Source organism: Nuphar pumila, chromosome 4 (assembly GCF_984573655.1).
Source record: "Nuphar pumila chromosome 4, dmNupPumi1.hap1.1, whole genome shotgun sequence".
Lineage (NCBI taxonomy): Eukaryota > Viridiplantae > Streptophyta > Magnoliopsida > Nymphaeales > Nymphaeaceae > Nuphar > Nuphar pumila.
This window is the reverse complement of record NC_143252.1, coordinates 138,056,229-138,128,317: the sequence shown is the minus strand read 5'-3', so window position 1 is coordinate 138,128,317 and position 72,089 is coordinate 138,056,229. Positions and strand designations below refer to the sequence as shown.

General features: G+C 41.1%; 4 protein-coding genes and 1 long non-coding RNA gene across 5 annotated transcripts; 1 reads left to right on the top strand and 4 right to left on the bottom strand.

Annotated features, from left to right (window-relative positions):
* Nucleotides 1-4,311: 4,311 nt before the first annotated feature.
* LOC149841248 (homeobox-leucine zipper protein ATHB-16-like) lies at nucleotides 4,312-6,385 on the bottom strand. Its single transcript, XM_090004725.1, has 3 exons — nucleotides 6,167-6,385; nucleotides 5,638-6,008; nucleotides 4,312-4,977 (listed from the first exon to the last, which is right to left on the bottom strand). Exons 1-3 carry the CDS (start codon nucleotides 6,252-6,254, stop codon nucleotides 4,453-4,455), a joined length of 984 nt encoding a protein of 327 aa, XP_089860851.1. The 5' UTR covers nucleotides 6,255-6,385; the 3' UTR covers nucleotides 4,312-4,452.
* Nucleotides 6,386-14,807: 8,422 nt separating this feature from the next.
* LOC149841247 (uncharacterized) lies at nucleotides 14,808-24,163 on the bottom strand. The gene is made up of 2 exons (XR_016431648.1): nucleotides 23,795-24,163; nucleotides 14,808-15,488 (listed from the first exon to the last, which is right to left on the bottom strand). It is a non-coding gene; the product is annotated as an uncharacterized LOC149841247 (long non-coding RNA).
* A 13,000-nt stretch (nucleotides 24,164-37,163) lies between these two features.
* LOC149841246 (uncharacterized) lies at nucleotides 37,164-37,568 on the bottom strand. Its single transcript, XM_090005220.1, has one exon. The coding sequence runs from the start codon at nucleotides 37,566-37,568 to the stop codon at nucleotides 37,164-37,166; it is 405 nt and encodes a 134-aa protein (XP_089861346.1).
* A 387-nt stretch (nucleotides 37,569-37,955) lies between these two features.
* Nucleotides 37,956-38,522, bottom strand: LOC149841245 (uncharacterized). The gene has a single exon (XM_090005219.1). It carries the CDS (start codon nucleotides 38,520-38,522, stop codon nucleotides 37,956-37,958), a length of 567 nt encoding a protein of 188 aa, XP_089861345.1.
* Nucleotides 38,523-58,540: 20,018 nt separating this feature from the next.
* Nucleotides 58,541-64,624, top strand: LOC149841244 (bifunctional riboflavin biosynthesis protein RIBA 1, chloroplastic-like). Its single transcript, XM_090003712.1, has 8 exons — nucleotides 58,541-58,812; nucleotides 58,899-59,020; nucleotides 59,978-60,344; nucleotides 60,449-60,670; nucleotides 61,138-61,460; nucleotides 62,689-62,818; nucleotides 63,112-63,408; nucleotides 63,978-64,624. The coding sequence occupies exons 2-8, from the start codon at nucleotides 58,953-58,955 to the stop codon at nucleotides 64,224-64,226; spliced, it is 1,656 nt and encodes a 551-aa protein (XP_089859838.1). The 5' UTR covers nucleotides 58,541-58,812; nucleotides 58,899-58,952; the 3' UTR covers nucleotides 64,227-64,624.
* The last annotated feature ends 7,465 nt before the right edge of the window (nucleotides 64,625-72,089 follow it).

The following is a 72,089-nucleotide window of genomic DNA, read 5'->3' as shown; positions in this document are numbered from 1 at the left end:
GGTCTCCAACGAGCCTCACAACGATTTATAGTGTTGTTCGGTCTTTTAACTACAATTTATAGTGCTTTCGGGTCTCCAATGAGCCCCATAGCGATTTGTAGTATTTTTCGGTCTTTTAACTATGATTTATAGTTTTTTGGGTCTCTAACGAGACCCACAACGATTTATAGTGTTGCTGGACCTTGCTATAGCGATTTGTAGTGTTTCTCACTAAACACTATAGCGATTTGTGATACAAATCGCTATTCGAATAACGACCAACTTGTCAGGGCCATATCTCCCTAACCAGATATTGGATTTCAAATCCGTAAAAAGTGGTGTCTTTGTTATGGAGTCTAGTTTATTTTTGTAAGCTTTTAGCGATTTATATAGTCATTTGATACCCCATTTGGATCTAAAACCAAACCCCTATCAGTCTGCCTTATTTGAGTGACATAGGTTTTTAGTTCATTTTTTAAGAGTAATATCTCCCCAGCGGAAGATCATTTTTCAAATCTGTAAAAAGGGTTTTCTTCCTCTATGTGTCTAGTTTATATTTGAAAAGTTTTATAACTTTCTATACTCATTTGATATTTCAAACCTGTTAAAAACTGAGACATGTCATTATTCTCTTTTAACTGAGTGGATGAAAGTTAATTATAACTTGTTGGAGATATGTCTCGGTTTTTAACAGATTTGAAATATCAAATGAGCATAGAAAGTTATAAAACCTTCCATATATAAACTAGACACATAGAGGAAGAAAACCCTTTTTACGGATATGGAAAATGATCTTCTGTTGGGGAGATATTACTCTTAAAAAATGAACTAAAAACCTATGTCACTCAAATAAGGCAGACTGATAGGGGTTTGGTTTTAGATCCAAATGGGGTATCAAATGACTATATAAATCGCTAAAAGCTTACAAAAATAAACTAGACTCCATAACGAAGACACCACTTTTTACGGATTTGAAATCCAATATCTGGTTAGGGAGATATGGCCCTGACAAGTTGGTCGTTATTCGAATAGCGATTTGTATCACAAATCGCTATAGTGTTTAGTGAGAAACACTACAAATCGCTATAGCAAGGTCCAGCAACACTATAAATCGCTGTGGGTCTCGTTAGAGACCCAAAAAACTATAAATCATAGTTAAAAGACCGAAAAATACTACAAATCACTGTGGGGCTCATTGGAGACCCGAAAGCACTATAAATCGTAGTTAAAAGACCGAACAACACTATAAATCGTTGTGAGGCTCGTTGGAGACCCAAAAATACTACAAATCATAGTAGGGACTCATTAGAGACCCAAAAAAATCATAACAACGATTTGCTGAAGAATATTTCCAATCAAATAGCGATTTGTTGAAGAAGTGCTACAACAGTCATGATATGGGGGCTAAAATCAGAACATTTATAAAATCTGGATACAAGGTTCTGGTATTTAATCAAAATAAAAGAGTAATTGACCATGAAAAATTCTGAAATTTTACAGAGATGAACTAGACACATAAACAAAGAGAATCCATTTTACAGAGTTGAAAAATGATCTCCCATTAGGGAAATAAAATTCAAACAAAATGGATCAAAATCTGAGCCGTTAAAATGACACAGGGTGACAGGGTTATGATTTTTGACCCAAAACTGGTATAAAACACCATAGAAATCGCTGAAATTTGGTATGAACAAACTAGATTCAATTTAGAAAATAACCTATTTTACGGATTGAAAAGATCATCTTTGGTTAGGGAGAAATCACTCATGCAAGTTGGTCCTGATTCTGCTAAAATCCTGACAGTGCAAAATAACAGGTTCTGAATCTCGATTTTTAAAGTGGGTCAAACAAACTCAGAATGATCTGATTTTTGGTGGAGAGCATGAAGACATATGCATGAAGTTGCAGTAAAAAAATTCAAATTAAAATGAGCTCCGGTTACATACAAATTGATAGATCTAAAATGCACCAGAATTCAAAGTATAATCTAGAAAACAACTGAACATGATGAAAGCAAACTGCACATGCGTGGATGTTCAAACATGAGATCTAATGCCTTAAAACATGAATGGGTAAAAACTTTGAATCAAACTCCACAACTCTTCAAGTTGAATTATGCTTCTCACGCTGGGAGGAGCCCCCAAACCCCCTCCTATAAGGGCAAAAATTCTAAATCAGGCTCCACAACTCATCAAGTTGAACGATGTTACAGTCAGTGTGCATGTCAGTCGGTGTTTGATGGAGAAATGTTGGATCGTTTGGTGGATGTGCACAGAAGTAGAGAGAGAAGGGAGAGAGAGTGAGATGAGGTTTTACTCCTCTCCTGTAAGGGTAAAAACTCTGAATCATGATCTACAACTCATTTAGTTGAATGATGCTACCCATGCTTGGAGGAGCTCCAAAACCCTCCTTCTGTAAGGGTAAAAACTCTGAATCAGGCTCCACAACAGTCGATGTGCAGGTCAATTGGTGCTTGATAGAGCAATGTAGGATCTTCTGCTGGATGTGTATAAAAGCAGAAAGAGAAGGGAGAGAGAGTGTGAGAGGATTGATGTTCATGACCTCCTCCAGTAGAGATTTCTTTCTTGGATAATCCTGCAGTGCAAAGACTGGGTCTTAAATAATCATCTATGGGGCACTTAAGTCTTTACAACCACTTCTTTTCAAGAATCGTAATTTTTTTTGCACCAATGGAGGAAAGGGTACTTAAGTCTTTGCAATCGCATCAAACTTCAACGCTAATTAATGCTGACAAACATGGGGATAGGAGACGCACATGGTTACATACTTGGTGCTCTTTGGAACCCCCGAACATGAGATGTAGCTAACTCCCCTGTTCGGGGGGGGGGGAGACATATAACCTGCTTGTCAGCCAAACCCCATGTTCTCCAAATGCACCTCTCTCTCTCTCTAGCTGATAACGTTCCCAACTTCTTGTTTATGTCAAGAGACAAAATAACGATTACATCCAACTTCTTGATGGGGAACTTAAGATGTTCGGTTTTCCCATATTGGGAAGACATCTAATGCTGGTAGGTATCCCTAAACAGTGTCATGCTTAACATCTAACGGCAATCTAGTGCAAGAATACAAGGGCTTCACTCATCTGGTAAGGGCTACTTGTGATTGTTACCAAGTTGACGGGACGTCACAAGTTCAAAAACCCATGGGTGGCCTCCCTTGCCGCAAGGTAGAAGCTGAGTGTATTCCCCGATAAGGGTTTTAACAACCAAAGGCCAGCCAAGGTGCCGACGGTGACGGGGTTTTCTCTTGGATCATCCAAAAAAAAAAAATACACAACTCTTACGCTACGGCCAAGGGCGTGTACTCGAGAGAGCATCTCAGAAAAGCTTTTCTGTTTTCATCCTGCGCACGGCAGGGGATTACTCTTTGTCACGGCCTCTTTCACCACCCTATTTACCGGAGTAACCAGACTACTGGAGGCAGTACTCGCAGCTCAAAAACAAAAGAGAATCTCAGTAACTTTTTGAAATTTTCTCCCTCCTCCCTACGCATTCCACAGTTTCTATCATCACCACCTTCCATCACCCAACAAATACTACATTATTTTATACGTTTTTTAACATCCTAAAGTTGACATGTGATATCATCCTCAGCTTAAACAAACACGATAAGGAGAAAGTTTTAGAGATCCTATGCAATAGAGTTCTGAGTATCAGGTCAGAGCACCGTCAGTGCTTGCTCTGATCCCTTTCATCCATGGCGATGAACGGCATCCCAAATACCTTGGAGGAATTATTTTTTTTCAGTCGTTTATTTTAAAAACCTTAGATGCCGTTCATCCAGGGCATCAACGGCTCTGAAAATAAAATGTATGACCCAGCTAGAAGGAGTAGAATCCATCCATGGGAACGGCATCAGATGCTTGCTCTGACCTGATACACACACTCTATGCAATACCTTGTTCCAACACTCTCGTCGCAACTCCCAATATACGTTCAATTATAATATCATTACAGTGAATGTGGAATTGATAATGAGGTAATCATGCAACCACCGGCGATATGGCCATCACCGTACCCGACAGTAAAACCGTGTATCCACGGGAGCAACCCTATAAAGGAAAGATAAACCCCGCCATGATAAAAAAAAGAAAAAACAAACAAAAATGGTGAAAAGCGTCAACTCACATCACTCGCCGGAAACCACATGGGAAAAAAAAGAAAGAACAAACCAAACAAGGGAGTTGGTTTTCCGAGGATCCACATTCTTAATCTTATTTCCGGGCACTGATCCACCTGTTTTTTCTTTATTCACATCCCTTCTCCCTTTTTCCCTTCGGAAAATTTTGTACACCAGCACATAAAAGAGACATAAATACATTAAAAAAAACCCAAATTTACAAAACCGCTCCATGTTCGTTTTCCTTTTCTTCACTTTTCTTCTGCGCCCCCCCCGATTTCCCAGGAATTCCTTTTCCTGTGTTTGTTTCTTCTCTTTCCTTTCCAACTTTCACGTCCATTGGTCGGAATAGTACCATGGTAGAGTAGGGGGCTGCTCGTCGTTGAAGAAGTTGCATGACTCCTCAGAGTTGAGGAAGTTGTGCTCTTCCATCCTCATGAATTGATGGAAGGTTTTGTGGGAGGAAAGAGAGGTTGATGATGGTGATGGTGATTGTGAAGATGGGGAGACGGAGAAGTTGAATTTCATCGGTGGGTTGATGAATTGCTGGGGAAAGATCCCTGCTGTGATGGGCCTGCTGTGGGGGCTGTTGTCATCGTTCAAGATCGCACTGGAGTCGCTGTCATCGGATCCATTATCCTTGACATCACGGAAGATTGCACCACCATGAAGGCTGGGCTTCTCATCGATGGAGTTCATCTCTGCCGATTCATTCACTACCATCATGTTGTTGTTGCTCTGCTCCGTCGCCCTGATCTCGTCCTCTCCTATCATCTCGATCTCTTCTTGTTGGCTGATCTCAGAGTCCCTCGTGACGATGCCGGACTCCTCTAGCTTCTCTTTTAGGTCTCTCACCTGAATTTTTAAGTATGGTTATAAAGACATAAATAGTCTTAGTATTTGTAGTGTTGATCCCAAGAAAAGGAGAAATATATGGTTTTTCTTGTTTTGTAGTTTGTTTTGGTAATTTATAAAGTTGGGGGTTGAGACTTGAGAGTTTGGTTGTGAGAATCAGAGTTGATTAGTGATCCCTACAAAAAGGAAATGGGTTATGTTGTTTCTTTGGGTTATCTATGAAGTTGGGGTTGAGAGTTTGTTTGGGAGAATCAGAGTTGATTAGTGATCCCAACAAAAATGAAATGGGTTTTGTTGTTTCTTCTGTCCTTTTTGGTGTTTCTTAGGAGTTGGGGTTGAAAACCTGCCTGCAAAATCAGAATTTCTTAATGATCCCAAGGAAACAAGAAATGGGTTTTTCTTATTTTGTTGGTCTTTGGAACTTGGGTTGACAGTTTCTCTTACAAAAGATTAGAATTTGTAGATGATCCCAACGTAAAGGAGAAGTTGGTCCAACATCTTAAAATCAAATCTTTCTTATTGATTCAAGCACAAGGAGAGAAACTGACAAATTTGTTTTTGAGTGTTAGGCGTAGGTAGGTCCACGGCGTTCAACAAAAAGCTAAAATTTCATGATGATTTGGTGCTGGAGGATTGGTTATGTTTTCTCTTTTTAATTACCTCTTGCACAAGAGACTCCTTTTCCTTCTGAAGGGACTCGTAGTTGGCCTTGAGAGTCTCGTAGTTTGCCTTCAGTGTGCTGTAGTCTCTCTCTAGCTGTTTCGTTTTCCAACGGGCTCTCCTGTTCTGGAACCACACCGCAACCTGCCTAGGCTGCAGGCCTAACTCATGAGCAAGCTTCACTTTCCTCTCGGGTTCGAGCTTGTTCTCCAGCTCGAAATTCTTCTCCAAGGCCTTCACCTGATCCACTGTCAGGCGCCTCTTCTTCTCTGCAATCCGACCCACTTCCTCACTGCAATCATCCTCATCAAAACCATCTAGAATTCTCTGGAAGCTCCTGCTGTAGTTGCCACCTCCTCCATTCTTCTCTTCTACACAACAATTCATACAGACCCCACAAAAACAAACAACCCATATGAATAATCATGCAAAGCACTAACTGGGTATCTTCCATGACACCATAAATATATTGTTTAGAAAAATAGAAAGTGAGGAGACGAGTACTAAAACAAGGAAAAAGGATACCAACCTGAAGTTGGACAGATAGGAAGCAAGCCTCCCAAAGAGTCTGAGCTTTCCATTCTCTTCATGGCTGTTGAAAAGTGTGTTGTGTGCATATATGAAGAAACAAAAGAGCTAGAGAGAAAGGGGAAGTGGGGGAAGAGTGCAACTAATAATGCTTTCTGCTTTTAGTTTTTGGGGTTGGGGGATGGGGATGTGCTTCTTCTACTTGTGGGAAGCAGTTGTTGAAGGGGAACCCATGTGGAAGCCCTCTGAAGGTGCAAGGCTTTCTTGACGGCCTCTCCATCTTGCTTGTTTTCCCCTGCCTCTTCTCCTTCAATGCCCATCATGGGAAAGGAGAGAGAGGAGAGGTTAGTTGTGTGGCTTAGATCTACCCACCATTAACCTTCATGGATCTTTGAGAAGATGATATCAGACTCAGGTTTGCCGTCTCATGGAAGAAGATGGGGAGAGGAAAACTTGTTGAAAGAGAAAGAAACAGAAGAAAAACTAGTCTTCACACTCAACTGGCTATCTCTCTCTATATTACTATTATATCTCCCGTTCATGGCTCTCTTTAAATAAACCTTACGTGGGTTGAGCCAGGGGTTACAAATTTGACTTGAGTGGTTAAGCCAGTGAATTGTTCTAGATGGACTGCCAAATGAAATTCATCTCAAATTCATCTCAAATGAAATCTCTCTCTCTCTCTCTCTCTCTCTCGCTTTTATAAAAGATCCCCTCACCTACGTTATGTTACATGACACTCACTGTGGGCCATTCAAGATTTTTACTAAACAACCCCTTGAAACGGCACACAAACATTTATAACCCATCTGTCTCTAGATCAAGGTTAACATTGGCCTGGAATACGTTAGAGACCCTACAAGAATAATTCTCAGTTCTGGCCTCCATCTTTATGCCCCTTAATCTAGTAACCGTTAGAGTTCATCAATGGCATTTTGAAATAAAAAATAGATTAAATCATTGCAGTGCATTCGAAAAACTTGGTAGCTTTTTATGCATTTTGTTTAATATTGTGTTGTGATTACTTGAAATTATTGGCTAATTTGGTCCAAAAAGGTGGAGTCTATGTTTCTCCCCTTTTCCCCCCCCCATTTTTACAATGTTTTCGAACGTTGGTGCAACATTTTACTTGGCCTACTGGGTCCCACCACATGGGGATGCCCTCAAAGTGTTTGTTTGGAGAGTTTTCTTAATTTTCTCTTGTTTTACTTCGATGGAAAGAAAAATCATATAGAATGAACATGGCTTTGGGGTGAAGAACGGATCAAGTTTGAGCAGAGAGGAGGAGATTCAGTTGATGTCAGCGGATCGTTGGGTGCAATCGGCGTGGTTTAGGAGGTTGGCTCCTTTGCAGTGAGCAAATTCTATTCTTCCTGACTTTGCCAACGAAGGTTGGCTTATCAGAATCGGTTCTAATCAGCCTGAATAACCACCTCACTGATTCAATTGAAGATGGGCCTAAATCCTTTTTTCTTTTAATTTTTATGATAATTATGATATTTTTAAGGATGTCGATATCTGATTCGATGCCAAATCCAATTAGTCAGATTCGGGTAAGAAAACTGAAACCAATTAGTGATGAAATTCGGATTCAGTTTAGGCTCTGTTTGGGAGCCAGTGTTTGGAGATGAGATGAGAGGGGTGATCATCCTTGTGAGAATGTAGTTAAAAATGACCCATCTACACTCTCAACACTATTCCCATCTCCCAAAACAATGTTCAAGGTTTGGTATTAATTACACCCTCATTAAATACCATCTCTACTTTAATCTCCTCCCATCTTGGGCTCCCAAACAGCGCCTTAAGAATTTCATAACCAAACGGAATATCTGAATTCAATTACATGCATTTGTTTGGATTCCATGTTACCTTTTTCTCATCTGATTAGGAGTCCAATTAGTTGGGCGGCCTGGATTTGGTATGGGCTCCATCCAACTCTAATCCAAACTGTATATATAAGAAAATGTTTAAGGTCTCATTTTGGTTAGGTCAGTCAAAAAACATGGTTGTAGGTGTTTTTTGTTGAAACTGAACCTGTAGATGGGCTCACAATTGTTTATTTACAGAGGAACATGTTTTGAATCAAATCAAATTGACAAAACAACTAGAATCTTCTCAAATTTTAGCACAATATGAGTAGTTGATTTTCACCCTTCTAAAACACACATATTAGATCAAACAAAAATAACCTGCAACTACGTTTTTTGCTGGGGCCTAAAGAAAATGGGACCTGACTAAAACATTTTCATATATATATATATATATATATATATATATATAATGCTTCTGTGGTGGTACCATACCTCCATAGCTTACGATGATATATGATTGATTGACATAGATCTAAGCTCAAAAGGGAAAATCTAACCATAGGATCATGCATAGCATATTTTAATTATTATATTCTTATGTCAAAATTGACTCAAATATGATGTTTATACTATTTTTAATCACCCTTATTTTCATGAATTGTGAGCCATTAATTTTCACCATCTTAGAAATAGAATCTTATCGTGCAATATAAAACCTAATAAATCATGCAAAACACATATGTATGGTTAGATTTACCATTTAGTGGCTAGATCTATTCCAACAAGTATGTACCACCTTAAAGTGTCATGATACAAAACCACTTATATATATAAAGGTTAATCTACCATTGACCCAGTTAGGTTTAACATACATACACACATTTGTTCCCACCCTAAATTGTCAGCCTCTGCAACGGATTACACCTTGTTCGTCCTTGGGCAAGAGACACCCTATGCGTGTTTCGAACTCAATACCAGATGAGCAGAACTCTTGTGAACTTGTTTGCTATTATATTGTTTAAGAATATGATGCTTATTTTATAAGTTGATACCACCAGTTATCATTCACATTCACTTCATTTCTTTATTTTTTTAAATAAAATTTTCTCGTGTTTTATTTTCTTATTTTTATATGAATTTTGTATTTTTTAAATCAATTTTTTTGGACCGATTCAAAATTCAATTCAATCTTGTTCAGGACGATTCTCTCTCGGTTCAGAAACTGATTTTGACAACATTGTTAAAAAACTGGGCATTTAATCGGATGCATGTAACAAAAAAACTACATTTAAATGTGTGGCAGAGAGCCAAACAGTGAGATGCCTATATTATCCAATTTTAGGTGCCGTTTACATGTCAAATATCTCTCTCTCTCTCTCTCCAACCTGACTACCCATCTTAAAGTGGAAATAATTAATTATTCATACCCAAATAGCTTGATTGTTAGGTACTTATTTATTGCTCCACCTTTCTCAGAAGATTGAGATATTTGTATAATCCACATCACTGTTCATGCTGGTCTTGCTTATGTGTCCCAATATTCAAATAATGTACAATGAGTGCTGAAAGGCGAGGAAACCCCCAACCTGTACTACAATTAAGGACTAGGGTGTCTATGAGTGAAGTTCTAAACTAAACATGATGTGGATCCCAGAAGAAATCTTACACAGTGACAAATTCCTACCACCAAGATGACAGAATGATGGCAAAAAATGGAAAATCAAATGGGTACAAATCTTGGATGTGCATGCATTCTTTATATATAATATAGGGAAATGATAACCTACCCAATAAGAAACATTTATAAGATTTTCAGTATTTGTTTTTAAAACTCAGAGTGATATGACATATGTGATTGTTTTTATAGGAATCTGTTTGGAGCATATTTGATTCAGATGCATGGATATGTTTTTATAAGGTTTAAAAAATCAACGGCTTACAATTTTATAAAATTTTGAGGCTCTAAATACCATTTTTTTCATCCAAAATGCATGATCTCGATCTCTCGTAAATGAATCATGCTGAACACATCTGTAAGGTCAGAATTAAAAAAACACCAAAAATCTGATAAATGTTTTTTATTGGATTGGTTTGAGAGGTTTTCTATTGGGTAGGTTTTCATTTTCATATATATATATATATATATATATATATATATATATATATATATATATATATATATATATATATATATATATATATACTGAGGAGAAATCATTCTTATGATTGGTTGGGATGTCCCGTTACATGCATAGAGATGTCGCATTGATCGTTTCGTTGTCTTTGCAAGTACTCCCCAGGGATGCAAATGGGTTGGATCCCGGATGGAAGCTGTGCAATTTTTGGCTATTCTAGATTCTATTGTGATCCATATCTCCATGTATTTAGCTGTTTCCGGATCCAAACCGTTTGCAGCCCCACTCCCCTCTGCCTATCATGGATGGTTTCTCATTAATTTTGACCTTGCGACAAGGGACTCTTGAGTATCAAACCTTTTTGTTTTCATGTGTTTGGTAGTAACTAAGCCTAGACTTATTTTTTGTTCCTCATATTTCTTAGAAATGATCATCTGCAGCACATCCAGTTCCCCAGGCGATTATTCTTGTAGGAGTCACATTCATTGGAAACATGAAATGGAAAAGCTTCAAGAACACTCTTAGCAATGGATCAGGGAGAGGGACGGGACTTTTGCTCTTCAATTTGGTCCATGAGATATCAATGTGGAAAAGAAGATGGGCCCATAAACTAAGACCTTCCCCATTCATGTCCTTAGGGACAATGAGATGTCAATAGCAAAGGGGCATGGCATTGATGTTAGGTGTATGGACCTAAGTTTTGTCATCTTATTTATTTATTTAAAGTTTTCAAACTTCAATATCCAATCAATTACTTTGCTGGCCCCAAGGGGGGTTGGGCGTACTGAGGTGGGGCCTTGGCTGTTAGATGGGCAGTCAAGGTTTGATTCTCATGGGTGTCGCCCCTCTGCGATAGCCAATGCGTAGAATAGGCCCTGAGGGCAGGGGTCCTAGCCTCAGAGTTTTATGCTACCGGCACAATGACCTTAGGAATGGCGAGCTGAGCCAGTGTAACCAGGTCTTCGCGCCGAATGCAATTTCTTCGGGTTATAAATCCAAAAAAAAAAAAATCAATTACTCAGCTGTCGTGATGGAGGTCCAAAAGTGCACTGCAGAAAATGAAATGAGAAAGAGATTCTTCATATCACAGGCGTCCTATTGAGTTAAATAGCAATACTTTGATGGTGAACAAAGAGATGATCAAACATTTAAACCATGGTGATCCATCAAAGTAACTGAAACCCAACCAAGTTTTTTTTTATACATTTATCATGAGCCTACTGTGTCAATTTCATCATCAAGCAACCTCAACTGGATCATGATTTAATGGCAATGCAACCTAATTTTGAATGCTGATTCACCGTACCTCTTAATTTGGATACTGAAACATTCTAAATCTAATAACACCCAGGATGATGCTTTCAATTGCCATTGCCACCACCACCACCGCCATCATCATCAACAACATGCACGATGATGCTTTCAATTGTCATTGCTTCAAGTTCACCAACAGCACCACCACCACCATCATCACCAAGTACATTAGATAGAGTGCCAACAACCACCTATCACCCCTCCTTACTGCTAAGAGAGGGAGCCCAATGTTCAAATTATCCAGACACGTTTGGTGAATAAGCTTTCTTCCAAATTCTGGATTAGGTCACAAATTTTCTCTTATATGATAGGCTTATTGAATACTTCATAAAAATAGTTGTATCAAAGTGACTAAAAGTTTACAACTTTACATTTGAAATAAATCATTTTGAGTAGCTTGCATTTTTGCAAGGGTTCATATTTTCTTATTAGAAGGTTATTAACTTTCCATGTGCTGAGGGTGGTAAGGCCCCATATGGTGAGAGCACCATGATGTCGGGTGGTAGAACAACAGTGTCCTAAAATATGTGCAAAGCATGCGCTATAGGAAAAAACATGAATTGTAGTTACTCATAGCATGGGCAATAGTTGCAATCAAAAAGGTTTTTTTGCATGTGGGGAGATTTAGTTATAGATGTTTCCATCCTAGACAGAATAAAGTGGGTCTTGGTTAATTTCTTTTGACCAAAAATGCTAAAAGAAGCACAATAATTGGTCATTGGTGGTACTGAGCATTCAAAGAAAATTTGTGATAACTTATACATGGTACGCAATGTATGGCTGAGAAATCCGAAGTGAGGATTTGGATGCAAATCCGATTCAGAAACTCAGATTTGAACGCTGCTAGCGCAATGCTATCGTAATGCTCATATCTCTATCTTAGAAGCTAGAGCCCCTTTTTAAAAATTTGCCAAAATCCTCAACAATTACTTCTATCAAAACAGAAGATCACACACAAAATCATCTTTGAAATTACTGCCCACACATGCATGACCTGTTTTAGACGTTGAAAATACCAATTTAGATGGTGCTCAGAGATATAACAGCTCTTGACATCAAATGACTCAATCCAAAGCAGGTGTACTTAGATCTGTAGGCAAAATCAATAGCATATTTGCCAAAGCTCACCAAGTATTGGAGTCTCTGTTGAAAAACTAAGTTGTACCTTGGAATTTTTATATCCATGTTCCCTTAAAAAGTCAAAACCAGGTGATGAAGCTCCACATAGCTAAGGCATCTCTCAATTGAAAGCATCTTTGGTACTAAGTGGAAGACGACCATCACATCCTATCACTCTAATTCACCTTTTATGGGACACAATTGATGACATTTACTGTAGTCTACAACATAAATTTTAAGAGTATAACTATCATATTTATTTTAAGCTGTTATGTAGCCATGTCCAAGCCTAAATAAGGCTACAAAGTTTAGCATGGCTGAAGTACATACTCCCAAGGAGAAGTTCCCCTTTCCTTAATGGTATAGGCAGTGAACATGATTGAGAATTCACCAAAAGTAATGCACCTGCACTTTTTCTATGCATATTTTCCTTTTTTGTTTCTCCTCACTTATTGCATGAAGAAACCCCACCCAGGATCGCAGACCTGGATACACTGGTTATAGCCTTCTGTACTTACTGTCACCATCCCGAAGGCATAAAAAACCATAAGCTCCCTTCCACCACCACCACCACCACCACCCAACATCTTCAAGAATCCCAGCATAGAGCATTAGTCAAAAGAAACTTTCGGGTAGTACCACTATTGTTGAGCTTGTAAAAGAAAATGTGGGCCGTTGCTAATGAATTGGAAGCTAGATCCCAAGCACTGATTGTAAAACTTTATTCATTCTTTAATGAACAACAGGAGTGGGCAGTTGGGGACCTAGTTGGAAGCATTTGTTTTCTTCATTTTTTCACTTTCCTCCCGAATGACCAAACAGAAGGCTTTGAAAGAGAGAAAAAATCAGGTATCCCACTGCAAAGGCACTCACTCAGAAACTACCTATTCTTTTTTTTTGTTTATAGTCAAGCTTACAACTATACCATTGGGTTTTGAACCTGCAACGTCCCAACACAAGGTGATGTGCACTAGCTGCTCCTACCAGACAAGCGGAGCCGCCCTCCCCCTTGGTGAAACGAACTATTCTTTGGTATATACAAACTTCCTAAAATGTTCATCACCCTCGGTTCAAAGAATTTTCTACAAAGGAAAGTTAAGTTTCCAAAATGCCAAGTAAAAGCTCAGAAAGGCACCAACCACAGGTCCATAATGGAGGTGGACCCAACACCAGAGGGATCGCAACTAGGGGTGTCAACGGGTCAGGTTTGGTTTGGACTCAAGTGGGACCAAACCCATATTTGATTTAAGATGCTGGAACCAAGTCCAGACTCAAGTCCAATCGGACCTACTATAAGAGAAACCATACTCGGAACTTATCAGGATTACATGAACTAGACCCAGACCATACCTGGTAAAATAATATTTTTTTTTATCTTTTTTATATTGAAAAGTTGTGGATCTTAATCGGAACTTGGGTTGGGCCAGGTCTGGTATGAAATTTCATAAACTATACCCAGCTCCATGTATTAATTGGATCCTTTGGATCTGACCCAATTATAATCGAACCTCCTTGTTTATCACCCGACCCTGACCCCATAGGGTTTGGTACGGGTCGGTTTGGGTCAAACCTGACCAATTGATACCCCTAGTCCCAACCAAGTCCAAGCATATCCATGCCGCATCTGTTCTTGTCTTCATTCGTAACCTGTGTTTTACTACTAGATCCACTGGTTGGATGGTACCTTTCTGATCAGTATTCGACAAACGAACCCTGGTGCAACCGTACTAGCTGCAGACCACTCCTGTCTTATAACAGCAGCTTGATGCAATAGAGTGAATTCACATGGGATGATATTTGGCAGATGATCAAGTTTGTCCTTTTTTTTAGTAACAGCACCAAATTTGTCAAATAGCTAAAAGTAACATTGGGGGCAATGTAAATGAGTGATCTTAACAAATTACCAGTATCCATGCACAAAAAAGGCAGAGAGAAATGTACTTTTGCTAAAAACAAGTTCTGAACACTAGCATGCATATAGGATGTGTGCATGTGGGTGGGTGCATGAACTCCGGCACATGTAATCGCCTTCAAAGTATGATAAAAAAAATACAGAATGGTTTTCGATGTCCATTACCATAATGGGGCATTTTATTTCGACCATGACAGTTATCACCAATGAATTCCAAGTGGGCAACTGAGTTGCCTTTTCATCTCTAGAAAAAAGACAAGTTGCCATACAAATATGGTATCTAGAAGTGGAAAAAGTACTCTTGCAAGAATATTTTAATTGAGGTTCATAAGACTTACTGTGGTTGAAAAGGATGCCAGAAGGGCAAAAGCCCATGCCATGTAATGGTTAGATAAACATGAACAAAAAGAAACATGGTATCGTGAAATTGACAAATCGATTGCCCAATTAATAATTTCAACTACATGGGCTAGAAAAAAGATAGACACCATCAGGTCAATCATCCAACTGCAGTTTCAAGAAAACATATTTTAACCCTAGAAAAGTTACTCTGTTTCCTCTGGTTTGGACAGTCAAAACGACAGCCCAGGTAAAATGGTATTCAGGCTCCTTTATTCTTCCAATCCAGAAGTGCTTTTGGATAACCATATCATCTTAGAATCCGAAACAATGAGATTGGCTCAATGCATAACTAGGCTAGCTGATGATTGAAGATAAACACTGATTATGGACCACGCTGTAAGTTGATGTTGCAGTCGAATGTATAGAATGTGCTTAGTCTTTGGAATTTTCACTATTTAGATGCTGAGAAATGAACTTCTGATTTATCTGGTGTCAAGCTGGATAGGTGCGTGAGAATGACACATTCAGTTTGATTGAGAAAGAATAATATGAATAAAAAAGATCAGGGAATTGACACTTATACGACTATGGGAACTCAATAGAAGACTTCCACCAGAAGGAACTTAGCACTCCTCAAATCACAACAATAAACCCTTAGCCTGAAATCCTCCAGAAGCTCCACATATCCCACTGGAAATAGGAAAAAATTACAGATTCAATTAGAAGCACAACTAAAGAAATGGCCACACAGGTTGCAGGGATAAGAAACAGTACATTTTCGCTATGAATTTTTTTCTAAGAAACATACTAGTTCATTTTAGAAAGCCAAACGAAAGGAGAGGTAGTACAAGATGCCGCCTGTGTAGCTAAGGCTGTTAATCATTGGATCTAGGTCAGAACCAGGTGGCCATAGCAATGGGTAAACAGGAGTTCGATCAGATCCAATAAGGTCTAATGTATCAATATTCAGGTCAGGAACAGATATACATCATCTTGTAGACCTCTCTCTCTCTCTCTCTCTCTCTCTCTCTCTCTCTCTCTCTCTCTCTATATATATATATATATATATATATATATATATATATATATATATGGTGGTTTTGTACCATGATGCCATACAGTGGTACACTCTTGTTTGTATGGATCTAGCCACCAAATGATGTGTTTAGCATGGTTTACTTAGTGTTAGAAGGTTTTATCATGTCTAATACACCATAAGATTCCATTTGAGATGGTGAGAAATCAATGGCTCACAATTCATGAAAATAAGGTCTGTCTAGAAAAGGTATAAAACATCATATTTAAATAAACTTTAAAACATGAAAATGGTAAATAGAACATGCTAAACATCACCTAAAGGTTAGATTTTGCATTTAGAGCTTAGATCTATGTAAATCAAATGTATACCACCATCAGTTATAGTGGTACAGTACCACCATAGAAGCAAGGAGTTGCTGCAGATGGCTTAGGTACAAACCAGGTACAGAGGCACTTTTGGAGGCTTTTTTTTTTAAAGCTGACCATATAGATGTGATTTACATGCTTGATTTTGTATGAATTGGCTCTTGAATTGTCCGATTATACAAGTGAGCAGGTTTTTTTAGGGCTTGGAAATCCATGGCCCATAATTTTCATAAATATTCAAGCCTCAAAAGATCATGTTTTTCAACAAAAAATACATGATCCAACAGTCTATCCGTAGCAAATGGACCAAGCCAACATCTACTGGTTGGATTCTATCAAGAGTTTCCTTACATCTATTTGAATTACAATCCCTATTTTGTGAGTTGCTCACTTTCTATGCCATTCAAATGTGAATTGTACCCTTTATCTAATAATCCATAGTGCACAATAGACTTGTCTATCCATTTGCCTGCAACACAAAGATTATCATAAGTGTACACATTATGCTTGTGCATGCATATCACGTTACAACATTCAATATACCTTAGTTGCCCTAGCTCACCTCCTTGATATTATTGGGCCTTAACCTCCTATACTGCACAAATAACTCAACCAAGTTTCTTGTTGTGACTTATATGAGCACCCGAGTATCACGCCAATATCCTCCTGCTTATGCTATAGAAAGAAAAATAAGACCTTAATAAATGAGTTGAGTTTGTTTAAGAAAAATCCCAATAGCAACTCCAAAACTTTTGGCCAAATGCCAAATATAACACCATTCCGTAAAACTATAGCACCATGATATTCTTGGTTAATCTTGCCAGTTTTCTTCTAGACTCATCATCAGATTTCAGCAATGACCTTATGATTTCATTTGTTTTAGAGTGGCTGATAAGTGGCTATCATTTTCTTTAGTGATTTATGGTGGTCTAAAATATGCTTAGAACTTAACTTGCTTCACATATTACCTATTTAAACATTAAGCAGCAATCATTTTCAATAATAGTGTAAAGGAAATAACAAAGATCTCCTTCAATATGTGTGTATGTGTGTTGGATGGAGTCCTTCACTACTACTCAACTGGTGACACTAGGGAAACTCAAGAATTTAATTCCCAACATTGATTACACATCTATCATTTTAGTTCACAATATTTTCTCTCTACCAAACTATCATATGAAAACTACCAACTATGGGAATCACAATTAAAGCATGTGCTCAAGACATATGACCTAATGGTCTCGTTGATGGATCAAAAATATGTCCAGCCAAGTTCAAGGCTAGTTCTAAAACTAAATCAACTCAAAATATGTACAACGGCATAGAAAATACCAACTTCTCCTGAGTTGGCTAATCTCTTCATTGACTGAGGTTGTTTGAAGCCAGGTTGTCGGTTTGGCCACATGATTTGAAGTGTGGAATGCATTAAAATAGCCGTATGCTGCTCAATGTGCTTATTCAAGATCTAAAAATATGCATTGAAATCAGAGCTTCAAGACCTAAAAGAGAGGACACCATTCAGTTGATATATATTTTGAGAGTGTAAAGATGATTGCCCATCAGCTTGTGGTTGCATGCAAACCAGTCCCAAAAGAGAACCCAGTTATGCAGTTACTCAAAGGATTGCCACCTGAGCACGCTGCATTCAAAATTTCCATCATAACATGCATGGATCCAATTTCTTTGTATGAACGACATAGATTACTATCTAATGCAAGAAACACAAGTTGTTGAACAAGAGGAAAGTTCAGATATTATAAAACCAACTACAAATCTATCTCAACAACAAGGCCAAAAGGTCAAACACTTTATCAGAACAGAAAATATAAGAATTTTTGAAGAGGATACCAATACAAAACTAGGGGAAGAAGCTAAGGTTAGTTCTAGGGCCAAACCACTACTCATACTCATGCTCAACCTAAGGCTAATCAGCCTTAGCGTGACACTTCACAAACATTAAAGCTCACATGTCATGCCTGCGACTCTCTTAGACAGACTACATGTTAGTGTCCACAATTTGGGTTCCTGTTTCAAGCTCAGAATCCTCAAGCTTATCATGCATTACCAATTGTGTTTTGTGACAAAAATTGGTACACATACTCAGGTGCCACCGTAGACACCCCAAATTTAACCTAGTTGTCTTGAGTCAAAAGGTCACATTTCAAAAATCTAGTTGCCCCGAGTCAATTCTGGCATACTCCCGACTTTCACTGTATTTTTGGCTTACAAAACGACACCCTCAAGATTTTTGTCTAAAATAGAATAGAACTAGAGAATATTGGCTTTCAAACGTGACAAAAATCAAGACACTTTGATATAGAAATACAAAGTTAAAAACAAAACAACTCGATTTGCCTACCTGAAAAACTTGTTTTGGGGTAAGGGTACATTTTGTGTTTGATTTTGACCCCAACGCACCAAACCACGCCTCAAAAGGATGCTAGGTTAGGTAGATAAGGCCAAAACAAGTTAACATGTCAGAGCCGTTCAACTTAAATCCTATCTATCTAACAATAAATCAATTGTCGTTAGACGCAGACCAATTGTTGTTACACCAATTGTCATCAGACCTCAATTGTCGTTAGAGGTCCCCCAATTGTTGTCAGACCTGAACCAAAATCACCACTTGTTGTCAGACACTCCCACTTGTTATTAGACTAATTGTCATCAAACAAAGTTTCCTAGTTTGAACCAAGGGCGTGCATGAATGGGGATAAGCCTTGCCAAAACCTTCCTAAACCCCTAGCTTTCATGATTAGACTTTCCATAAGCCAAAACCTATCCTCTTAACCTACCAAAAACCATGTTTCTTATCCTTTAAGAAATCCAACAACCAATCAAAGCTCGCCACCTCAAACCATTAGCCAATCAGAATGAGGCTATTGCACAACATGCAAATTTGGATACCTAGATTCAGAATCTACCAATCAGGGTCCAAGATCAAACAAAAAACCTATAACTAGGGGTCCTTTTCTACATCTACAACCTATTATATAGCATCTAGAGTCTAGAGCCTATCTGTTGAGTACTGTTGTGAGAGATCATCTAAGCCCTGGACCCTCACCCAGTTGAGCTCTCTACCCGTCCCCTAGGTCAACATCCACTATCCCACTGGGTCCACTCTGTCAGATCTGACTCATTTAGAGTCTTAATCCCGCAGAAGCTCTATCGGATTCGTTTCGCTCGTCAGAGTCATTAAGAGGGCTACCAAAGTTTGTGGTAAGCTTCCTTTTCCATTTATTTCTCTTATTTTATTTTATTTTATTTATTTTGGGCATATTTATCTCTAATTCTTGTATTTTTTCATTTTCATGTGTTTTTTAGCATTGGTGGAGCCTCGCACCATCAACCTCACCTTCCTTTTTAGGAAATTCAAGTCAAGGTCTGCCAAATCGCATGCCAAAAAACGTAAAACAAAAAGTTACACCCTTGAATCAGCTAATCCCTGCTCACTGGAGGAGGACATGCTCGTATTCATGAAGAACGAAATCCTTGTCTCTCAGAGACTATACCTGGATCAATTTTCGAAATATTCGATTTAAAATCTATTTCCAAATATAGGAATCCACAGATGATCTGAATAACATCTCACTTCAACTGGACAAACAAGGAAGGGATACTATGAAGGTTGATAATGATGCAAGTTTGGATATTCAGTGCTGCATTTCATTTGAAGGATAAGGCTACCTTTATTTGTTACCAATCACCAAACCCCACTAGAAAAGCTTTTTAAAGTCCAACACCATTATCACTCCCTTAGGACCTTTGGATATGCTTGCTTGATACCCTTATCATCCCCATATTGTGTCCACAAACTGGAGTACAAAATATGACGATTTTTGTTTCACATCATGTAGTCTTTGACAAGTCCAAATACCTATTCAAACATGAGAACAAATACCCATCATCCAATCCTAGTCAATCCCCTACCATACCAGTCCCAATATTTGTACTATCTATTCCCAAGTATCACAGTCAGTCCAACCTAGATCACATTTTCCCTTATATGCCTGGTAAGCCCTCCTTCAACCACCCCAGATCCACCCACTTCCAATCCTAGTCTCAATGTGCAAATCTCGTGAGATTTATGAAAATTCACGAGAAACTACCTGAATGTTTTAAGCGGTAATTTCTAGAGATATTTTCAAAACATCATCTTTATTTTGTAAGAACATAAATATTGCTTTTGAATGTGATAATTATGTTTGTAGCTATTTGTCATGAAAAAGCTGTTTTTATTTTTAAATATTTTTAAATATTTTTATTTGCATTTATTCATAAAATATAGTTTTAAGGTTTTTTAATTTGTTTATTATTGCTGATATTTTGCCGAAAATGTGAGTTTTTTCAAAATATTTCCATTTCTCGTGAACATTTGGCTGCCGATATTTTGCCCTTTTAAACATTTTTGTCACTATACCTAGTCTGTCCAAAATCCCTTGAGTTCGACATTAATCTCATAATGGATCTTGAACCAAATTCATGTTACTCTGAATCCAGCTATGACCACCCCGACCTTTCACTCACCCTACCCAATTTCAGGTTAGGACTCTCAAACCCAAGGCCTACTCTAGCACCAAAACCCCCTACCCCTAGCCTTTCTCACTAGTTAACTGGGTCCCTAGAACCAACCTCGTTCTCCATTGCTAACAGGAACCCTAAGTGGTGTGCTGTGATGGTAGATGAATTTAATGAACTTGAATTTTGGTGCCTCCTCACCCGTCTCAGCATGTCGTTGGATGTAAATGGATCTTTAAGTTAAAAAAAAGGAATACAGTAGTCTGATGAAATACAAAGCTCTTCTAATTATTAAAAAGTATAACCAACAAGAAGGAATGATTACTTTGTGACTTTTAGCCCCATTGAAGCCTACTAAAAAACAGTATTGTCTTTTCCATTGCAGTCAATAACAAATGTTTGATTTGATAAATGTGCACAGTGCCTTAAAGCATTCCTATACAGCCATCTATTTGAAAAAGTGCATATGTCTGAACTGCCGAGTTTTAGGATGTTAATTATCAGCATCATGTCCATCAGCTTCACAAGTTGCTCTACGGTGTTAAATAGGCTCCCCAAGCCTGGTTTCATTGCCTTAGATCCTTCCTCTTCTCCATGGACTCCTTTACCTCTAAAACTAATACTTTATTATTTATTTTCAGATCAGCTATGCTGGTTTTTTATGCTTTTATATACATTGATCATACTCTTATCATGGGCAATTCTCCACCACATCTTCAAGACTTTATTCACCACCTTAGATCTAAGCTTGTACTTAAGGATCCTGGACCATTACATTTTTTCGTTGGTATTGAAGTTGTTTCCACTTTCCATGATCTTCCTTATCTCAATGGAAATACATATCGGACCTCCATACTAAGAAATCCACGGGTAGCACCAAAGCCAGTCACCACTTAATACACAATTTACTACTCACTTTGGATTCATATTTAAAGATCTAACACCATGCAAGAGTGTTGTTGGCACCTTGCAATATATTACTTTGATGAGACCAAACCTTGCATATGATGTCAACAAGGTCTGTCAATCCATGTATAGGCCCACACAAGATCATTGCAGTGCGTTGAAGCAAATCCTTCAATATCATAAGCATTCTCTACACTTTGTACTCCTAATTACAGCTTCACACAACTCTCAACTTTCAGCATTAATTGATGTAGACTAGGCTGAGTGTCCTCATGACTAAAAATGGGACGACACAGTTTATCTTGGACCCAATTTCGTGTCTTGGAGTTCTTGTACATGGTAATTTGTGGACAGACCAGCACCAAATCTAAATATAGAACCCTTAACAACATTGCAAAAGAGCTTCTTGGGTTCAATTCCTATTGACTGAACTCAGAATCCGATCTCCTATACCACCATCTCTTTCATATGAAAACACTGGCACATTATACTTCGCAGCCAATCCCCTGTTTCACACCTGTAACAAACATTTTGAAATCGATATCCATTTTATTCAGGACAAGATCACCAAATGCTAATTGTTGGTTCAGTATTACTCTACTGAAAACCAGTTAGCTCACGTCTTCACCAAACCAATCACTTTGGCTCAGTTCTCTCTTTAACGCACCAAATTCAACATGCATCCTACAGCATTGAACTTGCGATCATCTGTTAGAGAATCAGATCCAAATCCAAGCTAAGATGAGGATCAAATTGGCACCACAAGGGATGAAATTCCGGATTGTTTTACTCAAATCCTAATGGTTGCTGTATTTCCATAAACTGTTGGAACCTACCCTTGATTCTAGGAACTAGTTGCAGAAAGAAAATAAGAAAGATCTCCTTCAATATAGAATGTAACAGCTAATATATATAGATAACAAAACCTCCACTGCACAGAGAGATATTTTCCTTTTCATTGTTGAACCCTCTCTTAGTCAAGGTGGAGATGGAGGTGGGGCACAAAAAGTAACTTAGGAAGCTTTGTGGGGTGAGCCTCCCTCAGTAGCAGTGCTTTCTCCGTGAATGGAGGCCTTCCACACCCTCAGCCATAGTGTTGCTATCTAGAGGTAAGCCTCTCTCAGCCACAGACAGGTGGGACCATGAGGAAGGAAAAGGGGCAAGTGGGAAACATGGGGAAGAAGGAGAGATGGGGAAGGTAGGGAAGGAGGAGATGTTTAGTGAAGGTGATGGCAGGTTCTTATTTGACAATTTTCAGAGAAAGATAAGATCCCTATCAGGAATTTCAGAGAGGTCAGGACCCTTTTGGAATTATGGGCACAAGTAGGTCCCTGAATTTTCCTTAAAATTGTACATAGCTGGTCCTCCATAGAATAAGCTTAAAAATAGTAGGACTTCCTTCCTAGGATCACCCTAGAAACGGTATAACCTCACCAAGCACAACAAATAGATACTACACAAGATTCTCTATGAACAGACCCATGGCAGAATTATAGCATCACATTATACATTTATACTGCATAAACCTTAAAAGAGCCTCCCTACACGGTCTCACACAGTTTCATGTTTGGCAGCATCACTAAAATCTAAAATACGTATTAAAAGGTCCCCTTTTAAGCCAATACCATCTTGGCCTTCTTCTCCATGATTTAGATTTTCATTGAGTCCATGATTCAGATGAAGTTTGGAATCATCAAATTACACATCATAAACTCGCCTCTAGTTCAAGTTAATATTATCTTGGCATTCTTCTCAGTCAATCAATGATTCAGATGAAGATCTCACTCCACAGTCATATGTTCATTCACTCTCTCGAGAAAGAAACCTACGTTGCGGTTCTTTATTCATTAAGAAAAATCAGACTTATTGGATCCTTAGCTATTTGTGCAAGGGTTGGTGATTGGAGGTCACTACAAAAGTGGATTAAAGAGGCTTGCAGGACTTACTCCAGAACGGGGGGGAGGGAGGAAGCTAGAAACCATCTCATTTCATTCTGTCCAGATATAAATTCCAAGCAATTGGCGACACCAAACCAAAATTTCTAGCTCAAAAATCGGCAAAAAGAGACTCAAAGTTTTATCAAGGTAACCATACGAAACCCTACCCACAACCTTCGATTCCAGAGGAATGAATCAAGGAAACAGAAGGGGAAGAAGGAAAACCAGAACCTGAATCAAGATCGGAGAGGCAAATTCCGGCGAGGATGGATCCCCGGGCTCTCTCCCGGTGGCGACGGACAACGGCTTGATGATCCACCGGCCCTCACCTGCACGATCGTACATCCGGCGACGGCGAGCCCGTGCAATCATCCAGGCGATCGCCGAGAGGAAGTTGACGAGAAATTGCGGAACCGACCGGCGGCAAGATCTACCCCGCCTTCATCACGACGAACCGTACGGAGAGATCAATCGACATTTCTGGCGGAGACGGAGAATGGAGATCTGCCGGACGAGGGTTCCGGAGACGCTGGAAACCCTAATTTCCGGCGATGGCAAGCAGAGGAGGAGTGGGGTGCGGGCGTCACATACATTAGCGACGTGTGGTGGTGATGGCGCGAAAACAAACGTAGGCGAGACGCCGCGGACGGGATATAAAATCATAAAATTGTGAGTGTAGTCGGGTTGGACCCCGATCCGAACTACTGACACGTCTGAGCAAGAAGATGGGATGATGCATGGGGGGTGGAAGCCTGGAACCGGTTGCGATGTGCGGGATCCTTAATAGTTATTGGATCTGGTTATGTTCTTAAGGAGGGTTTGGGTTTTAGATACGGATCAATTGAGCAAAGCTCCACATTCATTCTTCTCATGCTATGCTACAGGGAAGATTGGGTCTCCGGTTTCTAAGAACCGGGACATCCAATACAAAAATCAAGACAATCTTAAGTTATATATATATATATATATATATATATATATATATATATATATATATATATATATATATATATATACACGTGTGTGTTAATCTAGTTGTTATTAACTAATTCAACCTTATAAAAATTACTAAAAACATTTTTTAAGCTACAAGCTTATTTTTTAGTTCAAAATAATGACATTTTAAAAAAAAAATGAAAGGTCATTTTTTGAGTTAAAAAAGGTAACTTTGATAGATGAGTAAAGTTACTTTTTTTTTAAAAGGGGTTTGACTTTTCAAAAGTCTAAAAATACTTGCAATGCCCAAAAAAGTAATCATCTATTTTTTAAATAATATTTTAATCATTTTTCATAAGTTTGAATCTATTAGATAATTAATTTAATAATATATATATATATATTGGTTAGAACCCATATGAATAATGTAACAACTGTATTATTTTTCATAACATTTTGATTTTAACATCAAAATCTTATGTCTCCGTATTAATTCTCTCACATTCAACGTCGTTTGTGCCACTATTCAGTGAGAAGAAACCAGAAGGAATGTAATTGTTCCCTTGCGACTTACAGAGTACAGTTGCGCTTAGAGTCTGTTTTGCTTTTGTTGAGTCTGATGTAAGCTGCCCGGTTCAGGTGAATCAATACCCGAAGGGGCAGCCCGTATACTTGAACTGTAATAGCCTGCGGGCAAAATTGTGAATGAATTAAATGCGTTGAGCTTTCTTTTGTTCACCCTCGTTGTGATTGCTTCTTGTGATTGCAATTTCTATCCCTCTATTCTCTCTTGCTCTCTTGCACTGTGATTACAAGCTTCCGCGACCGGCAAGCGAGCTGACGAGTAGGCTTGCGGCGGTAAGGAAGGACCGTCGCGCCGCGCTGGCCCATTGAAGGAAATAGGCTCGTGACAAGTGGCACCAGAGCCCGTTCTCGTGCTGGGGAAGGGACTACGGAGTCGGTGTCGACAGACATGCCGAAAGGCTGCGATTTGTGAGCAAGACATTGTGGCGCCTTATCAACACTTGCGCAACACCAAAGGTAAGGCAGTTGCCGAAACTGAGGAGATGGGTTCACCTCGGGGCCAAGAAGAGTTGGTTGCAACTGTTAACAAGCTGGTGGAAGATGTGACTTCGCATGATGAAGCGATTTCACGCGCATGTGAATCATTCAATGGATTGAATGATGTGGTGGCGAGCCTGCAAGAGCAGGTGAACTTACTAATGGGGCAGGTCACTTCATTGACGACTACAGTGACCGATCTTGAGTTGAGGAACCGTACATTGCAGCGGACGGTGACCCTAAATGGCGGAAATGGTGAGAGGCCATCAAGGATTGATGTGCCAAGACCCGCAAAATTCAATGGTTCTCGTGATAGCAAGGCCATTGAGAACTTCTTGTTCCAAGTAGAAGACTACTTGGATATCCAGAATGTGACCCTTGAAGATCTAAGGATTAAGGTTGCAGCGACCTTACTTGATGGTGATGCTATCGCTTGGTGGAGGCGGAAGCGCAATGACATGGAGAGGGATCAATGTGTGATAGACACCTTTGATGACTTCAAAGTAGAGTTGCGCAACTACTTCATGCCAAGAAATGCGCAGAGACAGGCTTACCGGATGGTTCATGAACTCAAACATACTGGTTCGTTGCAAGACTATGTCAGAACGTTCCAAAAGTTTATGTTGGAGATACCTAACATGCCAGAAGACGACATGCTCAACTGGTTCATTGTGGGACTTCAACCATGGGCACAGTCTGAAGTGGAAAGGAGCAACCCCCGTATTTTGAAAGATGCATATATGGCGGCTGAGCGCTTAGTAGACACTCAGCGCAAGCCTTTCACCCCATCAACCAAAGTTGGGAAGAAGCCTGACCACGGAGGCAAGAAAGATGAGCAGCGCAACGATAAAGGTGAGGCGTCGACACGCCATCAATCCGAAAAGAAACAGAACTACACAAAGCATAACAACAACAACAAGGGTGCGGTTGTGACATGTTGGTTCTATGGTGATAGACATATCGCCCGACAATGCCCAAAGTGCCTTGTAAAGAACGACGGGCAAGCCAATCCTGCACAGAAAGAATGCAGCGATACTGAATGCAGTGACACTGAGACCATGCAACCGAGGATGGGCGCCATGCGATCGATCAATGCAGCCAGAAGTTGTGCGACTAAAAACATGCAGGTCAGTAAGGAACTCATGTACACTGAAGTTATTATGAATGAAAAGTCTGCTTCAGCAATGATAGACTCCGGGGCCATACATAACTTTGTCTCGCGGGAAGAGGCAGAGCGGTTGGGCTTGAAGCATGGGCCAAAGCAGAGGACCATTAAAACGGTAAACTCTGAGGCCAAGCCCATCCTTGGTGAAGCAAGGGATGTGGCTATTCAAGTGGGAAGTTGGGTCGGTAAAGCCAACTTCTTTGTGGTGCCCCTGGACGATTTCAAGATGATTTTGGGTATGGAGTTTCTGTGAAGCCAGAATGTTATGATGTTGCCAAAATTCAACACACTGACGATCATGCTGTCAGACATGTCCCACACAGTGTAGTTCCTTTACGCAAAAAGGTAAGTCTTCAGTGTTGTCGGCAATGCAACTAAAGAAGGGTGTCAAGCATGGGGGGCAGACACTCTTAGTGGCAGTGCACACAGAGGAAAGGAAGGTGGAAGCAGCAGTGCCACCGACCCTAGCCCCACTATTAGAGGAGTTTCGGGGGGTGATGCCCCCGAAATTGCCAAAGCGTCTTCCGCCAAGACACGAGGTCGACCACAAGATTGAGTTGACCCCGGGAGCGAAGCCTCCTGCAATGGTTCCATACCATATGGGGCCAGCTGAGCTGAAGGAACTGCGCAGGCAGTTAGATGAGATGTTGGACGCAGGCATTGTTCGTCCATCAAAAGCCCCATTTTGTGCCCCGGTCCTTTTCCAGATGAAACATGATGGCTCTAAACGGTTATGTGTGGATTACCGTGCCTTGAACAAGGTCACGGTGAAGAACAAGTACCCATTGCCATTGATAGCAGACTTGTTCGATCAGCTAGGCAGTGCCCGTATCTTTTCCAAGCTAGATCTGCGATCGGGTTACTGGCAGGTGAGGATTGCTGAAGGTGATGAGCCGAAAATAACTTGCGTCACCCGCTATGGTGCTTACAAATTTCTAGTAATGCCATTCGGGTTGACAAATGCTCCAGCCACTTTCACGACTTTAATGAACCAGATCTTCTACCCTTACTTAGACAAGTTTGTGGTAGTCTACCTAGATGATATCATGATCTACAACAGCAACATGGAGGAACATGTCGGGCACTTGCGAACAGTGTTTCAGGTGCTGAAGGATAATGACCGCTGTGTCAAACGAGAGAAGTGTCTCTTCGGGCAGGAGGAGATCAGCTTCCTTGGCCACGTTGTGGGGCGTGGTGTGCTGCGTATGGATGGGCAGAAGATAAGGGCTACCCAGGAATGGGTTCCGCCAAGCAAAGTGCCAGAATTGCGGTCATTCCTTGGTTTGACAAACTATTATCGGCGTTTCATCGAAGGTTATTCGTCATTGCTGCGCCCCTCACAGATTTGTTAAAGAAGAATCGGGTATGGCTCTGGACAGGAGCGTGCCAAGATGCCTTCGATGGCTTGAAGGAAGCCTTAGTGAGGGAGCCAGTGCTGCGACTGCCTGATCATTCGAGACCCTTCGAAGTCCACACTGATGCCTCAGACTTTGCCATTGGCGGAGTTATTATGCAAGATGGTCATCCGATCGCATATGAGAGTCGTAAGCTGAAGGATGCAGAGAGGCGTTACACAGTGCACGAACGTGAGATGACCGCCATTGTGTATTGCCTCAGGACCTGGCGGCACTACCTTTTGGGTGCCGAGTTCGTCATCAAGACGGATAACGTGGCCACGAGCTATTTTCAGACACAAAAGAAGTTGACGCCTAAACAAGCTCGATGGCAGATGTTTTTGGCTGAGTTCGACTTTGCCTTGGAGTACAAGGTTGGAAAGGCCAATGTTGTGGCGGATGTCCTGAGCCGTAGGGCTGAACTGGCAGCTGCGCGTGCGGAGTCTTCTGAAGTGCATTTGGAGGGTGCATTGTTGAGTCGCATCTGCGAGGGTACGCAGCAGGATCCGACCGCACAACACCTTGTTTCTCTGGCGCAGGCAGGGAAGACTCGGCGATTTTGGCTACAGGATGGCCTCCTCGTAACAAAAGGGGACGCATCTTTGTACCACGGTGGGGAAGCCTTCGCCGAGAGCTACTCAAGGAGTGCCATGATACACTATGGGCCGGCCATCCTGGTCAGGAGCGGACCTTAGCACTCCTTGAGCGCGGCTACTATTGGCCGCAGATGAGAGACGACGTTGAGGGGTATGTGCGGACATGCCTTATCTGCCAGCAAGATAAAGGGACAAACCAGAAGGCTGCCGGTCTCCTTGAGCCTCTACCAATTCCAGAACGTCCTTGGGATAATATCTCCATGGACTTTATTGTCAGTCTGCCAAAGGTAGAGGGCCTCAGTTCTATTTTGGTTCTGGTGGATCGTTTCTCAAAGTATGCCACCTTCATCCCAGCTTCTAAGGAGTGCCCTGCAGAGAAGACTGCAGAGTTGTTCGTAAAGCATGTGGTGAAGCACTGGGGCATACCAAAGAGCATTGTGAGTGATCGCGATGCTCGCTTCACGGGCAAGTTCTGGCGTGAAGTATTTTGGCTACTTGGCTCTAAGTTGCTGTTTTCAACAAGCTTCCATCCGCAGACAGAGCGTATCAACGGGATACTGGAGCAGTACCTTAGGCACTTTGTTAGTGCCAATCAGAAAAATTGGGTGAAGCACCTTGATGTGGCACAATTTTGTTATAATCTGCAGAAGAGCGAGTCTTCAGGCTACAGTCCGTTCGAGATAGCCACGGGGCAGCAGCCACTGACCCCGCACACTCTTGCCACACAGGAAAAGGGAAGGCCATCATTCGCCTATCAGTTTGTTCGCGACTGGCACGAGCAAAATGAGTTAGCGAAGGCATTCTTACACAAAGCGGCAAAGAGAATGAAGAAGTGGGCAGACAAACACCGTCGGCCCGCAGGGTTCCAAGTTGGGGACCAAGTGTTGGTAAAGTTATATCTTGGTCGCACAGGCATCTTCCGTGTGCGGCACCGCGGACTACTCAGAAAGTATGAGGGACCCTTCACCATCACAAAGAAGATGGGCAAGCTGGCATACAAGCTGGAGTTGCCCCCAGACTTCAAGGTGCACCCGGTGTTCCACGTGTGCAACCTCAAGCAGTTCCATCCAGATGATGGAGACCCGGAACGCAGTGTGCCGCAACGCGCTCCCATCATGCAGAGGGCCCCGGCAGCACAATGGGCCGAGAAGCACCTCAGTTAGATCCTTCTCCATAAGGTCAACTACTTGGGACAAGCGAAGAAATACTTGGTGCAGTGGGAGGAAACAGCGGAACCAACGTGGGAGCCTGCATTTCGAATGAACAGCCGCTACCCGGCTGAAGTTAGGGCCTACCACGAAACAGATGGCGCTGAGGACGGCGCATGATTTGAAGGGGGGAGCATGTTCCCTTGTGACTTACAGTGTACAGTTGCGCTTAGAGTCTGTTTTGCTTTTGTTGAGTCTGATGTAAGCTGCCCGGTTCAGGTGAATCAATACCCCGAAGGGGCAGCCCGTATACTTGAACTGTAATAGCCTGCAGGCAAAATTGTGAATGAATTAAATGTGTTGAGCTTTCTTTTGTTCACCCTCGTTGTGATTGCTTCTTGTGATTGCAATTTCTCTCCCTCTATTCTCTCTTGCTCTCTTGCACTGTGATTACAAGCTTCCGCGACCGACAAGCGAGCTGACGAGTAGGCTTGCGGCGGTAAGGAAGGACCGTCGCGCCGCACTGGCCCATTGAAGGAAATAGGCCGGTGACAGTAATGAACCCCGAACCTAAGTTTAGTGACGAGAAGCACAACAAAGTTGCTTTTATCAGCAATGCCAAAAAAAAAATGATGCCACCTTCAAATACAAAGACAATGCCGATGGAGCTGCGCGAGGACAAAGGCGTGGTAGACCTCAATGTTCTCACTTCACAAAAAAAAAGTGTTTGGAACTTCATGAATAGGGATGGCAGTAGACCAGACCTGAGTGCCATCTCAAAATCCTGCCCTACATCCCAGCACGGATTTTGATTTTAACCTCCATCTCTGATTCTATCCTCGTTTCATGCCCTCCATCCTCGGTCCAAATGGGGCAAGGCAGGGCCCCATTTTCCCTCGATCCATTGCTATCCCTAACAAAGGATTGGGGACGGGATGGGGCGGGGAAGGGATCAAGATGGGGACGGGGTGGGGCGGAGAAAAGCATATGCCCATCCCCGCAAGGGTTTCGATTTTGACCCTTCATTCCTGTTTCATGTCCTCCATCTCCGGTCCAAATGGGGCGAGGCAGGGCGGGGCCTCATTTCCCCTCGATCCATTGCCATCCGTAAACATCCAAGCAAGGAGAAAAGTGCAACCTCAAATATTAACAGCAAGAAGAGCTTCACCTCCAGTCATGATCTCTCTCACCTTCTCCAGCAACTAAGCAAATCCAATCACTATCTCTAAAGAGCCTTCAAAGAATAAGGACTCAGGTAATCAACTTGCTTTAGCATCTTTTCTTTTTGATGAATGGATTTGTGTAACACCCCGATCTGGAACCTCAGGAGTTCGAGTTTGGTTGGTATTACTTCCCAGAGGAAAAGAGTACAAAGTTAACACAGAGAAAACGTGACTAAAAAAAACTTTTCATTTTATTCCCATAATCAAATTTTTTTTCTTACAATGTTCATCATTCATAACAAAATAAAAACAAATACATTTTATTCAATGACAAGGAAATAAAATATATCAAATGCTCTGCCAGAAAAGGATAAGTTGCACACATCCTGATTGTGCTAATGCCTGGAACCTACAGTTGTAATTAAACATGGGGGGTGAGTCTACAACCCAGTAAGAAATAATTATAAGCAAATAAACAATTGAACTTACAACTGTAGTGAGCTCTAAGCTCCTAGTCTTAATTTAGTTTTCAACACATCACACAAGTTGATATATTTAATTACCCCCTATTAACTTTCTCAAGCACTCTCTCACAACAACTATCACTAGGTCGGCTATACCGGTCATAGCCGTCTATGGGCGTAGCAACCTCGTAGAACATCCCAATTCTACATGTTAGCCAGACAATGAACCATATACTCCCAGTGGTCTCTGAACCACCAAGCACTGCAGTGAACCACCACGGGGACCCCACTGGTAGCTAGCTGGGAGGTCAAGCTCTCGATCTCGGTATGGTTCATGCTACATCCTAACCATGATGGTTATAAACCATCCTTGATCATCCAGAGTCCCAAACCTAGTGTGAGTGTAACCCTAAGTTGTAACTAAGTTTACACATTGAACCGCATTCTCAAATTCATAATGCACTCGTTCTCTCACGAGTGATGTTGTGACTGATCACAAAATCTCATTCTTAATCTCATGATGACCTTAGGACTCACACCTCTCTCACTTAGCATGCAATGATTTAGTGTCTCTATATCGTTAAATCACCAACGACCCACTCTCCATGGTAGCTGCACTCTGACCGCGAACCAGGTAGCCCTTGGCACAGGTCGTCACTTTTGTGATTTAAGGGGTCATGCATGCTAAACTCAAAATATTCATTCATACAACATGAATGAACTAAATGAGACTCTAAATTAAGCATGGTCTTATCACAATGCATGATATTTAACGATCATATAAACATGCAATCACAATTCAATTTCTTCCTATCATGCATAACATATCACAATAAACATGTATATAAATTAACTCATAATGTCAAAAATGGAATTTATGCATGTCATGGTCTCACTCAAAACTATCAAGCTAATCACATAACATTTGTAACACTACAATAACAAGCAACATAAAAAAGGTTTATTTACATCTAAAATTACTTATAACATCTCTTACCTTCACGGTGAATCATGTGCTCTCTCTGAAATCACACCTCATGAATTCTATCAGTGTGATCTGGTCATAATACAATATATTCACATTAATACGCAATACTTCTTACCAAAATACCCTTTTTTGAATTTACTCAAGAAACCTAATTTCTGTATCACTATTTTTACTAAAATAAATAAACTAGTAGATTCCTCTCTATAATACGAGTTTAACACATCAAACCTCACTCGATTATGAGTTCAGAGTGCAAAGTTATGTCCATTTTTCTGAAATGGATCTCAGTATCCAAATGGATATCTTGGTAAAATTTGGATTTCGGTACCATACGAGACTTTCGTTCGATTCGATTCATAACCATTTCTGATCTGGATACAACCTTGTCTATTTAGATTCAGATCTATAACTCATCTGGATCCAGAACAGTCAGATTGGATCTAAAATAGGTTGACTGGATCCAGACTATTCTGACTGAATCCAAAATAGTCTGACTGGATCCATACACTATGACTGGATCCAAAACTATATGATTGGATCTAGAACAGTTTGATCTATACTTAGTTCTGATATGGATCCAAGACTGATCTAAACCGATCTAGAATATTCAATCCGGATCCTGAATAGGTCCAGACCAAATTGGATCCAAACCGAGAACCTGGATCCAGTTAGATCGAACTGGTTCAACCTGACTTGGGTTTATCTAACCCGGTTTAGCTCAGACCTGAGTCTATCTGAACCAGTTCTACTTAAACCTGTTCCACTAAACCGATTTGGTCTGAATCGGTTCACCCAAACCACTCATTTTTTTTCAACCTGTCTCGGTTCGGTTTGAGTGGGACCCGGACCGACCCGATTCGGTCTGGGTTGCACCTAGGCCGAATCAGCCTATTTTTTTTATTATTATTATTATTTGGCTCGGTCTGGGCGCGACCCAGATCGTCGGTTTGGGTCGCGCCTAAACCGACCCGGTTCGGTCTGGGTTGCACTTGGACCGAGCCGACCCCCCATAAAACCCCAGCAGAGGGGCGAAAAGGGGCATCGCCCCCCGGCCGACCCGCTCTGCCCATCAGTCCAAGCCGGCTGCCGGTGTCAGCCGACTCACCCTGCTACAGGGGATCGGCACCGACGTTGGTCTGCCGGCCGACCCTCTTTCTCTCTTTTTTCTCTCTCTCTGAATCTTTTCTTTCCATTTTTTTTTCAGAAACCTGCCGACAGCCATGGCTGCCGGCCCTCTTTGCTAAGAATAGGAAAGAAGACGAAGAAAAAGATGAAGAGGGTGGAGGCTTACCTTGCCGTCGTCGTCGATAAGTGTCTCTCTCTCTATCTGCCCCCCTCTATCTCTCTCTTTTGATACAGGGTGCAGAAGGAGGGCCTGTGTGAGGGTTTTTATAACCCTCCCCCCCCCCCCCCTCTCGCAGATTTCGGAGGTGAGGTTTATCCTCACCCCTCTCAAATTTTTGAAACGGTTTTCTCAAATGGCAAACCATTTTTTTTAAGGCTTATCCCCTCCGACGTTTTCACTGGAGGGGTTTTTATAATTCTACCCCCCTTAAAAGAAAATGCGTCCTGAATCTTACCTGAAAACAATTGTGAAAATTATTGACGAATGTCAGATTCACGCTCCCAAGTAGCCTCCTTATTGCTGTGATGACTCCATCTAACCAATACCAAAGATAACTCTTTGTTTCTTAGCTTTTGTACTTTCGTATTCAGGATCTCTATGGGCCTTTCTCTTATACTTAGGTCATCTTGTATATCCAAAACAGTCTCGACTGCATCCAATATGTGGGAGGGATCTGGCACGTACTTTCATAATATAGAAACATGAAACACGTTGTGAATTCAAGATAAGAAATGTGGTAAGGTTAAACGGTATGTTGTCCGACTAACCCTCGCGAGTATCTCAAAGGGTCTAATATATCTAGGATTCAACTTTTCTCTTCGACCAAAATGCATCACTCCCTTAAACGGAGATATTTTCAAAAATACGTGGTCACCTTGCTCAAATTTCAACTCACGACGTCTTTGGTCTGCATAACTCTTTTGTCGACTTTGCGTTGTGAGAAGACGCTTTAGAATGAATCTCACCTGGTCTGCCATCCACTGAGTCATTTCGGGCCCTAACAATCTTCTTTCTTCAACCTCATCCCAACACAAGGGAGTTCGACACTGTCGACCATACAATGCCTTAAATGAAGTCATGCTTATACTTGTTTGAAAGCTATTATTGTAAGCAAACTCTATCAATGGTAGAATATCATTCCACAAGTCGCTATACTCCAAACTACATGCCTGGAACATGTCCTCTAGGGTCTGAATGGTTCGCTCTGACTGCCCATTTGACTGGAGGTGAAAAGCTATACTCATTTTTAATTGTATCCCCATTGCTTCTTGAAAACTTTGCCAAAATCTAGATGTGAACTTCGAATCTCTATCTGAAACAATTGAATCAGGTACTCCATGGAGTCTAACGATCTCTCTGATAAACAATTGAGCCAATTGGTCACAAGATTGAGTTATCTTAGAGGCCAAAAAATGAGTTGACTTAGTTAGCCTGTCGACAATCACCCACACTGAATCTATCCCATTTTTCATCTTTGGAAGACCTAACACGAAATCCATCGAGATATTCGTCAATTTCCACTAAGGTATGGAAAGTGATTGCAAAAGATCACCTGGTCGTTGGTGCTCAATTTTCACCTGCTGACATACTAAATACTTGTTAATAAACTTAATAATGTCTCTCTTCATTCCACTCCACCAAAATGTATCTTTCAGATCTCGATACATTTTAGTGCTACCACAATGGATGACAAATCTAGAATGGTGTGCATCTTCCAACAATTGATTTTTAAGTTGATCGTCCTTAGGAATGCACACTCTTTGACAAATCTAAGAAGTCCGTGATCATCAACTTTGAATTTTGACTCCTCAATTTCTGAAATCTTCTTTCTTATTTGGGATAATTCTAGGTCTAAGGGTTGTTTTTCCTTAATTTGATCCCATAATTCGGATCTCATGGTGGTTTGCACGAATAGCAACCGACCTGGTAAGCATTGAGCTTTTGCCTTTTGATGAGTCACCGAGGAAAATAACTCCAAATCTGCGAGTCTGGCCAGTGCTCCTATCTTTCGGTTAAGAGCATCAACGACTATATTTGCCTTTTCAGAATGACATTTTAGCTCGAAATCATAATCTATTAGAAATTTTGATTATCTCCATTACCTCAAGTTCAAATCTCTCTGCGAAAATAAATACTTAAGGCTTTGATGGTCGGTAAAGACCTCAAATTGCTCACCATAGAGGTAGTGCCTCCATATCTTAAGAATGAATACCATCGCTGCTAGTTTCAAATCATGTATCGGATAGTTGACTTCATGAGTTTTAAGTTGACGAGATGCATAAGCTATCACTTTTTCATATTGCATCAAAACACAACCCAATCCTTTGTAAGAGGCATTGCTATAAATAGTGAAACCTTCGAATCTAGAAGGTAAGACCAATACTGGGGCAGTGGTCAAACACTTCTTTATGTCCTGAAAACTCTGCTCACATTTATCGTTTCATTCAAACTTTATATCCTTCTTTGTGAGCTTTGTCATTGGAGCCGCCAATAAAAAAACCCTTCCACAAAACGTCGGTAGTACCCAGCTAATCCCAAGAAACTGCGAATCTCAATAGGATTCTTGGGTCTAGACCATTTGGTGATTGTTTCAATCTTCGCAGGGTCTACCATAATCCCGTCTTTAGAAACAATATGTCTAAGAAAGAACACTTGTTTCAACCAAAAAGCACACTTAGAGAATTTGACATAGAACTGATGTTCTCTGAGTGTCTGCAGAACTATCCTCAGATGCACTTCATATTGTTCCCTCGTGGTAGAGTATATGAGGATGTCATCGACAAATACCACCACAAACTGATCCAAATAGGGTCTAAAGATCCTATTCATCATATCCATGAAGACAACTGGTGCGTTAGTCAGACCAAAAGGTATGACCAAGAATTCATAATGACCATATCTTGATCTGAATGCTATTTTAGCCACATCTTCTTTCTCGATCCTCAACTAATGATAACTCGATCTCAAATTTAACTTTGAGAAGCATGCGACTCCTTGCAGTTGATCAAACAAATCATCAATTCTCGGCAATGGATATTTGATCTTGATGGTCACTGCGTTCAGTTGCCGATAGTCAATACACATACGCAGTGATCCGTCATTCTTCTTCACGAACAAAATTGGAGCACCTCAAGGAGATACTGAAGGTCGAATAAATTCTTTCTTCAATAATTCTTGCAGTTGCTCCTTGAGCTCCTTAAGTTCTGCAGGTCTCATCCGATAGGGAGCCTTTAAAATGGGCATTGTTTCCAGAACTAGATCGATTTGAAATTCAATCTCACGATCAGAAGGGAGGCCTGGTAGATCTTTCAGAAAAATATTATCATATTCACGAACTATGTCTACATCTGATATTGTGAGGTCTTCTCTCTCTTCAGTTTTTATGTAGGCCATAAATTCCATGTATCCCTTCTTAATATATTTATGAGCCTTTAGACAAGATATGATAGCCGACTTGGGTAACTTTCTAATACCCTGATATGTGAAAGTGGAGGTATGGGGTATTTGAAAGCTGACACAGTTTCTTCTACAATCGATAGTGGCATGATGGTCTGACAATCAATCCATGCTTAGAACAACGTCTATATCTTTAAAGTTGAGTTGCAACAAATTCACAAGCAACTTACAATTTTTGATTTTTACTACGCAGTTAGAATACACAGTATCCACAATGGTGGTTGCTCCTATAGCTGTCTCTATTAAGTAAGAAACACTCAATCGAGAAAGTGCCACTGACAACCGTTTTCCAAAAGTTAAAGAAGTGAAACTATGTGTGGCTCTTGAGTCAAATAATGCATGAGCAAGAACACCAAAAATAAGAAGTGTACCTTCAACCACTTCAGGGTTGGCAAGAGTTTCTTTAAGAGCAGTCGCATAAACGCGACTTGGTACTGCCGGCTTCAGCTTTGGTGGAGCGTTGTTTCTTCGATCAGGTTTTGGGCAATCATTGACATAATGACCCATCTGCTGGCAGTTGAAACATCTCACGTTCCTCAAGTCACATTTACCCTCGTGTCTCTGGAGACCACAAGTCCTACAAGCGTTGTTCGATTGGGTCGACTTCTGGATCTTCTGCCGCTTGGATTGTTGATTACCTACATTCTTGACTTGTTTACCCTAGTTCTGACCAGAGGTTTGTCTTCTGTACTGCCTCCTGTTGTCTTGCTGGAATCTTCCTTTAGGCTGAAACTTTCTTCGAGACGACTCTACCACATTGTCACCAATGTGTTGGGCTTTATTTTCAGTCTTAGGTTTTTCCTTTGCTTGGGGCTTCTCATTCATTCTCATCTCCCAAAACTCATACCTGGAGGCGTAGTCTACGATCCAACTGTATTTCTTTATTTGTTGTGGTCAGACCAACCTCAAAATTTTGGGCCTCAAACTCCTCTCGAACCTCCTACACTTTTCTTTCTCGTTTGCCACTAAGGACTTGGCAAAACAGAAGAGAGACTTGAAACATGCAGTATATTGGGCGACCGTCATGTCACCCTGCTTTAACTTCCTGAATTCTTCTTCCTTTTTTACCCTCTGACACTTTGGAAAGAATTGCCTGTAAAATCTCCTCACGAATGTGAACCAAGGCAAGTACGTAATCGACTCCAAGGTATCCCTGATGGACCTCAACCAGTGTTCCGCATCGCTGGTCAGATTGGATATAGCTATCCATACCCTCTGATTTTCTGGACATTGGATGTCATCCAATGATTTCTCTACTTGCATCAACCAATTCTCTGCCACGACACCGTCAGGAGTGCCATCGAAGAGCGGAGGCTGCATGTTCTTGAACCTTTCAGCCCATGAGGTGATGGTAGAAATCACTGTCTGAGGTTGACTTTGTTGGGCTCGGGTCATTTGCAGGAACTCATATAATATGCGGTTGGTAGTGTATTCTGGCAGTATCCTCATACTTTGACTCATCGGTGATCCAAGTGGAATCTTCATACTTTCTTCTCTATCCTCTTGTGGAGTATATCACTCCGGTGTGTGAGTTGCCGCGTGACTTCCCTGAACTTGTGCCCCTTTCGAAGTAGGAGATGATGTGGGTGCCCTTCGCGACGGTCCGCCAAGGAGCTCCCTTTTTCGCTTGGCCGCTACCGTGTCCTTTGATAGGTAAGATGTTCCTCTGCAAGTGACCATTGATACTGCAGAAAAATTTATTATCACGTGATTCGTTGGTACTTGCATGAAATTTCGTCACATATCACACAGTATATAAAAAAAATCATTCATTTTATTCCATTCATAAATCTCATAAATGTACGAGAACATCACTAGTAAGGAAAGAAAAAATAATGCAATTCAAACAATATGACTCAACTAAACAAACTAGTTAATCCTAATCATTCTTCGATCCATCCGAAGCATGGTCTGTTTCTTGCGTTCCTTTAAGCCTAGTGTTGGTGAGTCTCAGGAGGAGCGTTCAGGTGATACTGGGGCGAAGCAAGAGTATAAGTGGGTGATGAAGATGTGTGGGTAGGTGTGGCAGGAGTGTATGTAGGTGAGGCAGAATCTTCATCCTCGCCTTCCTCTTTCAAACTCCCTGATGTTGCTCATCCTTTCTCAAACCCTGGGTTGCTTCGGTTGGCTTCCGTTGCCTGTCGAGCTGTTTCGGCTGCCTAAAATGCAGCTCTCCGAGTTTTTTCAAACAGAAACTCTCAGACTGGAGGTGAAACTCTTTGGTTTCCCTCACTCATGGCAGTCATATAGCTCGCTCGGGATATATATCATCCCCGCGTGCTGGCCATACGAGGCCCTCCCCGAGGCGGTTTATGTTCGAGGATGCTCTTCTCTTGATTCCTCCTCGAGCCACCATCAAATTTTTCATCATCCATCCACGTGCAGACCTCGCCCTCTGACGGTTGAACTAACGAGTTCTGTTTTCGTAAGGTGGTGGCTGGCGCCCCTGAGAAGTGTAGGGGTAGTCTTGAAGGTAAGAGCCTCCATCCCCAATTATAATGTAGATTGGAGGAGGTTGTGGTGTCAGATCTCTAACCACTTGAACCATACTTGTGATGTCTCTAGTGGCCATCACCATTGCAGCGATGAACTTCTCTCTCCCTCCGACGGGAGGCTCAATAGGGTCTTGAGCCCTTGGGTCTTCATGGTTTCCTCGTTTGTTATCCATTACTAATCACACAATAATCTAATCAATAACGTGTCTTATTCGAGCAGAGACTTATATTCTGTTATTAATTTTTTTGCTATGAATGATGAATCTCTTTTTGTGTAAACCTGACTCTAATACCACTTTGTAACACCTCGATCTGGAACCTCAAAAGTCTGAGTTCGATTGGTATTACTTCTCAGAGGGAAAGAGTACAAAGTTTACATAGAGAAAACATTGCTAAAAAAAAAAATCAATTTATTTTCATAATCAATTTTTTTTCTTACAATGTTCATCATTTATAATAAAAGAAAAGCAAATACATTTCATTTCCTTGTCATTGAATAAAATGTATTTGCTTTTCTTTTGTTATGAACAATGAACATTGTAAGAAAAAAAAAGTTGATTATGAGAATAAAATAAAAAGTTTTTTTTTAGCTACATTTTCTTTGTGTAAACTTTGTACTCTTTCCTCTTTGAAAAGTAATACCAACCAAACTCGGACTCCTGAGGTTCCAGATCGGGGTGTTACAATTTAATATCAAGGCAACCTATCACATGACCAGTAGTATGAGACATATATTTAATTTGATATGTGCCAACAAAAGTCTCGTTAGCAATGTCAATGGCACTCTTGTCCCTGTGCAAGGAATGAGCATTGTTTTCCTTCTAAATAGTTTAAAAGCCTCTAAAGCCCTCTACGTTCCTTCCTTTCCCATCAACCTAATATCCTGTTAGTAACATTACCAAAACTCATAATAGATAGAACACATGTTTTGTCTAATATGTAACAACGGTATTACATCTCCATGTTTGTTTTGATTAGATAAGAAGATGTGTTCTTTGTGTATGGTGATTGATTTTTATGTCATGCAGACAACTTGGACACATGAATAATTGTTTGAATTTTTTTGTTTTGGATCGGACTACTCGATCCACCCTACAACATGAGTGTTCTAACATGTTTATTATGGATTTTAGCCTCATATATGGATCTTAGATTGGATCTAAATGTTTGGATAATTTGAATATAAAATAAAATTTTATATTTTTTATATATAAATAAAAAAATCATAAAACCTTAAAATAAAAATAAATAAATTATAAATTAACTAAAAAATAAACTATAAGAAAAATAAACCATAAAATTAAGTTTAAAAATACCTAATAAAAAATAGCTCTAATCAAATACAAGAAAAGCCTTAATCAAATCAACTATAAGAAGCCGTAATTACATTTTTTTAATTCAAAGCCCTAATAAAAAAAATTAAAGAAAAAACTTAACCAAATCAAAGAAAAGTCCTAATCAAATTAAATATCAAAATCCCTAATTAAAGATATTTGATTCAAATTCCTAATAAAAAATCAAATAAAAAAACCTTAATAAAATTAAATATCAAAAGCTGAGATTAAACAATTTGATGCCCGGGATAGCCCCCCTCCCTCCTCCCCTTAACGTGTCTTTTTTTTCTTCTAATGTGTCCCCCATCCCTGTTCCTACTATTGGGGGGGGGGGGGGGGGGTTTCAGCGTTTTACAAAATGGTTCACTATTTGATGGGCACAGCGTTCTGCACCATCAAACACGCCCTAGGTGTTTTCTTATAAAGATAATTTTTTATGCAGCAAAGCTGGCATGCTTAACAAATTTTTTTCCATATTTAACCCGGGGAAACCCCCATGATCGATGCAGAGACTTAGTCACCATCGGCAAGTTATCCAAAGGATAGTATCGCCAGAAGGAGTCGAACCCTAACTGCCCGTCTGACAGCCAAGACCTGCTCCAACTATGCTATCCCCTTTTGGGTATTGCATTCTTAACAGTTACCATGCAGCTCCGCTTTCAAAAAACAAAAAAACAGTTAACATGCAGCTTTACCATTGCATGACCATCCATCTCACCCTCTCTCTTGGGACGAACACACCCATCTCAATAAATGCCAAGATGGACGGTTGTCAACCAGGTATTTGCATATAATGTGAAGTCTTTCTTATATATTTTTATGTTGTACAAAACTATGTCCGGGTCGGGATGGATACACCCGAAACAGTCTGACCTATTGACAGCACTCACCCATCACCAAAACACCAAGCCCACCTTAGCTTGCCCTGCTGGAAAACTGCACCAACTTGCCTCTGCAACTCTCTCGTGCCTCACGTGGGAGGCAAAAGTAAAGGAAGGACAGTGACGACCATACTGACGGCACCATATCCCTGAATTACCAAACTACCCAGCATTCTATGAATAAAGTGCTGTCCATGAAATAAAAGTATGGAAGATGGTAGGGGTAGTTTTGTCCTTAAAAGGTCGAAAACCTACTTCAGTTATTATCTGTATTATGGTGCGCTATCATTGTTTGTTAATGGCAACTCGTTCTTCAACGGCTATAAAAAAGTAGAGAATGGGGAAAAGCCTTAGCAGAGCAGTTCACAAAAGAAAGATGCAGTAGGAAATAAGATGAGGTTGGGAAAATCTATAGCAGTTTCTACAATTTCTTTCATTTTTATAAATTTTATTTTACCATGCATTCAATTGTTTGCAGATATATATTGATTCGCAAAGAAAATCCAAGATCCAAATGCTAACAGGTGAGTGAAATTTTCTTTCTGCTGTCTCTTAAGTTCCATCTTGTAAATCGTGTCTCCACTTTCATGACACTTTCACAGATTTTCTCAAGTTCTTGTGATTATAAATCACAACCACACAACTTTCACAGAGCAGTACAATCATGTCTTTGAGTTCTTTCAAAAAATACAAACATGTCTGAGTAGCCTCAAGGGGGGTTGGCCTAGTGGGGTGGAGCTTTGGCCGCTATAAGGACGGTCAAAGTTCAATTCCCATGAGCGTCACCTCTCTGCGCAAGCCAACAACCAGCATAGGTCCCGAGGGTAGGGGTCCTAGCCTCCTCGGAGTTTTGTGCTGCCTACATGATGACCGTAGTATTATGGCAGGCTGAGTCATCTCGACTAGGTTTTCGTGTGGTTTTTTCCAGTTATAAATGAAAAAAAACTTCATTGTAAATGCAAACATTTTCAAGTTGAATCACAGGTAGAGGAATCACTATATATATATATATATATATATATATATATATATATATATATATATATATATATATATATATATATATATATATATATTCTAACCTGTATAAGCTGGTCATAAGCGTGAACTTATGTCAAAAAACACAGCAGAAAATCACAATCGTGACCAAAACAAATGTATGATGTGTGGTTATGATTTTCTGTTGTGGGATATATTAATTAAATGTATGATGCGTAAGAATCATCCACTTATCTATTTTTGATTTTTTTACAAAATAGCCCCTATCTTATTAGTGAATTGCAAAATAGTTCCTGCCTTATGAGGTTTTGCAAATTGGTCCCTGACATTTAGGGATGGCAGTGGAACCGGGGGGGGGGGGATGGTGGGAAAGCGGGGCCCCGCCCCACCTCGCCCCGTTTGGACCGGGGATGAAGGGTATGAAACGGGGATGGAGGCGGGGACGAAGGTTAAAATCCATCCCCGTTCAGGGATGGAGGCGGGGATGGATTTTTCCCGCACTGCCCCGTCCCCGCTTCATTCCCGCCCCGCCCCGCCTCATCCCCATTTGAACCGGTGATGGAGGACATGAAACAGGAATGAAGGCGGGGGTGGAAGTTAAAATCCATCCCTGCCGGGGATGGAGGTTCTAATCTTGAGGCGGGGCGGGGGTGATGACCTTGTCCCCCGACCCACCCTGTCCCACTGCCATCCCTACTGACATTTGCACCGTTAGTGCAAAATAGTCCTTCCATTACGTTGGCGTCAACCTGACCACACTTAGACATTGACCATGGTTATAGGTTAACAAAAATGACTATTATATCCTCTGAAATGTGTTCTCCTTTTTTTTGCAAACCAGTCCATGCTTTTTTTGTTTATTGCAAAATGATCCGTGATAAGGGTAGAACAGGAATTTTATTATCTTTTTACAAATTAGTCCCTGTCTTATTTATTTTTTTGCAAAATAGCCCTCCCATGAAGACAGAACCACCAGTCTTCCCTAAAACGGCCGTTAACCTCAAGAACTAGTTTGCATGTTGCCTATCCAATTTTGTTCTAAATGAACGTATGTGCACATAACTTAGGGAATATATTTGATATGATGAATAAATTATTTGGCAGACTCCACTAAAAAAAGTCACAGCTGTCAGCTTTTTTCTTCTTAATTTAAACTCATAGATGTGTTAATTTGTTTTAACAAAATAAAAAATATCTAATCTAATACATGTTTTACACTAAACATGCCATAAAAATAATATATATATGTAGGCATTTATTTTTGGCGACCTCGAGGGTACCATACCCTGTAACCGAAATTTCTGGTTGCAAGTTTGATTTGGTTAATTAGACCTGTAGATGTGTTTGCTGTGACTTGTTTCCTAAGAAACAGTTTTCTTAGAGAAACTTGTTTCCTAAGAAGCACGTTTGATCAAATAATTTAATGTAATATCCGAGTTTCATTTTTGTAATAATTTCGTAGATCATGGTCCTTTTTTTTTCATGTCCACACCTGAAAACATTATAATTTATTACATAATATCGATTAGAAAAAACCAAAGTACCCAATATTTTCCCCAGCAGTTAATGCAAGCGTTGAAAACTCAATGAGCTATTAGAGGGTACAGTACCCTTGAAGGTGCCAAAGTCAAGCTCCATATGTAGAAATGTCAATGAATTGAAATCTATCCCATATTTGACAGAATTCGAATCCACTTAGTCCCATTTGGTAAGCCAAAACCATATTCAATTATAACCGGATGTGGGTATGGTTGTGATTTTCTGCGATAAAATCCGTCAGATATCCAAATTTTGACGGAAGAAAAGCGGATCTGGCATGAGCTTTTTACCATCCAATTCAGAATTAGAATTTGAATTTGAATCCATTTAGCCAACTGATTAGCAGAATATGGTATTGGCTACATCCGATCCAAATTTGAACCGTTTACATCCCTACCCATATAGGTAAGGTGTGATTATTAGAAAGTAAATAAGTCAACTAGAGAGCATGGTGATATCGCTAGCACCAAATGCATTCCCTATATACGTTTCATAAAGCTTAAAACAGGACGCTTATAAATCAGTTTACATTATATTCATATTTGCACCCAAATGAATAAACTGACAGGCCCTATCCCTAAGATGGAGGGTGATCAGGTGCATAAGGCACAAATTTTTGTGCCATCATATGGCACCTGATCCAGACTTCCATTGATGCTGGGCTTAGCAATCCTTCACAAGTAGCTTGTTAGTTTTGATTGTCAAATCTTTTAGAAGCTTAGACAAGCTTTGGAAGGCCTGAGCCAAGGTGCGCCACGAGCTGCTCATCTGGTTTCCTCACCTTACCAAAAGGTGAGGCCAATATTTTATGAGTGTGGATAAGGTCAGGGGTACCCCCTTACCGTAACTGTTAGAAGTCACTTGGATGTTCTTCATCCATGACGAGTTGAATCACTGCAATTCAATTTCTTAATATCTTAATATCCAGATGGGCTCCACAAAATTTTTCACAACCATTGATGCCTTAATTAGGTGAATGACATCTCCAATTGATGGCTGAAAGCAAAAAAATGCATGGCAATTGCCTGCCGTTCATCTAATGGATGAGTTGCATCCAAGGGATTATTGTGAAGGGTACTCACTGATCTGATTCACACTCATCCTCCTATAACAAAAACATAAAATAAAGTCTTCAACTCGAGTGGCAGTCTATGGCTGGTAAATGAGCTGAAGGGACCGAACAAGGGTTGTTCGGGCTATGCTCGCATATGTAGGCTCGACGGAGAAGCGGTAGCGTTGTGTAGTCACATCTAATCACGCTTTGCTTTGCTCTTGTAGGTAGAGTCTACACTCTACGCTCACAGTCTACTCGCGAGCCAAAACTGGCCCAGAGAGATGCGGAACTCTTTGGAAGAGAAAGATGAATAGATAGGGCCGTGATACATTCAGGAATATTGTACAGGTAAATAGACTCTTTTCGTCCCCCATTTTGATGCCCGTCGGAGGTCAAAAGAACCGGCGGTTATATTCATTGGCTACGTTGAATAAGGTTAGGAAAATGAGCCAAACCTCGACCTATCGGATAGAGCGATAGGTCATTCTTCTAGGTTGATGTTTGGTTGAGGTGGTTCTCTAGTAGTTATAGGAGTCGAGAGAGGACATTTTCATCTTTTTAGAAAAAAGCCACAGCTTAGTTCAGCTCAGTTCCTATGGCTTGTGGGAGCCGAGCTGAGCTCGAGCTTGTATGATCCCTAAATAGATGAGCCTAGTCAAGAGTGAGGCAAGGGAGTTGAGATCAAAGGAGCGGCTAAGTGCCATGGCCAATCACATGACAGTATTGTATGGGGCTCACAACTATATAGTGCAGGCTCCACATGAAATGTTGTTATATGATTGGCTGTGTCAAATAGGCATGGCAGATATCCGCACCCTGCTCGAGGCAAGGTCCTGCATTCTGGCCAAACACTTATAAGAGTGTTCTGCCTTTTGAGGGAGGGACAATAGATTGGATCCCCCCTTCTTTAATAAGGGGCTTCCCCTTTTTTACTTTTCTGAGTTTCGTCTCTCTTATTCACCATTGGCAATGGTGAATAAGAGAGGAAACTCAGAAAAGTAAAAACACTGCGCACAGTATACGTGGTTCTGTGGGATTCACCTACATCCACGGTAAGGGCTTATCTCTATCTCACTCAATAATAATGAGATAGGGCCCATAAATATTTATATATAATCAGTTGAAACAGTAATAGGGGTTTGGAGCTTTTTACTTTTAACCGCTCCTACATTAGTGCAAGATATCTCCTCACATTTTTTTTCAACTCATCACATTAGGTGGTAGTTGATCCTCTTGATGATGAGTCTCTAGATAGAGCTTTAGCTAGACCACCTTCAAATTGGTCGATTCCTTTTGACGATAAGTCTTTAGCTGGATCATTATCTTCTGGGCTGGATCCATCTTCAAACTTGGACTCGGTTCCTTCATTGAATTGGATATGCTTTCTATCATTCCACCTCAAAATAGGCTTGGGTGAATTCCATAAGCCTAATTTGATTCTTAGCATGCCAAACTGTTAATTTCCTTGGTAAAGCTTTAGTAAGAATGTCTGTCATTTGATTTGCAGAGTTAACATATTTTGTAATAAGATCACCAACAACAACCTTTTCCCCGACAAAGTGGTATATGTTTCATCTTTGAGTGAAATACAGGTTTAATCATTGTATGAAGAGCAGACATATTATCACAAAATAATAATGATGGGCCTGTGTAAATACATTTTGATGTCACTGAGTATGAAGCTTATTGGCCATGGCTTGATATTCAGCCTCAGCACTTAATCGAGCAACCCTGGGTTGCTTTTTAGCACTCTAGGAAATGCAGTTCGTCCCAAGAAAAGTATAAAACCCGGTCATAGAGCAACGGATGAGTGGGCATCCAGCCTTGTCAACATAAAAAAAGGCATACAAATCAAGATTGGATTTAGCCGAAAATTGAGTCTTCAGGTCAATTGTTCCATGAATATATCTTAAAATCCTTTTCACCATTTGAAAATGAAAGTTGGTAGGATTTTGCATGAACTGGCTAACATAGTTAGCACTGTATGAGATGTCTAGACGAGTAATGGTGAGATACTGCAGGCCCCAACTAAACTTCTGTAAAATGTAGGATCTGAAAACAACTTATCCCCGTCTTATAAGATTGAGAGCCATTGGTGTATGAACTGGCCGTGAGAAACACATTTGAGCTCTTTTCAACAAATCATATGCATAACAACGTTCGTTGAGAAACAATCCTGCAAAGAATTTATGAACCTTGATTTCTAAAAAGTAATGCAAATATCCCAGATACTTTCATGACGAATTCTTTGCTAATTTGCTGGAAAAAAAATTCAAAATTTTTGGATTACTCTCTATAAGTATGATATCATCAATATAAAGTAAAAGTAAGATGGTGTCTTCTTGATGACAAACAAATAAAGATGAATATGCAATACTAGAGTACAACCCCATTCCAAGAAGAAAAGTTTCAAATCGATCATACCAATCCTTTTGGGTGCTTGCTTCAACTCTTAAAGTGTTCAATTAAGTTTACACATATAGGTGTTTTTCTATTTATCAACAAAACCAGGTGGTTGCTCAAGATAGACTGCTTCATTTAAAAGACCATGTAAAAAGGCATTTTTAACATCCAATTGCCTCATATCCTAGTTGTGAACAAGAGCAATACTTAAAACAATACAGATTGTCATTGGTTTAATGACAGGAGAAAATGTATTAAGGAAATCAATCCCTGGTGTTTGGTGAAAGCCTTTAACAACTAATCGTGCTTTTGTTCTATAGTACCATCACTCTTAAGTTTGGTCTTATAAATCCATTTGCTACTGACCATATTCAGTTGGCTTTGCTTGACAACCAATTCTCAAGTGCATTGTCATTGAGAGCTTTCATTTTATCCTCTATCGCCCTAAGCCACCTTGCATGTTTTAAGGCACCTTGAAGAGTTCTTGGTTCTCAAAAAATAGTTAAGGCCAGAAAATACTTAGGGTTTAGTTTAACAATATCATCTTCCATCCTTGTGATCATAGAATGACTGTTTTGAGAAGTAACACCTTCAATAGTCAAAGAACTGTTATCATGATGACTATGCCCTTCACTCTGTTCTAAGCTTGTAGGACTTAGATTTTTTATTGTAGGTGCTATAGAGGTTTCATTATGCATATCATAATGAACCTCCTCAGAGATCATTGGATCCTCACTAGTGGATCTCAACCAAACGTCTTCTATGGGTCCATTCTCACCTTTGTTTATACTTGTTTGACATTTGTCAAGCATTCTATCATCATTCCACTCATTGAAATCAATGATTTCTTCATTACTTTTAGTTGGCAAAAACAAATTCTCAAGTTTATCGAATTCGAAAGGAAAAGTATTTTCATCAAAAATAATATATCGGGATATAAATTAGTTGGGTTGGAGGGTACAAACATCTATACCCTTTATGTTCACTATATCCAACAAAAACATATGGTAAAGATTTTGGCTCAAATTTAGGAGAGTTATATTATCGAAGATAAGAAAAACATCGAGTACCAAAAATCCTTAAATACTTGATGTAGGTAGTCTATTTATGAGCCAAACGGCGACAGAAAAGGACTTTACCCATAACCAAGCTGAAACATGAGCATGAAACATCATTGTTAGTCCAAGCTCGGTTATGGTCCAATGTCTACGCTCAGCCAAACCATTTTGTTCAGGCGTTTTTTGGGTAAGACTTATTACGTAAAATGCTATTTTTCTTTAAATATGCATCAAGTTCTTTGCTATTATATTCACCACCCTCATTACTTTGTAAAAATTTTATTTTTTCATTAGAGTTTGAACCATTTTATGAAATTTTATAAATTTTGAACATAATTCAGACTTAAACTTTAAGAGGAAGAACCATGTGAACAATGTACACTCATCCACAAAAATCACATAAAACTTAAATTTCTGATATGATGCTGTGTGCTGGACCTCATAAATCGGCATGAACTTTTGCAAACATCTTATTGCAATGGTCATCAACAAGTAAGAATGGAAGTCTACTCATCTTACCAAGTTAGCAACTTGAACATGCTTAAAATTTTAAAGAGTTCTGCCTCACATCAATGTCATTATATTACCACTAAGAAAATCAACTACCTGCTTACGAATATGCCCTAATCTAGCATGCCATACTTTATTATCTGCCTATTTACATCTAGACAAGAATAATACTTCCTTTATTTGTGGCAGTAATCCGTACAGATCTCCCAACCTACTCCCGGCTGTCACCACCTTGTGGGTCTTCTTGTCCTTAATCACAAACCCGTTAGAAGAAAATTTAAAAACAAGAGGCATGTCAGTGGTAAGTTCTTGATTTCAAGAACAACCAGAACATTATCAAGAGTAAGACACTTATCCTCAATATCTAATTTGGTAGTCGTAATGTTTGATTTTTCTTCATTTTCTACCAAATTTTTAAATACCAGAATATTTAGATAGGTTTATGAGATTACTTGGATTTGCAGTAACATGAGATGATGCCCCAGTATCTAGGAACCAAGCCTGATCTTGATTGTCACAAATCTGCACTGTTGCCAGAGTTTGTGTAACATCATCATCTTGGTAGGATTGATTAAAAACGATGCCAGCAATTCAAAGCGTTATGATTCAGTTTGTGACATATCTGTCAGGTCACTCCTTTTATCTTTGTTGTCTGGTTGGGTTGTGATTTTGATTCAGGTTGCTCTGCTGATCATTCTTGTCTTCCAATTTCCCACCATTTGGATTTTGATTTTGATTGGGCCAGCTTGACTGGCCTACAAAAGTGAACCCTCCACCTTTTGAGGTGAATTGTTGTTGTGTTATTTCATTGTTTCTAAACCTTTAGTTGTGCACACGTTGACCCAAAAACACACTATTGCAACTGGGATTTTCTTCACCACTATGAAAACTTCTTATAGTTTCATGCCCTTGCAGTAGGGCCATGACATCACTGTATGGTGGAGTGGGCGATTTGATTATTATAGTCACAAATGACTCATAACCACTTCGTAACCCATTGAGTAATCAGAAGACTTTTTCAGAATCTTCAACAAGTCTGCTTATGATAGCAAGCTTATCACAAACGTTTTTAAACCCACTAATATACTCATTTAACGAGAGGTCTCTCCTTTGGTGCATTGAAGCTTCCCAATAAGAAAAAATGCCCTTTCTTGAGAAGTGTGGGCGAAGGATGTACAAAGAGCTCTCTAGACATCATCGGATGTCTCCAGTCCAACAACCACTCCAAGGACCTTTTTTGATAGTCTCAGTTATCCAACCCCTTAAGAGTCTTAGATTTCCGCAAGGCTAAAAATTCTAGGTTTGGAGAACTCTGTTCACTTATAGGGATTTGATTCAAAGGAGTTTGACATAGGATATTTCCCATTGATAAACTCAATCATATCTTGGCTTTCAATTAAGCCTATTAGCTGGGTTTTCCACAAAAGGATTTCTGTAAGGCTAAAAACAAAGTTTGCAATGTTCAATACAGATGGGTAAGGATATTTGGGAGCAGATTGATAAGCCATACCAAAGTGAACTCGAAAAGCACCTTCACACTGACAAGAACACAAAGATCAGAGTAGGAGCTAATGCTCGCTAATGCTCTGATACCATAAAAACACTTAGATCGCAGTGGCAATGGTGAATAAGAGAGACGAAACTCAAAAAGTAAAATTAATGCACATAGTATTGCTGAGTTTCTCTCCTTTGTGGGATCCATTGATTCGATGCACATTCAGTATCGCTACTGAATTCCAAGCACGATGCCTGATCTTCTTGAAGACAATTTTTGTATTCGCTGGATAGCGATTTGTAGAAGTCCTCTCAGCTGAATGACGATTCAACTGTTTAGAGTTTGAAGATCAATGATTTGTCGATAACGATTTGGCGAAGAGTGCTTTAACCTGAATAGTGATTTGCAGTACTCGCTGGATAGTGATTTGTGGTATCGCTGTATAGTGATTTATGGTATCGCTGCATAGCGATTTGTAGTAGTCGTTGGATAGCGATTTGTGGCTTCAGGTGGATAGCGATTTGTGCTAATGCGCTTTAAGCATATTGTAAGTTGTGCAAGATATTTAGTCTTTCACATTAAATGCGGGTCTCGTCCTCTATTTAAGGGATGGATGAGAGAGAAGCAGAAGAAACCGAAGAGAGCGAAAAGGTGTGGGAAACTCTTTTAGAGCACCGAAAGGGTGTGGAGTGAACAGAAGCAAAAAGTGCTGCTACACTTCTTTCAGGACAACTTCGACATCAAGCTGGTTCTTCAGATCATTCGTTCTTTGTTCCTCAGTGAGGTATATTCTCTTGTTCATTTTGTTACACCTTGTGTGTTTGTAAGGCTTATGCATTTTGGCCACTTTGTAATCTTTGTTTGAAGAAAGTGAAAGTTGTTGACCTATTGATCATCGTGGATGTACCTCAGTTGAGAGGGAACCGCGTAAATCGTTGTGTGCTGTTTTGTTTTCGCTATTGGTTTGTTTTGGTTTTTATTTCTTTCATTGTCATTGCTTTATTGTTTTCATTGATTCACACTTGTGGGGTGACTCGATACGTCCATTTTAACCTCAACATCTGGTATCAGAGCTTTGGTTTCTAGTCTCAGTTCGTCATATATTTGTGTGTGAGTCATGGAGAACATCGGTCGCATGATCAATTTGAATGACACAAACTGGATGACATGAAAAACAAAAAATGAAAGACCTTTTGGTTTGTAAAGATCTGGATGGACCTATAGAGGGTGATAACAGCAAGCCAAAAGAGATGAAAGATGACGAATGGAGAAAGCTAGACCAAAAGGCTGTCGGTTTCATTCGACAATGGATAGATAATAATGTCTTTCATCATGTATCCACAGAAACTTCGGCGCATGGTCTTTGGACCAAACTGGAAAGTCTTTATGATAGAAAGACGACAGTGAATAAAACCTTTCTATTTTGAAAGCTTGTGAACCTCAAATACAAAGAGGGCAACTCTATTACAGAGCATTTAAATGAGATCAAAAGCATTGTAAATCAGTTGGCTACAATGATAATCATTTTTTGTGATAAGTTGCAAGCCTTGTTGCTCTTTAGTTCCCTTCCTGAGAGTTGAGAAACCTTGGTGGTCACAGTCAGTAACTCCACACCTGATGGAACGGTAACAATGAGCCAAGTTACCAGTAGTCTCTTGAATGAAGAGACGAGAAGAAAGTCATCAGGTCCTTCTACTTCTGAGGCACTTGTGATTGAAAACCGAGGGAGAAGCAGGAGTAAGAGCAAGACTTCGCACTACCGTGGCAAATCCAGAGGGCACTCACACCTGAGCTCAAAGAAAGATGTTGAGTGTTATTATTGCCACAAGAAGGGGCATATGAAGCGGGAATGCAGAAAGCTCAAGTTCAAGGAGCAGAGCAAAGAGAAGAGCTCAGAAGAAAAGCAGTGCCACAACCACAGTCACAGATGGAGAGCTCATGGTTATCTGTGATGGCACTAGCATCAATCGGTTAAGAGACTGATTGGGTTATTGACTCTGGAGCTTCATTTCATGTTACCTCACGGGCTAATTTCTTCACTTCCTACTCGCAAGGTGATTTCGAAAATGTCCGAATGGGAAATGAAGATGTGTCGAAAATTATTGGCATTGGCGACATTTGCTTGAAAACAAACGTTGGCTGCAAATTGTTGTTGAAAGATGTGAGGCATGTACCAGACATCCGACTGAATCTGATCTCTACCGAAAAGTTGGATGATGAGGGCTACAACAACACCTTGAGTGATGAAAGGTGAAAGTTTACCAATGGTTCCATGGTGGTAGCAAGAGGAACTAAGACCTGCTCCCTCTACACTTTGTAAGCGAAGATCTGCAAGAGTGTTGTGAATGCTATGGAGACTAGCTCGCCCACAAAGTTATGGCATAAAAGGCTTGAGCATATAAGCGAGAAGGGGCTACAAGTCTTGGTCAAGAAAGAGATCCTAGCGGGGGCTGAAGGTACATCTTTAAAACCTTGTGTTCATTGCTTCCATGGTAAACAAAACAAAATTTCTTTCCATAGAAGCATTGCATCTAGAAAATCTCATGTTCTAGATCTTGTACATTCTGATGTCTATGGACTTTTGAAGGTCAAGACATTTGGTGGTGCATTGTACTTTATGACTTTCATTGATAATCACTCTAGGAAAGTCTGAGCTTATACACTGAGAACTAAAGACCAAGTTCTAGATGTATTTAAGCATTTTCAGGCCATGGTTGAAAGAGAAACTGGCAGGCAGTTAAAGTGTGTTTGCTCGGATAATGGTAGCAAATACATTAAGCCATTTGATGAGTATTGCACCAATCATCGCATCAAGCATGAAAGGATTGTGAGGATGACACCTCAACAGAATGGGGTTGCTGTGAGAATAAATCGCACCATCCTTGAGAGAGTCAGATGTCTGCTGTCACACTCTAAATTGCCAAGATCTTTCTGGGGTGAGGCAATGAGGACAACAGTTGATCTTATCAACTTGTCTCCTTCTATTCCCTTGAAGGGAGATGCTTCAAAGAATTCAGAGAAAGTTTGGACAGAGAAATAACCTTTCTATGGACACTTAAGAGTGTTCGACTACAACGCTTTTGTTTATGTTCTGAAGGAAGAGAGGTCCAAGCTTGATCCAAAAGCCAAGCAGTGCATATTCCTTGGCTATGGACATGAAGAATTTGGCTACAAACTCTATGACCCTGTTGATAAGAAGGTGGTCAGAAGTCGAGATGTTGTCTTCTTGGAAGATCAGACCATTGAAGATATTGGTAAGTCTGAGCCATCAGAGTCTAATAAAGGTGATCTTGTTGATTTAGATCCCCTTAATGCATCTGCTGTTCAAGATTTTGTGGAAGAGATGCCACCTCCTCACAATGATGCAAATGAAGGATATGATGCGTTAGAAATTGAGGAGAAGTCAACACCCCAAGAGCCACTTCCTCAGACTCCGATAAGGAGGTCTACTAGAGAGAAACAACCATCCAGAAAATACTCATCGAATGAGTATGTGATGATTACAGATCAAGGTGAGCCAAAAACTTTTGAAGAAGTTTTGGAGGACGAAAACCAAACTGAGTGGCTTAAGGCAATGAAAGAGAAAATGAATTCATTGCATTTGAATCACACCTTTGATCTCGTAAATACACCTAAAGGGAAGAAGGTGTTGAAGAACAAGTGGGTTTTCAGGCAAAAGACTGATGGGATCAACTCTCAACCTAGATATAAGGCACGACTTGTAGTGAAAGGTTTTGCTTAGAAGACGGGAGTTGATTTTGATGAAATCTTCTCACCAGTTGTAAAGATGTCCTCCATCCGAACTGTGCTCGGTATAGCTGCAAGCATGAATTTGAAAGTTGAGCAGCTTGATGTGAAGACTGCATTTCTGCATGGTGACTTGGAAGAAGAAATTTATATGAAGCAACCTGAGGGCTTCATTGACAAGGGTAAAGAGCACCTAGTCTGCAAGCTGAAGAAGAACTTGTATGAATTGAAGCAAGCACCAAGACAGTGGTATAAGAAGTTTGATTCTTTTATGACTGAGCATGGATATTCAAGAACCTCCACAGACCATTGTGTGTTTGTGAATTTTTTTTCAGATGGTAATTTTACCATTCTCTTGCTTTATGTGGATGATATGCTGATTATGGGCCAAGACATTAGCAGGATAAACAAGTTAAAGTTGGAGCTGAGTGAGACCTTTGCCATGAAGGATTTAGGTCCAGCAACGCAGATTCTTGGGATGAGAATCGTTTGTGACAGATCACTTAGGCTGATCTGGTTATCGCAAGAGAAGTATATCAGAAAGGTTCTTGAGAGGTTCAACATGGACAAAGCAAAGTCTGTTAATTATCCACTTGCAGGCTATTTCAAACTTAGCGTAAGTCAATGTCCTGCAAATGATGAAGAATGAATTAAGATACAGAAAATTCCTTATGCTTCGGCAGTAGGTTCATTGATGTATGCTATGGTCTGTACTCGACCAGACATAGCTCATGCTGTTGGAGTTGTTAGTTGATTTCTGTCAAACCCAAGGAAGGAACACGGGGCGGCAGTGAAATAGATTCTGACGTATCTTCAGAGCACTTCGAAGTTGAGTCTGTGTTTTGGAAAGGGTGAAGCTATTCTTGATGGGATCACAGATTCTGATATGGCTGGTGATGTAGACAGTAGAAAGTCTACTTCTGGGTATTTGATTACTTTTGCAGGGGGAGTAGTTGCATGGCAGTCGAAATTACAAAAATGTATAGCTCTCTCCACTACAGAAGTTGAGTTCATTGCCATTACAAAAGCCAGTAAGTAATTGCTGTAGGTGAAGAAATTTTTGCAAGAGTTGGGCTTGAAGCAAGAAGAGTATGTTCTTCACTGTGATAGCCAGAGTGCGATTCACTTGAGTAAGAATTCCTCATTTTATTCAAGATCAAAACATATCGATGTTCGATACCACTGGATTCGAGATGTCTTGAATGAAAAATTACTGCAACTGAAGAAAGTGCATACTGATGGCAATACATAAGATATGTTGACCAAGTCATTGCCTAAGGACAAGCATGAGAAGTGTCGGTTCCTAGCAGGAATGAAAGAAGTTTCCGCATAAGTCGGGAAGGGGGAGAATTGTTGGGTTTTCCTCCTTTGTGGGATCCATTGGTTCGATGCACATTCAATATCGTTGCGGAATTCCAAGCACGATGCCTGATCTTCTTGAGAACGATTTTCGTATTCGCTGGATAGTGATTTGTAGAAGTCCTCTCAACTGAATGTCGATTCAGCTGTTCAGAGTTTGAGGATCAGCGATTTGTCGATAACGATTTGGTGAAGAGTGCTTTAACCTGAATAGCGATTTGCAATATTTGTTGGATAACAATTTGTGGTATCGCTGCATAGCGATTTGTAGTAGTCGCTGAATAGTGATTTGTGGCTTCAAGTGGATAGCGATTTGTGCTAATGCCCTTCAGGCACATTGTAAGTTATGTAAGATGTTTAGTCTTCCACATTAAATGCGGGTCTCGTGCTCTATTTAAGGGATGAATGAGAGAGAAGCAGAAGAAGCTGAAGAGAGCAAAAATGTGTGGGAAACTCTTTTAGGGCACCAAAACGGTGTGGAGTGAGCAAAAACAAGAAGTGCTGCTACATTTCTTTCAGAACAACTTCGTCAAGCTGGTTCTTCAGATCATTCGTTCTTTGTTACTCAGTGAGGTATATCCGCTTGTTCATTTCGTTACACCTTGTGTGTTTGTAAAGCTTATGCCTTTTGGCCACTTTGTAATCTTTGTTTGAAGAAAGTGAAAGTTGCTGGCCTATTGGTCACCGTGGACGTACTTCAGTTGAGAAGGAACCACGTAAATCATTGTATGCTGTTTTGTTTTTGCTATTGGTTTGTTTTGGTTTTTATTTCTTCCACTGTCATTGCTTTACTGTTTTCATCGATTCACACTTGTGGGGAGACTCATACATCCGCAGTACATCCGTTTTAACCCCAACAAGTACACGTGGTTTGGTGGGATTCACCTACATCCACGATAAGGGCTTATCTCTATCTCATTCAATAATAATGAAATGGAGCCCAAAAAAATTTATTTATAATCAGTTGAAACAGTAAGAGGGGTTTGGATCTTTTTATTTTTAATCGCTCCAAAATTACTGCAAGATATCTCTTCACATTTTTTCCAACTCATCACATTAGGTGGTTGGTGATATCTATTTTCTTGAGGATAACCTTTCAGATATGGTAGTTGATCCTCTTGATGATAAGTCTCATAGATAGAGCTTTAGCTGGACCACCTTCAAATATGCTGGTCGATCCTTTTGACAATAAGTATTTAGCTGGATCATTATCTTCTGAGTTGGATCCATCTTTTGATCTTGGACTCGGTTCCTTCATTTAATTGGATCTGCTTTCTATCACTTCTGTCGACGGCAGGCTCATTAGATAAAAAAAACATTTTTTTTAGGTGCATAGTAAAAATGAAAACTCTAACCACTTGGTTGCCTACATACCCAACTAAACCGACTGAGCTTCCATATGTTTTTTTTTTAACGTGTCACACATAAATGACAGCAGATTAGGTGATCCATCAAATCATTTTAAGAAAGTGATTTGAGATCTTCACCCTCCATTACTTCATCCCATAGGACCCCACGGTCTTTATGCAACTTGTGGACGGTGAGATGCCAAATCACTTTCCTTAAAGTGATTTGACCACTCTCCTCTTATGAGTGTTGGCCAAGCCGACCTGGCCCACCATATTTTGGTTTGGGCCATGATTTTTAGGCTCGGGCCTGTTAAGTACCGGGCCAAGACCTTATATACATGGGCCAGAATCGAGGCAGCTAGATGTGTTTGAGTTATTTATTGATTTTTTTAATAATATAAAAATTAACTATTACATAGTAACTTAAATAACTATTATTATTTACCTAATTAGTTGCATGACAACTTGCTATTCTCTCATTAACTCATAATTTCAGTCAAGCATTTATGCATTTTATGATTGAGCCAGACTGGTCTGGGCCTGCTCCACATTAGCTTGGGCCAATGGGCCGGGCAGCTTCTCTTCAAACTCGGGCCCATTAAAAATCGAGCCAAAACCCGGTCTATTAATAAATGGATCGGGCAACTGATGGGTCAGCCCAGTTCATTAGTGGTTTGGGCCTGCCCAATGCCCACCCCCTAGCTCTTTTCATATGGGGGCATTACACTGGGGCCACCTTATTAATAAGTGGGATGCCCCCTTTTTTTTTTTTATTGAGGGCAGCTGCTAGGTAGCTTCTCATAGTTGTGGGCAGAAGACTCTTATCTGCTCCCGCCTAAACGAGTCCAGCCGAGACAAACACCCATTGTTCATGCTCAGCTCGGTTATGCTATACGAGCAGCTCATGGTTCGCCTTGCCAAGCCAACTTAACGATCATGAACGAGCTTTAGGCGAGCCGAACCGAGCCAAGCAATGAGCTGCTTGGTTCATTTACCAGCCCTAAGTGGTACAAGGACACGCAATGCAAATCGAACCATAGAAACTGTGCCTAAACTAACCAATAACAAAATCTAAATCATCACGGAATCGTGGAACCAACCTCACCGAACCTAACACAGACCTAACCGAGTCTCCTAAGCCCCACCCAACCTAAGGGCCCCATCTAAGAGTCAAACACGCTTTCCCCCAGGAAGAAAAAAAATGCAGCCACCGTGTTTGATTCCTCAACTAATAACCAATGAACGTACGAACTTCTGCCTGGCTTCTGTATTGTAGCCGTCTCTTGCAAGCACTGCGATCGTTATTGGTGGCGGGTACGAGCGAAGTGAGATAGGGACTCAAAGAGAGGGGCAGAGAAGGTGGCACGAAAACGCGGAGGTAAAGTCAGAGAAGCAAAGCGTCCTGGTGGTTATTTATAGCACACCTAACTTTTCTCTCTCTCTTTGAGCCCACGCCATTGGTTCAGAATCACCGCCATCGGATCCCCAATAAGCTAGATTTCAGCTCCTCTGTGAATTTGCAGAGAAGGTACGTCATCTAACCATCGAATTCTGATGTGAATCCGTGATGGGTAATCCGTTTCTCATTGTGGGTTGTCCCCCTCTGTTCTGCAGATTGATCGATTCCCGTTCTGAAGGAACCCCACGTCTCGATTCTGCTCGTTCAGAATGGCGGCAGCGAGGGGATTGGGTTGGTTGAGAGTATCTTGCCCCACGACGGAGCTCCCTCAATTGATGTAAGCTTCTCGGCCAGTTTTATGACTTTGGTTCCTCTTAGAAATGCCTTTGGAGTCGAGATTTCTTGATTGAGTGTTTCTTTTTTTTCTTGGTCGAAAATTCGTTCTGTTTCGCTTGACATTAACTTGAAATGATGTATCTGAAAAAATATGTATCCGTTTCCTTGGCAAAGTCAGAAGGATTTTCATTAAGGAGTTTCAATTTTCATTTCAACAAAGGCGTTTCTCTAAAGAAAACCAAGCATAATGAGTGTAATGTATAGCTTCAAGAAACATACTTGCAAGTGTTTTTTTGTTTAATCTAAACCCATAGATGTGGTTTCTATGCTTTATTTAGTAGAAAACATGCATTAGTTTAAGCCTTTTTCATGTTTAGATGTGCTTTTAGCTCAACAAAAAAATCAACATGTATTGCATAAAAAATTTGTTCAACTAAAAATCAAGAATTTTTGTTAAAATGATTCAATCCAAAGCTTGGTTTTTAGTAAATAAGCAATGATACCACATCTACAAGCTTGGATTAAGCAAAAAGCTCCTTCAAGTTTGTTTTTTTTAAAAAGGTCTGGGACTGTCACAGGCCGACCTCTTAGGCACTGTTGGGCACGCTGATTGAGGTCTGGGAGATAAATGGTCTGAAAGCTACACATTACTCCAAGCATAATGGAAGATGTGTCGCTTTTGTAAAGTTTCTTTGTAACAAAGAAAATGGCAATATGATAGTTACAAGATGAGGAGATAATCTTGCTTAGTTTATCTCCTGTGTTTTTGGATATATTGCAGCTAATAAGATTTATACTATCATTAGAATTATCTTTAGAAACTAAACAACTGTAGGTCTCTATATGAGATGCAAAGTTGTATGATAAATATGAGCTGATTATTCTTAGCATCATTATTATGGATTCTTGTACTTCATGTATTTTGATTGCATGCATCTGTTTTTCCCTTTTCTCTCAGGGGTCAGAAGTTAATACATGAGGCTAGAGGGCTGCGATTAGCAGGAAATTTAAGAACTTGGAACTCATTGTTGATGAGCTCCAGAAAGGAGAGTGCAATCTGCTTTAGCGGGAAAGGTGATGGTGGAATTGCTGTTGCACAGAGAACTGGAGGTGGCGAGCCTTCATTTCAAGGTGGTCTGCCTTCAGAAAATATTGATGAAGTTCGAATTAATGCTGTGGAAGTTAGGGCAGGTGAAGCCAGTGTTGTTCTAGATGGTGATGACTTTTTTGCACAGCAGAGCAACAGCCCTGATGGAGATCTGGATTGCCCTTCAGAAGGGTTCCATTCCATACCGGAAGCAATTGAGGATATTCGCCAAGGCAAGGTTAGCTTTGACAATGCTACATTTTCCCCCTTCCCCTCATAATTTCTGTTCTTACTGTGAGATTCTTACCATACTCCTTGGACATCTGCTATTTGAACTTGCAGTTTGTAATCGTTGTAGATGACGAAAGCCGAGAAAATGAAGGGGATCTCATAATGTCGGCCTCCATGGTAACACCAGAAGCCATGGCCTTCATTGTAAAGCATGGAACTGGAATTGTATGTGTGGCCATGAAGGGAGAACACTTGGAGAGATTAGATCTTCCTTTAATGGTTTCCCGCAAGGAAAATGAAGAGAAGCTTTGTACTGCATTCACGGTATCAGTGGTATGTATTGGTTGCATAATACAAGCATCAGCTTTTTATGATGCGCAGTCTGATTGTATGCATTATACCTTGTAAATTCCCAAGGGCATCTGGTTGAATGAATGTTTAGAATGGTAGTTACTAGTTAGTCAGTATAGGGATGGAAATAAATGGGAGTGACATTTATTGATCATAGGTTACAAGGTTGGCTTGAATTCAACTTAATCACTCATTTATGAATTAATTCAATCTCTTACGATGAACTACAAGTAGAATATTTTTTATCCTTTCTTGTATGCTTTAGGAACTGATCACATAACTTCCTAATTATTTACATGAAAAGGCTTGTTGAGTCTTGATTTCAAGTGACTTATTCTATTTAATCAGTTATACTTTCAGATGATGTATTGCAGATTTAGAAGTTATCTATTCTTATTCATGGCATGTTAGCTATTTCAGTCGTTATTTATCCATGTATTTATATGTAGGATGCAAAAGAAGGTACAACTACTGGAGTATCTGCTAAAGATAGAGCAAAAACCATCTTGGCTCTTGCAGCTCCTGATTCAAAGCCTGAGGATTTCAACCGTCCAGGTCATATCTTTCCTCTGAAGTACAGGGTGGGTGGTGTTCTTAAAAGAGCTGGGCATACAGAGGCATCAGTGGATCTTGCTATGCTGGCTGGTTTGGACCCTGTTGGGGTACTCTGTGAAATTGTGGATGATGATGGTTCCATGGCTCGATTGCCAAAGCTTCGCAAATTTGCAAAAAGGGAGAACTTGAAGATAATATCAATTGCAGACTTAATCAGGTACTAAAATATTTTACGTCATGAAAATTTGGCACTAAAAGACTGAAAATACCACAGCAGGAAATTTCTGTTTTATCTTTTCACTAGGTTTATGAAACTTTTCAGTGCTTATTTCTTGCGAGGCCTTTAATTTTATAAATATTTGGGTAGAAGTGATAGGGATACTGTGCTTTCGTAGGAAAAAAATGTTTGACATGACACAAGGATGTGTGAGAACCTATGTAACACAGACTCTTCTAACTGGGCACTACACCCGTGTCGCACCCGCACCCATGCGGGTGCGACACTTGGACACGGCTTCCTTTGTGTAAGGTGAAGTCAACCGCACTGAGGTTCATTTCTGTCCAAAAGTAGATTCAGTTAACCCTAACCAAGTCCAGTTTGATCTATATTATATATAGGTGCAGGTGCGACACTTGGACACGGCTTCCTTTGTGTTTGGTGAAGTCAACCACACTGAGGTCTATTTCTGTCCAAAAGTAGATTCAGTTAACCCTAACCAAGTTCAGTTTTATCTACATATTTTTATACAAATACATAAATGCACACACATACACATAGTGTTAACTTAAAACTGTTAAAAATTATATATATATACTCTCCCTGCACCCCGGCACCCAAGTTTTTTTAAAGTGCCGCATCGCCGTAGCCGCACCTGCACCTATGTGACATAGGTGAGAACCAACCGTAAACATGCTTCACAAAGCAATCAAAAGTCTTTTGGTTCATTCACCAGGGAAAGAAAGGCTTTTCTTTTGGGAAACCCATTTCTTTGAACCATACCCTGAAGACTTGGCTTTGAAACTTGGGATTCACCACATCAAGTTCCACATTATTTTGGGCCTGACAGATGAGGCAGGTTGAGTTGTTTTATGTCTATGCTAAGAGTTGGGGTTAAAGTGGTTAACTTAGAATGACAGGGGGCATGCTCTTGAGTTGAGTACAACCAGTCACAAATACTGGTCTGGGCTGTATCTCAGCAAGGCAATTTCTCGTGATAATATAGGTTCAGTTGATAAATCTTGGGAAAATCTCGGCTTAGAGCTATATTATCACAATATTTTCAAAATATTTGCCTATATTTGTGACCATGAGTACAACTGCTTTTAAACTACAGTTCAAGTGGGATTATGTGATAAAACCATGCACAACTGAGGAATCACCAATAGAATTTCAAAAGGTGTTTGGAATTGTGCTAATGCAAGTGACGTCGTCATGTCTTGAACAGGTATAAGAGGAAGAGGGAGAAGTTGGTGGAGCAAGCATCTGCTGCTCGTATACCTACAAAGTGGGGTCCTTTCCAGGCGTGTTGCTACCAATCTCATTTGGAAGGAATTGAGCACATTGCCTTTGTTAAGGTAGGGGATGATGTTAATCAGAAATTTCTTTCCCCATTTCTGATAAGTGGCACCTGGTGCAAGGGATACTACAGTTTGACAATATTTTCCTATCAAACTCCGGGAGATAGTGCTGCCACTTACCACTGTTCAAGCTCTTAGAATAGTGGTTTAGCAATTCTGGAGCCATGACTCCCTTTGGATCAAACCAGCTCTAGCCACTGCACCATACTTGAACATGTTTGATATTACTTTAATTTTTTATCGACTTCCTGTTTGATCCTTAACACTCATATTTTTCATTTATTGAACAGGGAGAAATTGGAGATGGACAAGACATTCTGGTCCGGGTCCATTCAGAGTGTCTTACTGGGGACATATTTGGATCTGCAAGATGTGACTGTGGGAACCAACTAGCACTTGCAATGCAGCAGATTGAGGCAGAGGGCAGGGGTGTACTTGTTTATCTACGTGGACATGAGGGAAGGGGTATTGGGCTTGGTCATAAGCTGCGGGCCTATAACCTCCAGGACGATGGACGTGATACAGTGGAAGCCAATGAGGAACTAGGTTTGCCAGTTGATTCACGGGAATATGGAATTGGTGCACAGGTAACAGATATTTGCCCATGCATTTGTAATGTCTATTGCTGCCAATTTTATTGTAATTTTCCTTATGGTGAAGATACTTGAATTCTATAGAGCCACATCTTACATTTGGACGCATAGCATTCCATTATCACAAGTATGAAGGAGCCATATACATTCGTTAATTGATATATGTGAAATGTCAGAGCCATATACATTCGTTAATTGATATATGTGAAATGTCAGATCTGAGGTCACCTTTATGAGCTGAAAATGTTGCAGGACAATCTTAAGATTCACAATCTTAACCTCTTGATTACATACTGAAAAACTGAACGGTTTAGCACTTTAGCTGATAAAAGCATGCTGGCATTTTCTTTCAATAGCACAGCCTTCTATGACCTATCAGCATTTTGGCTGCAATTTATATAGAATCCTTTTTTATTTTCTTGGTTATTCTGATACTTTTCTATTTCACTTACTAGATTTGCATTCCCCATTTCACTGATGGGGCATTCTATGGAAATGTTACACTCAATTTAGCTTCGACATAACATATGGGTGTCTATGCATCTTGTCTGTTTGGTTTGCAGATTTTGCGAGATTTGGGTGTTCGATCGATGAGGCTGATGACTAATAACCCTGCAAAATATATTGGCCTCAAGGGTTATGGTTTGACTATTGTAGGCCGAGTACCATTATTGTCTCTAATAACAACAGAAAACTGGAGATATTTGGAAACAAAGCGGTCAAAGATGGGGCACGTATATGATTCTGAATTCAGCAGCCATCTAAATAGCTCCTCCCAAGCAACGGGTGCCAACAATGTCACTTCATCCTGATATTCATTCTAGATATGGCTAGTCATTCAGATAACATGTATTCTGCTTGATCTTTCATTGGTAGAATTCTTGTTTTGGAGCCATGTTTGGAAAGGCAAACAAATATGGTGCAGTTTCTTAATTGAAAGAAATTCTGTATTCTTTTCTATCGACAAAACAATTACTCAATTGATGTAACTAGAATGTAATAGCTACTGGACCTGACAAGTCTTTGGATGGTTTAGACTGCAGAGCAAAGTTAAACGGCAACTGAGAAGTTATTGCTTGATGAAGGATTGAAGGTCGTGTGGCCTATTTGAGTATGCAAACTAAGATATCTATTCTTATTTGTAATTTCCAATGTCACTAAATTGTGGATGAACTGGGAGAAACAGAGGTGAACCATCTGATTCTTTGACAATTCCATTCAACTTGGTCTGCCTGATCTTTTTCAAACTGATCCTTGGATAAAATATTGCCATTATTTGATTTTAACGTGAATTTAATCAGAAAAATGACTTGGCATCAGTTGGGTTTGTTCAGGACTATTCAGTCCAGTGTTTTTAACATGGTTATATGGTTCAAACTTTGAATTAAAAGAGTAGGGAGAATTGTATAGTGACACCTATCTTTGTTACTTTTTTTTAAAAACGCACCTCACCTTTTAGAAATTCTAAATACAGCCCTATGCATGTTTCTGCTAATCAAATAAGGTGCCATTTAAATAACTAGGCTTATTATAACCCAACATAAGTCGGCATATGAAATTTCTAGTTTTACACGATGGATTAGGAAATCTCTCTCTCTCTCTCTCTCTCTGGAGTGTGCATGCATGCATTTCCTCACCACCTACTTCACCCATTTTACGCCCTTATCACCAACTATGTTGTTCATACTCGATTAATTTTGAATTTCTTGGAGCGAGGAGCTTTTGATCTTGCTCAAGTTTATCTTTCTCGAAATCTTTCAAGTTAAAGATGTCATTTACAAAATTAGTAAGGCAGATCCAATATAAGGGTCGAGTCTATAATTTCATTAGGGCTGTCAAAGGATTGGGCATCTGACTCATTATGGTGCACATGAACCTGCCCAAACAGGAGAGAGAGAGAGACTAATCAAAGATATCAACATTACTACAGGTTCAACAGTCGTTGAAACCGACAAACAAGACAAAGAACATATAAGCCAAAAAATAGACACAAAATACAGATAAAATCCGAGGCGATCAGTCTGGATCCGGGGGAGGCCTTAGCGGCAAGTGGCGTTGAAGATCCGGAAGGCATATGCGTAACGATGGGTATACATCCGCCAAAATATAATTTACTAACTTGTTGAAATTAACCGGGGTCTGCCTGAAAATAGCATTGTTGCGCGACATCCAAACGGCCCACCAGGAAGAGAGCAACCAAGTTCTCCAAATGATCCGCCAACTTTTACATCTACGAACTGGCTGGGGTCCCCACAAGAGGTCTACAGCGAAAGACTCCTGGCGCACGGACACGACCGGTTTATTCCAGGTAACCTTAAAGATATCTTGAAAGACCTGACATTCCCAAAATAGGTGCAACGCAGATTCCTCAGCCCTCTCGCAGAGAACACATTTACTCACAATACAGAAACCTATATAGACTTGAGGAAGCTATCCATCTGCACCCGATCATGCAAAATAAGCCAAGCAAGGAAGCACGCTCTCGGAGGAGGACCTTTGCCCCAGATAATTCTCATATGGAACCGATTCACACCTGCCGGAAGGAGAGAAAGGTAGGTGTCTTTAGTGCGGACGAAGCCATTTGGGGTGATCGCTCTACAAAGGAACTAGCTCTGAGCGACGTCGTCGCCCTCACCACCCCACACAACAGACCAAGCTTGAATCCACGATCTCCGCAAATGCGAAATGGGCGACCTAATTTCGTGCTGACCCCCAAACAAAGACTCCACTGATCCATATTTAGCCTGAAGGAAATTCGCACAAGGGGACCCTGATTGATGTGCAAGCCAACTTTACTTAACAACCAGAACAATACTTCTTAACCTAGAGTCCGAAATCCCCAAACCCCCTCTATTTTGTGGTAGCCTTATCGTTTCCCAACCCACAAGGTGACGTTTTTTATTGTTACCTTGCCCAGACCACAGAAACCTGGTCAATACTCTAGAGAGCTTCTTATTGATCCCCGCAGGCATAAGGAACATAGACATAATAAATTATGGCATCGCATTTAAAACATGCTTGATGTGAGTAAGTCTGCCGACAATCGAAAGGTAGGAGGCTTGCCAAGTCGAAATTTTAGTCTGAACCTTTTGGAGAGTGGCGTTCCAAGCAACTGATGGAATCCGTGATAGCTGAAGCGGCATACCAAGGTAGGAGAAAAACTTATCCGAAGTGGCACACTGAAAGATCTTCTGCCCAATGGCCTGCATATGCGAAGGAACATTGATCATGGAAATGCAACACTTATCATTGTTTAGCGAGAGGCCCGACATCGATAGGAAGAAGAGGATGATGAGCCTGACTCTTAACATCTGTTCGATGGATCCAACACCAAAAAAATCATATCATCGGCGTAAGTAAGAATATTACTCTGAAACTCCTGAACTCCTAGTGGCTTAATAAAACCATACCCCACGACCCTCTTGAGCAAGACTACAATGCCTTCAGAAACGACGTTAAAAAGCAGAGGGGACAAGGGGCATCCTTGCCGAATACCACGCCCAACCTTGAACTGCTTACCACAAGCCACGTTAATCTGAATTTGGGATTGTGCATTAGTGACCAACTCACGCACCCAGCTAGAGAAGCACCGACCAAATCCAAAGTTCTCCAACATGTGAAAGAGGAAAGGCCAGTGCACCGAGTCATACGCTTTGTGAAAGTCAAGTTTAAGAGTAAAGAACGGCCTCCCGCTGGACTTCATAGAGTGAACCATCTCTGTGGCCAAAATAAATGAATGTTGCAGCCGTCTATGGGGAATGAAGGCAAATTAAGCATCTGAAAAGATCTGATTAGCGAGAGATCACATCCTGGTAGCCAATACCTTGGCGATGATCCGATAGATTCCCCCTAAGACCGAGATAGGACGGTACCGCGCTATGTCCACCGACGTAGCGTCTTTCGGAATAAGAGATACAATGGCAACATGATAGATAGATGGTAACCGACTGTTGCGGTGGAACTTAGCGAACATACTCAAAATATCACCCTTAACACACATCCAAAAGGTGCGATAGAACTCCACAGGATAACCATCAACCAGAGGCTTTCCACCCGGACAAAGCTGTAACTGCCGCAAAGATTTTCTCTTCCGAAAAGGGCACTTGCAAAGACTTGGATAACGCATGGTCGATGCAACGAATGAAGTCTGTACCCATCGACCCACCGACCGAGGGGTTTCTGGCATAAAACTTGATGAAGAAATCAGTCACCACTGGTAGAACCTGATCCCAAAGTGGTAAACACCTTCAATGCATATAAAAGGAATGGCATGCCTACGATGCCTATGAGAGGCAACAGAGTGAAAAAAGCGAGTATTTTCGTCACCCGCTTTAAGCCAAATAGCACGAGACCGCTGCCTCCACCGAATCTCCTCTTTCATGCGCCACGACCGTAAAAGCAGAGTCAGCTCTGCAGATCTAGCATTCAGGCAGGCAATACCTGAGTTTGACATAGAGGCAGAGTCTGAGAGAGACTGGTGGATCAACGACAGCTCACGCTCCCAATCCTCTATATGCTGAAATTTACTGATATGTCTCGAGATAAGCCATGATTTAATTGCTCGAGACAAGCGGTGACACTTAACCACACAACGAGTAGCCGCCCTAGCTGCGGTGCACGAGCCACACCAAGATAGACAGATTACAGACTCAAAATCTGGCTCCGTGATCCACCATTGCTCAAATCTGAATTTGATTTGGCAGGAAAAACCATGCCCCCATCGGATGACCAACTGACTATGGTCAGAGACAGATGGAGGGAGAAGACAACATGAGAGGTCATTTAGCGAGGCCAGCAGAACAAGAGAGACGAGAACATGGTCAAGCAAGCGGTAGCATGGGCGAGCGCGACGATTGGACCAAGAGAAAGCTTCACCATGATGCGGAACATAATACAGTTGGTTCGATTGAATGGAATTTTGGAACCCAAGCATAGAAGCCGAGTAGGAGATAGGATTACTCGAGTCAGAGGAGGACAACAGGCAGTTGAAATCGTCCATGATGAGGTGCTGGTCCCTGAAAGACAGAAGGATCCTATTCAGGTCCTCCCAAAACTCCTCTCGACGGCTCGGGCGGTGCGGACCGTACACCATGGTGACCACTGCTGGCATCGGCTTAGCTGGAAGGGGAATAGCGACGGATAGAGAAAATGTGCCTTCATCAAGCTGGTAGACTCCAAGGGACGGCCTCCCAAGGACAAGGATACCGCCTGCAAATAGCAACGATGGCTTGAAGAAAGAAACTGCGTCACGCCAGATCTCAGATACTACTGAACGACAAACCTCTGCCATCTTGGTTTTACAAATAGCGACAAGGTCAGGGTTTTCCTGCCGGATCCAACTAGCAAGGAACATGCGCTTTTGAGGGCAATTCAAGCCCCTGATATTTCAGCATAGAATCTTCATGTCAAGAAATCAGGAAATCCCCGCGGAGAGCGGATCCACGCCGAACGCCTTGGAGATACCCCAACTTGAGATGCAGAGACTTTCGAAGACCGTCGCCTACCCCTAAGTGAGGCGCCCTCTCGCCCCGACCGAGAGCTCTCTCCGATCGCCGACGAGGACAACGCAGAGACTAGAGGAGGATCAGAGGCACCAACATCCACCAACGACAAATCCTCGATGATAGCAGCGAACGACTCCTCCATCATGATAGAGATGTTGTGCAACTGCGACTGAGAGAGCGATAGATGAAGACGCCGAGCTGCTACGTCCACTGAAAAACCCAAAAAAGAATATAGGTGGTTGCATTGAGAATACTGATCGACCACTGAAGACGCTTGCTGAACGGGAGGAACATCTTGCCCACCGAAACCTGACTCCCTGAGTGGATGTAGCATGATAGGAGACGAGTGTGGTCTGACAACTGCGAAGGAAGGGGGTGTAGGGATGAAACTGCATGAAATTCGACATAACGGATAGGGGCAGCAACGGTCACCGATAGCCGACACCACGAGTGAGGACCCCTCTACGAGCAAGAGGCGTATACTAGGCGGAGCCAGATCACCATTCAGACACCGATAGGAAATCCCCACAGATACTACACACGTCGAGACCTGAGTCGATGACCGAGGCAAGCACACCCGACCAGAGCAAACCTCGATAGAAGGAGAGACGCCAAAGCCCAGAGCCCTCGTTGCCACTAAAAGCAAGGATGCATCATACCAATCAACCAGTCTCCGAGCCCTCAAAAACCAGTTGGGGGCGATCGAAGCCTAACAAACCTGATAACACCGCCAGACCCCCCGCAAACGAGCCCACTGCCTCGAGAAAGCTCATCAATAGGGAGTGAAACAAAAGGATGATAGCCGCAAACACCACCCCCCAGACAAGCCCCAGCTGCCCAAGCACCTCGGGGCGCCCCCCAAAGGCACCAATCCATACCGGCTCTCGAGTCCCTCAAAAGATAGGCGACGAAAGATGACAACAACATGGGAACTGAACGGGGCAGATAAAAGCTGCATGCAGGCCCCAAGAAAGGTTAGATAGTAAGCTGCAACATATAAGCCAACACACAAAACTGAGGACCATCATGGAAAAGACCCACGAGTGATATAGCCTTGAAAGACGAGCGGATAGCGTTCCGTGACCCCTCAGAGATATCAGCTTGGCACGAGAGCCTAGCAACGACCGAAGACAGCACCACCAAGGCCAAAGATAGCAACAATCCTCGAGCGACCCTAAACCCACGCACCCTCTCAATGCAAGAACACCTAGCACGAGGGCGAGGGAAAGCGAAGGGGCAACCCACCATTCTCCTGGCCTCAAAGATGCCTCGGGTAGCAGAGAAAGGGTTAGCAAAGGATAAAAAACACCTGCTAGGAGAGCTCATAACACCCTCAAATCCCACTGAGCACCTAGGCGACCTCCCATATTTGCAAGAAACACAAAAAGGAGACCCCGAACATCCGACGGCGTCACACGAGGGCGCAGGGACATGCAAAATATCGCATGATCCAGGGGGAGTGAATTGTGCTAGATGATCACCTTGCCAGACCCGACTCGAACCAAGCATAAATCGCTTACCCGTGAACGACATCGGACATGACAGCGGCAAACGCGTTGGCACCCAAAATGACCCGATCTTGATGGCCAGGATGGAAGAGGAGGGGTCTTGCAGTTCGGCGACTCTCACCCAAGGCGAGAAGGAGGCCTTGCACCGCGAGCTCTTAACCTTGGACGGAACCCGATCGCAAGGAAGAGGAAGCCTGATAGCACTAGAGCGCCTGCATACCAGGTGACGCCTGGAGCGAAAGGGCGAGGCACAATGAAGGCATGTGTGACGCTTACGAAAATTGAGCGCCAAACAAGCGGCACACCACCAGTCACCCAGCTTAGCCTGTAGGAGACACGAACCAGAAATGCTTCTTGAGAAGGACCGCTGCCATGAAGGCGAAACCTCCTGCCAACCGTGGGAGCTGCCTGAACACGGAGAGCAGCGGTAGAAAAATGGAGCTCGAAGACGAGCACCAATGGAGCAAGCCCTTAGTGCTTCAACCTTGACGACCCACATGAAGCGACGAACGTCTCGAAGAAACAACGAACCGGAGGCCAAACAAGAATCGAACACCTCCGAAAGCTAAATAAACAAACGAAACGATAGGCAGAATGGGAGGGCAACACGAACGCCTCGACGACGCAAGGCAAAAGCGAGCCCCCATTCGTTCAAGGCCTCTAGGATTGAAGACAGAGCTAGCTGGTTGGACCACAGAGAGAGTGAGGGGCATAAGCCCCAGAGGAAGGGGGAAGGGGATGGCATTGAGCCAGGCAGAAAATTCACGCGAACCTCATCCCAGAAGAGACGAGAGAGAGAGAGAGGACAAAGATAGAAATGTAGCAAAGATTGAAAGAGAGAGGTCGAGAGGGAGAAAAAATCTTACATAGAGGGTCTCTGTGGTTGTGGCTGGTGGGATACCTCGGTGAGACACAGAGCGATGGCACTGCACGAGTGGCTGTGGCCTGGTGGGCGACGGCTTCGGAAGACCAAAACCTCGACCGTTGGTACGAGAGGCGAGGGGGAGGTCCGTCTGAAAGAAGATCAAGCAATCGGTCCTGACGTCTGGGAGGGAGATGAAGCCTCCAGGGCCCATGAGTGTGATTGTGGCCGCTGAAAATGGCGGTGGATATCAAACTCCTAGACGAAAGGTCGTCGGAACCCCGAAATCCCAGAACACTGTCGACGGAGCCCCAAGAGAGAGGGAGACTCTAGGTTTTGCGGCCCATCTACGAGAAAGCGCAGTGGGCGATAGAGCGGACCTGAAGGAGCTACCTGGTGGAGCGGGTGAACAGCCCCCGTTGGACAGAATCAAAATCAGCAAAGGGGGGCAGGATATGAACAAAATGGTAGAGGACTATTCGAGGAGCAGCATAGAGAGAGAATGGAGGCCGCAGCAGAGGACTATTCAATGAGCATCAGACAAAATGGAGGAGGGGGGTTTAGGGGTTCAGGGACGAACATGGGGTAGCTAGGGTTGCAGTGGCGGAGGGGGTGGGGGTTATCGGTGGGTAGCGAGGGTTTGAGTGGCGGAGGATGTTGGTGGGTAGCGGGAGTTTCAGTGGCGGAAGGTGATGGTTTCGGTGGAGGATGAGGGTTTCAGGGAGAGGGAGGTTCGATCATTTGGGCGCGAGCGAGGGTTTCAGAGAGAGAGAGAAATGAACTAAGAAGAAAGGGGGGAGA

Excerpts from the sequence above, each read along its gene's own strand:
- LOC149841248 (XM_090004725.1), bottom strand. The coding sequence starts at position 6,254 with ATGCACACAACACACTTTTCAACAGCCATGAAGAGAATGGAAAGCTCA. Across the intron at positions 6,009-6,166 it reads TCCTATCTGTCCAACTTCAG|AAGAGAAGAATGGAGGAGGT; the intron begins GTTGGTATCCTT and ends ATTGTTGTGTAG. Across the intron at positions 4,978-5,637 it reads AGGAGTCTCTTGTGCAAGAG|GTGAGAGACCTAAAAGAGAA; the intron begins GTAATTAAAAAG and ends TTAAAAATTCAG.
- LOC149841246 (XM_090005220.1), bottom strand. The coding sequence starts at position 37,568 with ATGGGTCATTATGTCAATGATTGCCCAAAACCTGATCGAAGAAACAAC.
- LOC149841245 (XM_090005219.1), bottom strand. The coding sequence starts at position 38,522 with ATGAGTCAAAGTATGAGGATACTGCCAGAATACACTACCAACCGCATA.
- LOC149841244 (XM_090003712.1), top strand. The coding sequence starts at position 58,953 with ATGGCGGCAGCGAGGGGATTGGGTTGGTTGAGAGTATCTTGCCCCACG. Across the intron at positions 60,345-60,448 it reads AGGATATTCGCCAAGGCAAG|TTTGTAATCGTTGTAGATGA; the intron begins GTTAGCTTTGAC and ends TTGAACTTGCAG. Across the intron at positions 63,409-63,977 it reads AATATGGAATTGGTGCACAG|ATTTTGCGAGATTTGGGTGT; the intron begins GTAACAGATATT and ends TTTGGTTTGCAG.